The sequence below is a fragment of the Humulus lupulus genome, chromosome 5, assembly GCF_963169125.1.
Source record: "Humulus lupulus chromosome 5, drHumLupu1.1, whole genome shotgun sequence".
NCBI lineage: Eukaryota > Viridiplantae > Streptophyta > Magnoliopsida > Rosales > Cannabaceae > Humulus > Humulus lupulus.
In genome coordinates, this window is record NC_084797.1 from 68016741 (window position 1) to 68088829 (window position 72089).

The window sequence follows — 72089 nt, forward strand, 5'->3', positions numbered from 1 at the left end:
GCCGTACTCCCCAAGGGGTTCAAGATGCCAAGCCTCATTGCCTATACTGGAAACACCGACCCCAGGGACCATCTGTCCCGGTACAACAGACTCATGACAGTGGCCCATGTCAGCGACGACGGCAAATGCCTCTGCTTCTCGATCACTTTGGGCGGTCTCGCCGAAGAGTGGTGGAAGAAACTGAAACCGGGGTCCATCCAATCCTGGTCTAGGCTGCAGTCAGCATTTCGAAAGCAGTTCGTGGCCGCCATGAGGATGGATATGCAAATCAGCGCCCTCGCAAATATTAAGCAACTCGCCGTAGAGACGCTGAGGGCCTACATCCAGCGCTTCACCGAAGAAGCCTCCAAGACGAAAGTAGACGACGAACAGCGCCTGGTGGCACTGCAATTCGGTATCCGGGCCGGGTCCCCTCTTTGGGATGACATGTAGCGGAACAAGGCCGCCACCTTGGAAGAGTTCATCAGGAGGGCCCAAGGATTCATCAACTGGGAGGAAGCCCAGATCCAGGCCTTCGGGTGGCCCCCGGCTCCGCATCCCGTCCCCCAGACGTTTCCGGGGTATGCGGGACAATTCCCGGCGCAGTCCTACACCGCACCTCCCGTTGCCCCAAGACCAACCGTCGCGCCCGGAGTCAGTTACACCCCTACGGTGTACAGCCCTGCCACTTCGGGATACGCCCCGGCCCAATCCACCCACTTCTCCGGTTATGGCGTCGCGCCGGCAGAACACAGCATGGCCCCTGTCGGCGCCCAGCAGTCCCAGACAAGAGTAACTGAGGCAAGCGTGAATCCCTCCCGGGGGAAGCGGTCAGGAAAAGGCCAGAACCAGCCTGAGCCGGTCAAAAAGGGGAAGAGGGGCTACGAGCCCCAATATTCAGAATACACCAACCTGGTGGACACCAAGGAAAACATCTATCTGGCGACAGAAAGGGCGGTTCACTACCGGAAGCCTGGCCCCATGTTTAAAGGAGGGAGAAATCCAAGAGATACCAGCAAAAGGTGCGCCTATCACAAGGATGTGGGCCACACCACCGATGAATGCCGGCAACTCAAAGATGAGATTGAAAATCTCATCAAGCTGGGACACCTCCACCAGTGGGTAAGGATGCCCGTGGGAGTCCCGGGCCTGTCAGCAAGCCCTGGACAACCCACGGCCCCGGGAACGACTCAGGCATACCCCCCCCCCCCAGGGAGGGTATGCACAGGGACCCTCGGCGCAGGCCCCACAGGGGGCCCCCGTCACGCAAGTTCCCGGCCCCGGAATGCCTTATCCCTCCGGGGCAGCACCCCCTCGAGTTGACGGACATGTGGCAACCATCTCGGGCGGACCTCACCTGGGAGGGCCATCAAGGAATGACCAAAAACGCTACTTGAGCGAGCTGGACCATGACCAGGAAGTTTGCGCCCTTGTCCAGGCTCCGGCTCAGTGCCCTAAGTTTATAAACCTCCCCATCACCTTCACGGAGGACGACGCCCGCAACGTCCACTTTCCGCACCACGACCCGCTGGTCATAGATGCTCAAATCGCCAACAAGTTGGTGTCCCGCGTATTGGTGGATGACGAAAGTTCCGTCAACTTGTTGTTCAATCCCGCCTTCACTGCCATTGGCTTGACGGAAGCAGATCTGGCATCCTGCCCGACCCAAATTTATGGCTTCAATGGAGATGCGCTTCTCCCCATGGGAAAGATCCAGCTGCCAGTTACGCTGGGGGGTGAATTACAACACTCGTTCAAGTTCTGCACCTTCGTAGTGGTGGACTGCCCCACCGCTTACAACGTCATCTTTGGCCGGCCCGCACTGGTCAAGTTCGGGGCCATCACCTCCATCCGCCATCTTTGCATGAAGTTCCCATGCAACAACAGAGGGGTAGGGACCGTCCGGGGAGACCAAAAGAGCGCCCGGAAGTGCTACCATGTCTCCGCCCGGCTCGTATACATGGTCCGCGAGGAGCCCGTCGAACCAGTTCCCCTTCCTCCTGCTGAAAGGGTTGTCCAGGAAGAGGACGACCTGGACCCGCGGATAGGGGACGATCGCGTCCTGGAGCCAATGGACGAAATAGAAGAGGTGTGCATCAGCGAAACCGATCCAACCCGGATCATCCAAGTCGGAAAAAGCCTACCGGCAAACATTCGGGCCGCCGTCATCGCCCAAGTCAAGGGAAACCAGGACCTTCTGGCCTAGTCCCACTCCGACATGACCGGAATCGACCGCAATATCATTTGCCACGCGTTAAGTATTGACCCAAACGCGACCCCAGTCCACCAGAAACGCAAGCCTTTGGGGACAGAGAGGGCTGAGGCCCTTAAACTGGAGGTTGAGAAGCTGTCTTCTATCAACTTCATACGCGAGGCTGTGTACCCCGTGTGGCTGGCCAATCCCGTCCTGGTACCAAAACCGAACGGGACCTGGAGAACGTGCATTGACTTCACGGACCTCAACAAAGCCTGTCCGAAGGATTGTTTCCCACTCCCCCAGATTGACCAAATGGTGGACGCTACGTCTGGATACGAGATCTTGAGCTTCATGGACGCTTACTCCGGCTAAAATCAGATCTCTATGCACGTGGCTGATCAGGAACATACCATTTTCCAAATCGACAAGGGCATCTATTGCTACATAGTCATGCCTTTCGGACTCAAGAATGCCGGAGCAACTTACCAAAGGCTCGTCAATCGGATGTTTCGGGCCCAGTTAGGGCGAAACATGGAGGTATACATCGATGATATGCTGGTCAAGTCTAAGAAATCCCGGAACCATTCGGACGACCTGGCGAAGGCTTTCACGGTTATCCGGAAGTACGGGATGAAGCTGAATCCTAAGAAGTGCACTTTCGGCGTGGCTTCCGGGAAGTTCCTGGGCTTCATAGTGAGTTTCCGGGGAATAGAAGCCAATCCGGATAAGATCAAGGCACTGATCGACATGGCCTCTCCCCGGAAGCACAAGGATGTGCAAAGCCTGACGGGGCGAGTAGCCGCCCTAAGCCGTTTCGTTTCTAAAGCCACGGACAAGTGCGTCCTGTTCTTCAACGTCCTTCGGGGAAGCCAGCGTTTTGAGTGGTCGCCCGAGTGCGAAGAGGCCTTTCGAAAGCTGAAAGAACACCTGGCCAAAGCCCCAATCCTGGCGAAACCAGTAGAGGGGGAGCCCCTGTATCTATACCTGGCCGTGACCGAGCACGCGATCAGCGCCGCGTTGGTGCGAGAGGAAGAAAGGATACAACTCCTGGTGTATTATGTAAGCAAGCGGTTGCTAGACGCTGAATCTCGATACCCACTGATCGAAAAACTGACTTTCTGCCTGTTGATGGCGTCCCGAAAGCTTCGACCTTACTTTCAGGCCCATGGCATAAAGGTCTTAACCAACCATCCCCTGCGGCAGGTGTTGCAGAAGCCCGAGTCATCGGGAAGACTCCTAAAGTGGGCCATGGAGCTGAGCCAATTTGATATATCCTACGTCCCCAGGGTGTCCATCAAGGGACATGCCCTGGCCGATTTCATCGTTGAATGTTCTGGCACGCCTCCGGAAGGTGATATTCCCGAAGCCCCCACGGTGCCTGTATGGAAAGTCTTCGTGGACGGAGCCTCGAATGAGAACGGGGCCGGGGCCGGGATCTTGGTATCACCGCAAGGACACCAGTTGCAAAATGCCCTCCGTTTCCAGTTCAAGGCGTCAAATAACGAAGCGGAGCATGAAGCTGTCCTAGTCGGCCTGCGCTTGGCCCGGGAGGTAGGGGCAGCGAACCTGGAAATTTACAGCGATTCCCAGCTAGTTGTCAGACAAATCTCAGGGGAATATCAGACCAAAGGAGAGAGAATGGCGGCATACGTGACTCAAACGAGGGAAATGCTACAGGCGTTCGCAGCACATTCCATCCGCCAGATCCCTCGGGAGCAGAACGTCTTCACAGATACACTGGCAAAGCTGGCCACCAACGCCGAGGCCAAGCTGGCCGGGCTGGTCCCCGTCAACCATCTCCCCGTCCTGAGCATCAGGGCCCCCGCCGTCCACACCGTCGACCACTCCCTTTCCTGGATGGGACCGCTCATCCGCTACCTGTCTACCAGGGAAGTGCCAAACGACCGGGTCGCAACCAGGAAACTCCTGTACCAGGTACACCGGTACGTCATGATGGACGGAAAACTCTATCGCCGGGGTTTATCCATGCCTTACCTCAGGTGTGTATCCGGGACTGAACTGAGCGCCATCATGCATGAAGTGCATGAAGGCTTCTGCGGAGATCACACTGCCGGGCCCAGCCTATCCAAGAAGATCCTGCGCCAAGGATACTTCTGGCCAACCATGAAGAAAGACTGCATTAACTACGTCCGCAAGTGCGAACAGTGCCAGAGGTATGCGAAGGTCCCACGGGCCCCCCCGACAGAGATAACCTTGATGAATAGCCCCTGGCCCTTCGCAGTGTGGGGGATCGATCTCGTCGGATCCCTCCCGACCGGGAAAGGAGGGGTAAAGTACGCCATCGTGGCTGTCGACTATTACACGAAGTGGGTTGAGGCGGAGCCCATGAACACAATCACGTCCAAAAAAGCCTTAGATTTCGTCATTAATAACATAGTGTGTCGATATGGCCTCCCCTACAAAATCGTGTCCGACAACGGGAAGCAGTTCGACAGCGCCCACTTCACGGATTTTTGCGAAAGACACGGTATAGTGAAGAGCTTCTCCGCAGTTGCCAGGCCCCAGGCGAACGGGCAGGCCGAAGCCGTGAACAAAATCCTAAAGGGGACAATGAAGAAAAAGCTCCAGGCCTGTAAGAGCAAGTGGCCCGAGGAACTGCCCCGCATACTATGGGCTTACCGGACAACCGAAAGGACGTCCACCGAACACACCCCTACTCTATGGTCTATGGATGCGAAGCCGTCATCCCGATCGAAACGACCGTCCCGTCCCACCGATGCGACACGTATGATCCCACACAGAACCACGCCTTACTCCAAGAATCACTAGATCTCATCGAAGAAATCCGGGAAGAGTCGCAGGTGCAGCTGAAGATGTACCAAGGCAAGATTGCGCGACACTTCAACTCCAAAGTCAAGAGCCGTAAGTTTGGAACCGGCGACCTGGTCTTGCGAAGAGTCTTCCCTGCTACTCAAGATCCGGGGGTAGGGGTTCTGGACCCAAATTGGGAGGCGCCATATGAGATCAAACACGAGGTGTGCCGTGGAACGTACCACTTAAAGCGGCTTGATGGCTCAGAAGTCCCGCGGGCCTGGAATGCGGAGCATCTCCGTAAATACTATCAGTAGTCAAGGAGCCTTTCCCAGTTTAATATTTCCGTTGAAAACAATGTACACCTCAGGGCAAACCTTTTTCAAACAATGGAATGACGTGTGCAAAACGTCATAAAGAAATATTATGAAACTATGCTAATCATTTTCAAGTGACCCCAGACCCGTCTCCGCTCACTTGCGGGGGGGTATCCCAGGTGTAGGCAAACACCTGGTGGGGCGCAAGCTCAGGCTAGTCCCGGCCCGGACCACCAAGGTCCCACCCCGGACGAACGACACCCGAGGGTATAAAAGAGGACCGAGCCGGAGGCCGGTCCCACCCCGGACGAACGATGTCCAGGGATATGAAAGAGGACCGGGCCCAAGGCCGGTCCCACCCCGGACGAACGATGTCCATGGGTATAAAAGAGGACCGGGCCCAAGGCCGGTCCCGCCCCGGACGAACGATGTCCAGGGATATGAAAGAGGACCGAGCCCAAGGCTGGTCCCACCCCGGACGAACGACGTCTGGGGGTATAAAAGAGGACCGAGCCCAAGGCCGGTCCCACCCCGAACGAACGAAGTCTGGGGATATGAAAGAGGACCGGGCCCAAGGCCGGTCCCACCCCGGACGAACGATGTCCGGGGGTATAAAAGAGGACCGGGCCCAAGGTCGGACCCACCCCGGACGAACGATGTCCGGGGGTATAAAAGAGGACCGGGCCCAAGGCCGGTCCCGCCCTGGACGAACGATGTCCGGGGATATGAAAGAGGACCGGGCCCAAGGCCGGTCCCGCCCCGGACGAACGATGTCCGGGGATATGAAAGAGGACTGGGCCCAAGGCCGGTCCCGCCCCGAACGAACGATGTCCGGGGATATGAAAGAGGACCGGGCCCAAGGCCGGTCCCACCCCGGACGAACGATGTCCGGGGGTATAAAAGAGGACCGGGCCCAAGGCCGGTCCCGCCCCGGACGAACGATGTCTGGGGATATGAAAGAGGACCGGGCCCAAGGCCGGTCCCACCCCGGACGAACGATGTCCGGGGGTATAAAAGATGACCGGGCCCATGGCCGGTCCCGCCCCAGACGAACGATGTCCGGGGATATGAAAGAGGACCGGGCCCAAGGCCGGTCCCACCCCAGACGAACGACGTCCGGGGGTATAAAAGAGGACCGGGCCCATGGCCGGTCCCGCCCCGGACGAACGATGTCCAGGGATATGAAAGAGGACCGGGCCCAAGGCCGGTCCCACCCCAGACGAACAACGTCCGAGGGTATAAAAGAGGACCGGGCCCAAGGCCAGTCCCACCCCGGACGAACGATGTCTGGGGGTATAAAAGAGGACCGAGTCCAAGGCCGGTCCCACCCCGGACGAATGATGTCCGAGGATATGAAAGAGGACTGGGCCCAAGGCCAGTCCCACCCCGAACGAACGATGTCCGGGGGTATAAAAGAGGACCGAGCCCAAGGCCGGTCCCACCCCGAACGAACGATGTCCGAGGGTATAAAAGAGGACCGAGCCCAAGGTCGGTCCCACCCCGGACGAACGATGTTCGGCGGTATAAAAGAGGACCGAGCCCAAGGTCGGTCCCACCCCGGAAGAACGACGTCCGGGGGTATGAAAGAGGACCGAGCCCAAGGCCGGTCCCACTCCGGACGAACGATGTCCGGGGGTATAAAATAAAGAAGGACCAGACCCAAGGCCGGTCCCGCCCCGGACAAGCGACGTCCGGGGAAGTAAAATAAAGAGGACCGAGCCCAAGGCCGATTCCACTCCGGACGAACGATGTCCAGGGGTATAAAGTAAAGAAGGACCGGACCCAAGGCCGGTTCCTCCCCGGACAAGCGACGTCCGGGGAAGTAAAATAAAGAGGACTGAGCCCAAAGCCGGTCCCACCCTGGACGAGCGATGTCTGGGGTATAAAATATAAGAGGACCGAGCTTGAGGCCGGTCCCACCCCGGACGAACGACGTCCGGGGATGTAAAACGAAGGACTGAGCCCAAGGCTCATCCAGTTTGCCTGGGACAATTGGACAATTAGATGTCCGAGAGATAAAAGCATCCGGTTTGCCCCAGGGCAAAGCCACGGCCTAAAACTGATAAAAGAAGAATCAAAGCTCCAAGTTAGACCAAGCCCGAGGGCCCTGGACTTGGTGCCAGGATTAAAAACTTGGAGGGTTAAGTCGTTAGGTCCAGTCCAAGCCGTTGGAACCGGAACTGAACCCTCGCAATCAGTTAATCGCGGTAACAGAATGAAATTTCTACTTGGAATAACTAAGGGAAGCCTGCATTAAAACCAAAGAAGGTAGCAGTGTTTTAAATTTGATTATAAGCCCAAAAACACTGATAAAATTACAAGGCCGGGGTTCGGGCCTACAGCGCATCCACCTGGAGGTCTGCGTCCTCCCACTCCTTGGCCTCGTACTCGGCCCGCTTTGACTCAGGATCAGGGAAGACAAGGAGATTCATACTCTTATCCTTGCACCAGGCCATGTAGATGGCCTCGTCAAAGGTGACATCCAGTAGGCCCTCGGCCTCCTCCATTTCTCGACGGGTCGTTTCGTGCGCCGCCTTCTCCTGAAGCAGAGAATCGCCCAGTTCGCAGACTCGGGCTTTCAAGGCCTGGATCTCATCCTTATCCAGGGCGGACTAAGCCGCAGCCGTCTCCAAGAGCGTCGCCCGTTCATCGGCCTCCTTTGTCTTCCGGGACAACTCCTCTTCGAACCTGGCCTTGGCGCGGCCGAGCTCCTCGCGCTTTGCCTTTACACGGGCCACCTCTGCCTGGACGCGGGCTGTCTCCTGGCCAAGAGCCTCCTTTGCGGCCTCCCTCTGATTCACGGCCGCCTCCAACTCCAGCTTGGCCGTCTCCATCTTCATGGCAAGCTCGGCCACCAGATCGGCACTCCGCTGGGACAACAGGTCAACCTGGAGCAGAGAAAAGTTAGAAAATAAAACCCTCATCAACAAGTAAGGGAAGGAGTGTAAGAGAAGTGAAAGTTACCGCGGTGGCCTGGTGGCGGAGAGCCTGGGAGATGAACAGTACGTCCGGGTTGGCTATCGTGGCGTACCTCTTGAGCTGAAGGTTAGACATGGTGCTCCCAACCTAGTCCAGCAGGTCAGCCGCCAGGGGGGCCGTATCCTGGCCGAGTTTAGGGCGGAAGCCCGCTTCAGCGGCTGGCCAGTCCACGATCGACTGAGAAGTGCTAAACTCGGCAGGACGCTCCACGAACTCAACCTGACAACTGATCGCCAGGGCCTTGTAAGTTTCGTCCCTCCAGCACCGGCCATTTTCCCAGGTCCGGTTGATCAGCTGGGACTGCTCATCCCGTAGGGCTGACTCCCCCTCCTCGAGAAGAGTTGGGCGTAGGGGGAGAACTGGCGGTGCAGGGATTTCCTTCACAGCCAGCCGACTCTCCCCATGTGACTCTTCAGTCGAGCCGGCTCACTTCAGTTGGGGCCTCTTCCCGGCATTGCCCTCTTCGGCGTCAGCGTCTGGGCCCCTCTTCCCGGAGCTCTGGCTAACAGCCGCGCCCGCCTCTAAGTCAATCACGGGGGGCGGGGCAGAGGCGGAGTTTGCGGCAGGCTCCATGGCCCGGAAAGGGACCATGGCCAGGGCACCTTCACCGGGGCGAAGGTCCGTCCCGAACAATTCCTTGGCAGGGTGGAGCTCCGGGCCCATCGCCTCGTTGTTCTTCCTGGCCGCCTTCTTGGCCGCCCTTTCCTTGAGGAGCCACCTCATTTCACTGGCAGGGGTGGTCATATCGGAGTCCCCTGCAAAAGTACAGAAAAAAGGGAGTTAGGACGATAAACCAATCAGATAAAGACACAAAGAAAAGTTATAAATGACCCGGGATAAACCCTCGTCTATGCCCCGGGCATGACTCAATTCTTTTAAAGCAAACGAATGGACTCGATCCCCTATGTCGTCCAGGTTCAGGAAGCCACTGTACTAGAGGAACCCAGATAAGAACATGAGGACCTCCGAGCCTATGGGGATGGGAATCGAAGGTCTCATCTCCCCGTCGGCCCCAAGCGCGGGGCCCGGGGGTACTAGCCTATCCCTAGCTAAGTCCCCGACTCGGGGAGCATAAGTTAAGATTAAAGGGGAGTTACCTCGCCCCGATACGCTAGCCCCGGGAGCCCCGACGTTTGGTAGGGCATCTTCGAAGAGCTCCTCCAGCTCTTTTGAGGTGGCCGCTTCTGCCGGGGCCTGGTCCTTCTTGCGCCGGGCCGCGTCGGCTCGCGCCGCTCTTACCACCGTGGCAATGTGATCCAGGGCCATCTGCTCCCGAACGTCGACGTTCTTCTCGCAGGGGATGCCCCGAAGGTTCGGGATAACAATGGTCTGGGTAGCCGCGAGCATCCCAACCAGTCGGAGATTGTCGTCCGTGACGTAGCCCCCTACGTCCAGATCCTCCGCGCTCAACTTGGAATAAAATCTCCTCCTTTCCAGAATGAACTCGGTAAGGGGAGTTTGAGCGAAGGGCCCTGCCACCCGGAAGATATGATAAGAGACGAGTAGAAAAGATGAGGAATAAAAGAGAGGTCCATGAAGTTACTTACCCACTCGCTGGAAGTCCAGTAGCAGTGTGGGGTTCTTGTCCATGAGGAACCTGGACGTCATGAACCAGTAATGCCTGACGTCCGGGGGATGCCTCCAGGAGCTGGTAGGAGCGGGATAGCTACTCCGCGGCTTCAGCCTATAAAATTCGTCCAGGGTCTTGTCCTTGACGTAAACCTGCGGCTCCAGCTTGTAGAAGTACAAGACCTCCGCAGGGGTGGGCTCCGCGATCTCCTTCGCAGTGCAAAACACCTACCATCTAGCGAGTAGACGGTACGCTTGGGGCAGAAGCTGGAATGGTGCGATTCCCACGCACGTCAAGAACCGCAAGAAATAGTCATGAAGCGGGAGCGTAGCTCCCGCGCTGATATGGCCAGCACTCCAGGCTCCGAATCCTTCCATGGACGTATGCGCCCACTCGTCGATCTTGGCCAGGCGGTTGTGAAAGAGGCCCGGGGTTGATTCAATGCCCAGACGTTGTTCCAGGAGCAGCATCATCCGGTAATTCCGGAACGAGTTGGGTGTCATGTCCATTTCCCACCTGTTGCCCTTAGGCGTCTGGGATCCGGGAACGACGACAGGGGCCCTATTGACCTCTTCTTCAGAATGGAGCGTAATGCCCGTTGCCATAGCTGATGATCTGGGAACAAAGAAAGAAAACCAAGCAGTCAGTACCTAAACCCAAGAAAGTCGGTCAAGGTACGGGGAGTCTCCTAAGGACTGCTTGGAGTCCCGTCGGATCAGGTCCGGGACTCCGGAGAGCCCCGGGAACCTGATCGGGAGAGGAGACTACTAAGGCCCGCCCTCTGTCCGGGAAGCATCCAGATACAGAGCAACCCGAACCAGGCGGCCTTCCTAACAACTTCTAAGCATAAAGCCTAAACGCACGCATCAAAAGAACATCATAAGTTCATAAAGTTGTCAAGAGAGTCAGGAGGACTTACTGTGAGGTGTCGGCCGTAGAAGATGATGGTTGTCCGACTGTAAGGACGGTAGAACCTTGTTCTTGAAGTGGTGCAGCCGGTGTAGTAGTTCGTCGACAGGACAAACCCGAGATGCGTCTTCAGGTAGAAGAGCGGAAGTTGGGGTTCTGGGGAACAGGCGGCGGCGCAGAGTTAGCAGATGGCGATGTATGTCGTCGGCGATGTCGGACATGCAAGGCTCGAGTAGTGTTTATCGGTTCTTAAGCTGGTTCGAAGAGGTAAGAGTGCCAAATGTGGTTTTCGTGGGGTATTTATAATGGCCCTAAGTCCTGGCCCACGATCCAATGGACAGGTGTCTCTTCATCGGACGGTCAGGAATCGCGCAGGGAAATTTATGAGTCCTTTCAGGTTGGATCCTCGCTGTCTCAGATCTGACGGCCCAGGAGTGACGGATGCCAAAGGTCGTCCCATCCTACGGTCCACCTCGTCCCAGGGACATTAATGATGGCCCCCTGTGCGGATGGGACGCTTCGAGACGTGCGCTGACACCCTAGCCTAGGCCTAGCGACCCTTGGGAGGGCTAGGCGACCTTTCAAGACCCGTGCAGAAATCACCTGATGACACGTGTATCCTTGCCATGAAGCAGGACAAAGGTAAACGTCCCCAGATCGTGGTAAACGATCCGGGCCAAACATCCAACCAGTGCCACGGCCCGCTGTCACGGACCCACGATCTCGGGCAGGAACTGGGGAGGCAACCACGCGAGCGTCCTAGGGACGATGCAACCCTCCTCCTGGCAGACCTAGGCGAAGGCTTGTGGGGTAAATGTTATCCCCATTTCCTGCATGGGCTCGGGGCCTTCGTCCAGGCCCATTGTCAGGGGCCAAGTAAGCATGCGGGCCCGGCCCAAGGCCTCTTGGTACAGAGAGTGTCCAAGGGGAGGGGTATGGATCGGGGATGCATGTCTGGGCCCATTAGAGGGATCCGGCATGTCCCTCCGGGTCCGTCCTCCGGGACGATAGTCCGGGCGATGTACAGAGCGTTCGGACCCCCGCGGCCTACGCGTCCAGGTCCCGGACCCTGATACGGTCCGGGCCTGTGGTAAACGAAGCGGGACAAACGTAAACGGACCCGGATCACCTCACCCCCGGTTGAAGGGGTCAAGCGTCCAGGACCCTGAAGCCGCCTCACTCCGCGTGGGCGTTGTCCCCATTTTTCACCTGCAGAAAAGGCCACCTCGGGATTGCACGCCGTTGTTTCAGGTCTGCGCTGTCAAGTACTCTGACTGATCTTGTCTCCTGAATCTGCCTCGTAACATGAAGTGTCCAGACCAAAAGCACCGTTTTGTCGGGCGACATGTAGCTCTAAGGTCAACCTGTTGGGCCTTAGCTGGTTTGGAATTCATGTATTTTGTACTTTTTGTATTGGGCCTCCACTAGAAAGGCCAGGAATATCCCTATCTCCGATGGGCCCGGGTCGTACCCGGCCCAGACTCGGTGTTCCCATAAGCCTATAAATATAAGCTACAAAACACTGTAAAAGGGGTCTCTCTTCACCAAGAAATACAGGAACTCTGTCAAAATATAGATGGAAACTCCATTGTAAAAGGTTCTTCAAGCTCTAATAATATAGACTCGTGGACTAAGACTAGTTAACGCCCCAACCATGTAAAAACCCCGTGTTAATCTTCTGCTTTCATTATAATTATCGTATAGATAACAGATATTAATATAGTTGCCGAAAATCTCGGTTAACAGATGTGTATTGAGGCAGGATGGAATCGATGGACTGAGCGTTCGATTAGAGGATGAAGTCTTTAAGTCTTTAAATTATGATTTCTATGTATTATTTTCCGCACTTGATTTTGTAACCCATTTATTTAAGTTATGTTTTGCTTTATTTTCAAAACAATGAGATCTCATATCCTAAACACATTTTTATGTATTCAAACCTTTTATTTATCTAATAAAGTTATGATATTTTCATATGTACGTTTTCTTATGATTAAGTATAGTAATTATTAATGGTCCAAGGTCTAGAATAGTTGGGTCGTTACATGCAAAAATACAACATATAGTGCAAACAGACATGTTATAATTGGATGGGCCTAATCATGTTACTATATGAGTAATTCTATGAATTTATGCAAAAATACCACAATTAATTATCTAGAATTTATCCAAAAAAAATCAAATTAATTAAATTTTGTTACAAAAATAAGTCAATTTAAATGAAATTTATCAACAATTAACAATAGTTAATTTAAATTTCATTGATCAACAATCAACTTAGTTTTAAGTTCATTTGATAAAAAAATATTAATTTAATTTAAATAGGATTTATCAACAATTAACCAAAGTTAATTTAAATCCCATTTATTAAAAAAATATTTTATTAATTGGCTGAAAAAAATGATATTTTTCAATATTTAACAAATTTTAAATTTTAAAATCAATATCTTAACTATTTTCAAAAAATATCTTATGTTGTTACAACTATTAGCTAATATTTTAACCAGTTAATATATATATATATATAAATAGTTATAACAACTCTAAAATATCCCAAAATAGTTAAACAAATTCAAATATCCATAAAAATATCTAAGTAACAATATTCAAATTTCAAATAATTTAAATATTAAAAACTATAGAATAAAAAATATATTTATATTTTCAAATAAAGATTTAATAAAAAAATCAAGAATTTAAATGAAAAAATCTTAAATATCTCATATCATAATTCTAATATTTTAATATATTAAAAGATTCAAAATTAAGTTGTTAGTCTATTTTTAAATTTGAATTTGAATCTTTGTAGAACATATCTAATTATTAAAATCTCAACTAACAAAAATATCTTATTTTTAAAAAACAATTTTAAATACATAACAAATATGATATTTTTGGCTTTGATTATAAATAATAAATATCCACAATTTTAAGTTTCTTTAATTTTTGTTTGATGAATAGTACCCGTGGGTACTGTTCACTATGGCTGGTGCGCACGCATGGGAAGCCAGGCCAAAATTTTTCCAAAAAATGTTTTGAGCAATTTTTCGATCCAAAACCATTTTCTAATTAATTTTTAACATGTTTGACACAAAATAAAGCATATATAAAAATTAATAGCATAGAAAACACAACAAAATAACCTAAAAATTGCTAAAATTCACATAAAATCAATATGCTTCATAAAAACATGAAAACCATCCAATTATTCAAACATATCAAATAATCCAATTTTAAACATGTTCATGCATGAAAATAAAGATTACCAAAGTCTCTGATACCAGTTGTTGGAAAAACTTATACAGGATCTGTAACGCCTTGGATAGCCAAGACCATTACACTGTGTGTTTATAAAGTGCTAGACTTGCTAATCAAGTCACTTAATTAAAAGCGTGTTATTGAAACTATAAAGGAGCTAGGGTTAAAATGTTTTGGTCTCAAAAGCCACATTTTCCTAAAGAAATGTTTCCTGTATACACTGGATCCCAAAAATTTCAAGTTTGAAGACCGTTTACAAAAGTCATATGGTTTAGATACAATAACAAGCCATATTAAGGCAAAACAGATCGTTAGGCAATCCTTGTCCTGATCCACTCCTCGATCATGGTGATCGAACAGCTGGCTATGTACATTCAACCCCGCACCTCTCCATCTCAGGGTTGGTCCAGCTTGCCTTTGCCTTTACCTGCACCACGTAGCACCCGTGAGCCAAGGCCTAGCAAGAAAACACAACAACAGAGCATAAGCAATCAACAGACAAATCAATCTCACATAATGCATCACATGTTCTCAGCCATATAATCATTCAGTATAATCAAGTATTTAACATACTAGACATATCAACTCATATCAAATATCAGTTCACAAATGATAACTAGGGCTAGCGCCCTCAGGCCGCTCCCTCCGTTATCCCACTGACTCCGGCCCGCTTAAACCAAGCTCAGTGAATATTAAGCTGTCCTCGGCTACCAGTGGCCGAGCCGCACCCTGTGCGCAAATATTGTGTACGACACCCTTAGGCCGCTATCACATGTCCCATGGCATAATACCATCATTGACATAATACAAATATCGGGAGCACTTAGTCCCATCACAAACATATAACCGGGTGCAATTTTCTTACCTTTCGATTCGCTAGCTTTGATCACTTGACTCCTTGAGCACGATCCCTCTCGAGCCCTAGCGCTCACCTAAACACAACCATAGGCCAAAGTCATCATCAAACCTCAAGTCTAAAACCTAGCCTCGGGACCAATCCCAAGCCCCCGGGAAGTCCTAGTTCCACCAAACAAGGTGGTGGAATCAAACCCCAAACCCTTGGTAAAAAAACCCTTGCAAATAACCCTAAAATCCCTTTCAGAAGATAGGGTAGCGCTACAACGCTCATAGGAGGGCGCTACAGCGCTACAAACAGAAGCAAAATCCCCTCAGCATGCATGGCCTAGCGCTACAACGTCCAAAGGCTAGCACTGTAGCGCTAGTCACAGACAGGCACCACCTCAGTTTTCCCTCTTGCGATTTCCTCGAGCCAAACTCAACCAAAACTTCTTCAAACCTTCACCAAACTCAAAAACAACCTTATGAACATACTCCACTCATCCCAAGCACCCTAAATACTCAAAACCCAAACACATGCATCCCTAATCCCAAAATTCACCATAGCTGACCCTAAGTTCAGAAACTCAGCAAAACTAGTCAAAACATCATAGTTAGAAGCTTAGAATTCATACCTTTAATGGGATTTCGATTTCAAGACAACCTCTACACCACCTTAGCTTGCTCTTCCTCACCCTTTGGCCTGAATTCCCTAAAACTTCCCCATCAAGTCCAACTTATACACCATAGTTCAAAAACCAAACCAGAAACTGAAGAAACTACAAAGCCTTACCTCAAGTGTTAGGGTGTTCTTGCTAAACCTCTGCCAATTCTTCAATCCTAGCTTAGGATTCTTGATGCTCAACCTAACTTAGCTCCTCCCTGAGCTTTGCCCCAAAAATACTCAAGAAACTGGTGAAGAAAGCATAAACCGACCTTAGAGAAAACCAGCTCTGTTTTCTCCCTTTCCTTTTTCTTTCTTTTCCTTCTTTTCTTTCCAGACTTCTATTACTTTCTACAATCTCCACTAACATAGAGCCTTAGTAACACTTAACTCCTGTAAGCCAAATGACTATTATACCCTCCCTTCTAATTCTAACCCTTTAATCCTCTTAGGGGCATTTTAGTAATTTTACCCAATTCCAGCTAACTCCTCAAGTGTCTCTAATATTCCCCGCTTAATTCTTGATACCTAATTAATCACCAATAATATTCCTCGATGTCAAAATAGACCCCAACATACTCACTAAATTCCCATTTATACCCCTAGGCTCACCCCGAGCCGGGTATAAATCCCTGCCATGACTTTTTCGCTACTTTGCTCACTAGGATTGTCTCGAGTCACAGATCACAGATATATCCACATAATAATGTGGTCTCAACAATTATCACATATATCAATACAGTTATGCCCAAAATGGCCAAAATTACGATTACGCCCTTCTAACCTAATCAGGCCTACATGCATACTAATACACATAGTCATGCATCTCAAATATTCAGATAATCATATAACATGCTTTAAATCATAATCATGCATCTTACTCATTAAAATCACACATAATTCCCATTATGCCCTCCAGGCACACTAATCAAGGCCCTTAAGCCTTATTAGCGAATTTGGGTCGTTACAGGATCTTTATTTATTTTCATATATATCTAATATTAAACAAATTAATACGAGATAGCCTAAAACATGTTTCTCAAATTGAATTCAAATAGAAACAATGAATATAATACTTACAGTATACGCAGTGGAATTAAAGAGTCATTCCTTCAGTTTCTCTAACTCTTGTATCCTCTCTGTCGCAGAGTATTATCAAGAAACTGAATCGATCTTCTATTTTCTTCACAATCTTCCAATGTATCCTTAGAATCACCTAGACTAGTGTGGGCAATTCTCAACACATGAGATGGATATAGAGAGAAGAAGAGAAAATAACAAAGAGGCTTAGAAAATGACTTGTGTTTAGAGAGAATCTAAAACTATCAGAAAACCAGTAATTAAACTTATCAGACTTCTCAGAAATCTGAACTTGTGACTTCTCTCTAAGCATTCATTTTATAGACTCAATTAGTCCATCTAATTTAATTAAAAAATCAATAAAATAATAGCCATTTTAAAGCCATAGGTCGAAATTATCATGGGCTTTAGGCCCGTGAAATTTCCCATTTGATTATAAGCTCATTAGACTTAAAATCAAGGCATGTATTATTTTCTATTGATTTAATTAATTAAATAATTATTTAAATCCTTTATCAAATTAATTATTTATAATTTGAATATTGATTTAAACTTATTTATTAAATTAGATATCAATTTATCTTAATTAATAAATCTGCCATAATTTCTCTTTTCTTCTCAAAATTACATAACTATGTGAAACTATCCAAAATTGACCTGATCAACTTTGATAATTATAATTGATAATTAAATCAATTAATTGAGACTATCTAGATGATTTTATCCAAGGTACAATAGGGACCATGGGCCTATGAAATCAAGCTCCAATAAGTTATCATAAATCTAACAAATAAATTTACTAACTTATTAATTCCTCGTGACTCCACTATAGACTCGGAATTGCACTCTTGAATTCATAGAATGCTCTATAACAAATATAGATACGATATTAATTATCCATTGTTACAACCATAATTGTCACTCAATCCTCTATAGACGGTCTACAATGAAATATGACTAAAATACCATTTTACCCCTCATTGTATTTTATCCTTAAAACACTTAGTTTCTTGTAAATGATATTTCAGTAAACTAATTTAATTACTGAAATGAGATCTCTATCATTTAACACCTTGAACCAAACTAAAAGGAAACCATCGTTTCACTTTTTCATCAGAAGTTATAGATGTTCATATTTATGATTAACACTCTCACTCAATTATGCTATTGAGTTCCCAAGATGTAAGTATGGGCTAGTCCGTAGGGTAATCTGGTAACGAACATGTCAAAGAACTCAAATAATACAATCAGTTAAAATACTAACCACTCAGAATTGAGATTGAATTGACCTATGGTCAACTATATGATATGACTAGAATAGATAATAACAGTGTGTTTACTTATCTTATCAACTGTCAATATCGGTCCAGTCTGATGTAACAAATACATCCGATCTTATCTACTTTGCTAATGTTCTGGAAAGAACGTAACACTGTAATGTGTAAGTAGATCATATCGTAGATTGGCAAGTCAATGTAAATCTTGTGCACTGACTAATCTTAGGACTAACTTATTTTGAACATATAATCATATTTATATTCCACTGTGATTACGTCACTATAAATAAGATTAGCTATATGCTCGGGATTTAATAGAAGTTTATATTAAACAAATAATCATGAAAATAAAACATGTGAGCAAAGTGATTGATCAAGTCAAAAAATGATTTCTATTCTTTTATTGATAACAAAATGAGATTACAAAGAATTTGGGTTTTAATTAGGGCATAAAACCCCAACAAGGTGCGTCGCGACGCGTGTCTAGTGTAATTAAGGGCTGGGCTCTCTGACTTGTGGAGAGTCGCAGTGCTTAGTGTGGGGCGCCGTGGCTCAAATGGGGAATATTGGCCAAATTAGGTTTTGGGTGGCGGGAACTCAAACCTAAGGGCTCAGGAAGGATCATACTACCCGGTTTAGTAGAATTCGAGATCCCAGAGACTAGGACTTAATCCAGAAGTCTTTATTTATTCGATATTGATAGGTATCGTTTATTATGGACGTGACTAGGGTATCGCTAGGGCTTGGGACAAAATCATTCTCGGGGGTCGTTGTTAATTAACTCGTGCTTGGACCAGAGGTAAGAAAACTGCACCCACTATGTGAAATATGTGATTAGGGCTTGGCTTGGTTGTTTAATATAGATTGATTTGGGCTCAGGGCCCTATGAATGAGCATGATTATAATTATGCATGTGATTGCTGATTAAGCATGCGTGAATACTCTGTATGTGGATAATCGTTAACTGATGTATGCTTGGTTGCATTATTTGATTGAAAAGTATTGACTTATGAGTCAAGAGCGACAATAGCGTGCTGAGCATTGATCGATACTTAAGTGCAACATTTTGTATAACTTGGATACTTTAGTCGTAAATATAATTTTTTTTATTAACTTTTATTATAAACTTATAAATTCACAATCTCAAATGAAATAACAAATTATTAAAATGAAAAGAAAGATGTCCAAAACATTCTTTAATTTATTTAAAAAAATTAAATTTTAATTTTATTTATAAAAATTGATTCATTTTTACCAATCTTTTAAAAACAAATTTAAAATGTTGACATATTGATTTTTATACTAAAATATTAATTTAATACAATTAAAATAAAAAAAATCATTTGTATCATATCTTTTAAAATAAAAAATTAAAAAATTGGATATATTATTTTAATGATTCGTTATTCTATTTGAGATTATGAATTTATAAATAAAAAAAATGATATTTGTGACTAAAGTACCTAAGTTGTCTAAATGTAATGGCGGGTACTAATTGTTAAGTAAAAATAGAACTTAAGTATTTTTATTGTTAAAAAAATAACTTTGGTACTTAAATACAATATTTTGTATAACTTAAGAACTTTCATTATAAATATCCCAAATAATAATAATGTACCACACATCCAATAAAAATGCAAACAACTACAAATGTCATCAATTTCTCATACTTAGATTATAAAAGAAACCTTTAGAAAAATATAATAAAAAATATTTTTTTATAAATTATTATTAAAGATTGTGCGAAATATTTTCTAGTTTATATATATATATAAGAGTAATTTCTTTAGAAAAAAAAAAATAGAGAATATTTTTTTAAAATTGATTGAATGACTTAAAATTGAAAAAAAAAAATAATATAAGAAGAAAGATTTCTCAACTAACCTAAGGTGCTCATTCTGTAGCCTAAAGATATGTTCTATATGCGACTTTGCGATCGATATAGGTTAAAGATGCTTCAAAAAAGTTAGACAATCAATAAGAAAGAACACCCAATTTGTTTGAGAAGACATAGTTGTTATATATAATCAAAATAATGGTGAGACTTTGAGCAGATAGCTTAAGAAAATTTACCAGAGATTATTACTTTTATTTAAAAAGGAAAAAGGGAAAAAAATAAAGAGGGGGGTTGGCTTGGTTAGGGTATTGAATGAAATAAGTTTAGAAATGAAAAAGTAAACATTAGTCGAGTAGTTGGGGTACAGAGGTTTTTGTTGATTATGTGAGTGAGACAACTATCGTTGAGCTTATTATTTAATCTTTTTTCATTTTTCTTAAAATAAATTAATATATTATTAAAGATTAAGTTTCCTACATCTCCATGTGATTGCAAAAGAAAAAGCAAACGAAATCGGTTAAGTTTGGGACGAACAACAGATTCCATTTCAATACCATTTCTATATATATATATATATATAATTGGAAGTAGAGTAAGGAGGAGGAGGAGAAGAAGAAAAAGGGTAAAGATATGAAGAGCGGTGGCTCTTCGTATGCTGTTCCGTCGAAGAAGCGATGGCGAGGGTTGGTGATTGGGGTGCTCGGTCTCGTCATTCTCTCCATGCTCGTTCCACTCGTCTTTTTGCTTGGTCTTCACAATGGCTTTCAATCTCCAGGTATCTTAATTTTCCACTTCGCTCTAGTTTTTTTTACTGCCAAATCTCAATTGCCCGTGTTTAGATCTGTTTCTTCTTCCCCATTAGAGTGTCTCTACTATTCCTCTGTTAATGGCGATTCGCCTTTACAATCTCGATTTTACTCAGATCGACACTTTTCTATACCCGAATTTTGAATCTCTTTCATGTTCATTTTGGTTCGACATTGGATGTTTCAGCTTGCACCCCTTTGCTCTATTTTGTTTAATTTCTTCTTGTCTTTCCGTCTCATGCAGGGTACGCGTCTGAACAAAGTTCGGCTTCGGTAAGGAATTGAAGAAGCTTTAGTGAAGAAATTTTGTGTTTTGTCAATGCCCGTTTGTTTTTCCTTAGTTTTGCTCTATGTTTTGGCTTGTTTCAGAATCCAATTCGAGGGTTTATTAAAGATACCCCTGATCAATCTGAGGTAATGATGTGTGTCCATGTTATCAGTGTGTTGTCCAAGTGTAATTTACCACTAATCTACAAGAACAAACAGATCCTTTACTTATAGTCACTACTCTTAAAATTGTGTGTGCTTAGATTTATTTGTTTATTTATATATTATTTTTCAGGGTGATCAATCTCGCCATGTGGATGATCTCGTGAGAAGATTAGCACCAAGTCTTTCTCAGGTTCATTACTTAAGGCTCTGATGGTCAATTCTTACTTTTCTATTACTGTCAAACCATAGCTAGTGCATTGCTATCTTGCAATTGCATAGAGCAGTTTTTGTTTGCAATTGAATAAACTCCCCATTTACATTCCTTATACTTCTGTTGAATCACGTGGTTTTACTTATGCTTTATGCCAAATATAATATAAATGCCCCCGATAATGTCAAGCTCAAACTTCAAATGACCGGATTATTGATTTCTGAATACGACAATAGACACAGTTATAATTATTTTATTTAATTCTTGTAGTGATAAATCTAACACTGCGTGCAATATCTTTACTATGGCTAGGAATTGTTTTTCTGAGAAATCTGTCAGCTAATTAGTTGCAGATTTCTAGTTTGGAAACTGGTTTTCTTTTAATTAAACTGTGACGTCTTTTAGTGAAAAGTGATGTTTGCGCAAAGCTAGTGGTTCTGGCTTGGAGAGAATTTAGGGCAAAGATGTCATCAAGCTTTCTGTGATCCTTAAGTTATAAAGTCTGTAGTAAGCTACCAGCAGGTTATGCCAAGGTTATGGAATTGAGTTCCAGCAAAAAAGAAAAAATGGTTATGGAATTGAGCAATAGAGTAGGGAATCTGTATTTCAATAGGTCAAAATGACTATATCAGTTTGTAGAGGTACTAACTTTGTGCCCTCATCCCTTGATAGACATGTTGATTTGATATAACTATAGCAGATGTACTCTTCTGTTTCTCTCCATGGGCATTATTTTGCATTTGATCTTACTCTTGGATTACATCAAATGCTTGAGCTATTGCCTTGCAAAGAGTAATGCAGTGCTGCTATTTGTCAATGTTGTTGCTTGCTTTCTATAGCCCTCTATTTCTTCCTTTGTACTGATTCTTTTAGCAATTTCTTCTCTAGTTCGGAGTTCTTAGTATCGTCAACAATTTATGTTTGCTGTAGGTGTCTAATTCCATATGAATGTCAGGTCTTTAACTTAATATTTTCAATTATTCTCACCGCCTGCCAGGCAAGACAGCCCCATGAGTTCAAGTATTTATTATAATGCTTGTTATGGTGCCAAAAGGGTGACTTGCTATGGTTGTACTTGTCATTCATAGTGCTATACTGCAATCTTGACGTATTAAATTATATTTGATTGATAAGTTTTTTATAGCTCAACCTTTCTTTGTTTCATTATGGGACCACTCGCATAACTAATTGTTCTATACCATTTTTTACGGTAAAGAATATAGGGTTTGTTTTTCTGTTTTTTGTTTGAATAATATTTGTGGCACAACTGTTTCGCTACCCTGTTAATCTATAATTTGCCATGTAGTTAACCAATTGTCTTCCAGCTGTGCAAATTTGTTTGCCAATTGTCATGTACCACACTAAACATAAGTTTGATGCATTTTATGGAAAGCTTCTCGTTTCATGTTTTGAATATATGCAATTGTTTTGAATCTGCCCATAGATGTCCCTTTTCCGATTTTGATCTCAGTACATGTGTAGGATTTTGATAGACACTAGTGCTCACCTCAGTTCTTGAAGGAAAGATGCAAAGAAATTGTATTGATCTTAGTCACAGAAAAGTTACAAAACCCAAGTTATTCGAGAAACTTGGAAAACTCCCGGAGTAAATTTTTACTTTAACAATTACAAAGTCATTCAATGACTAACAATAGACTCACTCTAAGTATTTATTAGCTAGGACTAACAAGGATTCCTAACCAGCCAACTTATAGGACTTTAATTAATTGACATCTCAATAAAAATAAGACATCTCAATAAAAATAAGACATCTCAGCAATAGGAATTAAAACAACCTACTGCCTTTACAAAATGCTGCAGCAGTAAAATAAAATCATTTACTGCTGTGGCCGCCTAGAGTAAGTAAATCTTGCTTGTGGCCTAACAAATTTCATGTTGTTAATGCCAAGAGAGTGTTGTTTTAGTCAAATCTTTTGTAGTTGTAAGAGATTTCATGGATTCCTAGCAAGGATGAAAATATCGATATTATCTGTGATATTTTCATTGAAAGATCTGATTTTCCAAGATTGTGATATTTTTTTTAGTGTAAAACTTTATCTGTCAAAATAGTGGAAATATCGATAAAATATCAATGAAATGCTTTAGTATTTTTCTAAAATATCATGGATTTATCAGAAATAACTTTAACCATATTTTTTAAAATGAAAACATATTTGATAGAGATTCTTGTAAGTAATCTTTGTAGAGAATCTTGTAATCACATTTTAACAACATTTATATTTCTCACAACTATAGAATGAGATGTAATGATCTAATGATAGTGATTACTCTAGTATCTGCGATATTTTCAATTATTCATCTACTCAATTTGGTTGATTTAATATTCTTATTTATATGTTACATATGCTCAAAGTTTATATCATAATATAATTAATATTGATTAGATCAAGATCATGCAAGTATTTATTTTGAACCCCTAAATGTATAAATATCATATTTGTATAGGAATGTAATTGTCAAGATATTTTTTAATATATATATATATATATACAGCAAATGTTTATTTTATGTATTATTGAATGTTTTGTATTTTTTAAGATTTTATGAAAAAAATTCTATTAGACTAATTTATTTCTATATTCGATAAAGTTTTCAAAATTTCCAATCCATATCGATATTTTCACCATAAAATTGAGTATTGATATTTCTATCAACGGCATTATTTCCAACCTTGATTCCTAGTGGCTCCTTGTTGTTAAGGGAAAAGTGCTTCTATAATAAATTGTTTTTGTTAATCAGATTTCTTGCCTGTGGATGTCTCATTATCTTCTCATTCTGCCTGTCAGGATATATTTAAGAAATCTTTACGTGAATCTGAGAAGGAAACCATCAGCAGTGGCACTAAGCAAGATTATATTCTTAAAAAAGGTTTCATTGAACTCTGCATAGTTATTTTCTTAAGTACTAAGATGCTCCTCCTTCGCACTTAAAGTTGTGCATTAACATGAATTATTTTCAAATCAATTTGTAGGAGTTTCAACACCAGCTATGAAAGTTCCACAGTCTTCTCCTAATCCAAGTGTATGAATGTTCAGTCTTTTGCAGAAAGGTTTTGTAACTTGCTAATGATTTTCTAGTGTTTGATTTGCTTTGATGAATTTGAAATTTTGTAACAGAAGGTTAGTGCTGGTGGCGCAGTTCACATAACTAAAGATATGAACAATGTTGATGAAAGTGGCAAACAGTGTGAATTAAAATTTGGGAGCTACTGCATTTGGAGTCGCGAGCACAAAGAAGAGATGAAGGATTCATTGGTGAAGAAATTGAAGGACCAGTTATTTGTCGCACGAGCATATTTTCCTACTATTGCAAAACTTCCTGCACAAGACAAGTTGTCTCGGGAGCTGAAACAAAATATTCAGGAATTGGAGAAAATTTTTAGTGAATCAACCACTGATGCTGATCTTCCACCTCAGTAAGTCTGTAAAATCATTTTATATAATTTCACTATTGACCATCTGAGTTAACAGCTGCCGAAGATACTACCAATTGCCACTTAGATTTTCTCGTTGACTTTCAGTTTTCAATGTTTCGTCATTAATTATTCTCTAAGCACATAATGTGCTGCCAGTTTCTATTTTTTTCTTTTAGGACATCCATTTGAACAAGGTTTTCTAAAATTTCCTTGATGGTAGACTATATAGAGAAAATTTTATGTGTTCAGCATGGGCATAATACCATAAATAACGACCCTGATACATAATAGATTAACAGAATAAATCATAGCCTCCACCTGATTTGTTCTTTACTTCTCTTGGATCCATAATGTCAATTCTTCTTCAAGTATCAAGGAGCTAACCACTTGTTCCTTTTCTAAGTATATTTGTTACAATGTCTATTAAGCACAATGATCAGGCTGCGCGTGGTGGATGCAAAATCTTTTATTGATTAAGGGCAATACCTTAATATGTCAGCGCATATGACCTTGATGTTTCCTTTCTCTAGTAGCTTCCACTAAAGAAATAGATGGAACACAACCTTACATCTGATTTTTTTTACAGCTTTTGGTTAATTTTGTTAGTTTGTTATCCTGATTGCATTCTTTATAATATGATTTTTTTTTGGTTTCCTTTTGCATAACCAGTTCCATTTAAATATGTTTGATGATTGTCTAGACAAGATAAATATATTAACAACTTGCCTTGACCCTAGTGATCAAGTTCTAGTTCGAATGACAAGTTAGCAGTAGATGATTTGTACTGCACTATTAGTTAATTTTTTATGCTCCAGTTTTTTATGTTTGTATGGTTTTTAAATGTTTGATTAGGGTGGAGAAGAAGCTAAAGAGGATAGAAGCTGTAATAGCAAAAGCTAAAACATTCCCCGTGGACTGTAATAATGTCGACAAGAAATTAAGACAAATATATGATATGACAGAGGATGAAGCTAACTTCCATATGAAACAAAGTGCCTTCCTCTACCAACTGGCTGTCCAGACCATGCCGAAGAGTCTCCACTGCCTGTCCATGAGATTGACTGTAGAATATTTTAAATCATCAAGAGATATGGAGCTCTCCTCCACTGAGAAATACACGGATCCTGCTTTGCAGCATTATGTCATATTCTCCAATAATTTACTTGCATCATCAGTTGTAATAAACTCAACTGTAATGCATGCCAAAGTATGTTCAGATAGTCTCTCTACCTTGTCTTGCTGTGAAATTCATTTTCACTTTTCTCATTATGGCACTGATAATTCTTTTTCCTTTTCCAGGATAGTGCGAATCAGGTTTTTCATGTGCTAACTAATGCTCAGAACTACTATGCAATGAAGCTATGGTTCATCAGAAACACTTATGAAGAAGCAACAGTTCGAGTGTTAAACATTGAACAGCTTTCTTCAGAGAACAACATACATGTCTCATTGCCTGTGGAATTCCGTGTTTCCTTCCATAGCCTCGACAATTCTTCACCCATGGCCCAGATTAGAACAGAATACTTGTCAACTTTCTCTAATTCACACTATCTTCTACCTCAGATTTTTCAGAATTTGAAGAAAGTTGTGGTTTTGGATGATGATGTTGTTGTCCAGAAGGATTTATCAGACCTCTGGAGCCTCAACATGGGAGGAAAAGTTAATGGCGCAGTGCAATTGTGCTCTGTAAAATTGGATATTCTGAAAAGCTATCTGGGTGAGAAAAGTTTTCACAAGAACTCTTGTGTTTGGATGTCTGGATTGAATGTTATTGATCTCGACAAGTGGAGAGAACTAGATCTTACTGAAAAGCACCAAGCATTGGTAAAGGAGGTAAGCAAGCAACAAACAACTTTGCTTGACAAATCTCTTTAGTGCATGTGTGTGATTTATCATATTTATTTTAAGGATGCTTGCCTTTCCCTTGGCAAGAGTACTCAATTTCTGAATATCTTCTGTGTTGATTGTGTGATTTTTCTAAATCTACTGTAAGCTACTCAAGTGTTTATGCGCTTTTAAATCTATGTACAGTTGAGTAGGCAAGGACCAAGTGGAGCTGTTGCATTGCGTGCTAGTTTGCTCGTCTTTCAGGATTTGATACATGTTCTTGGTGACTCCTGGGCGTTGTCTGGACTAGGTCATGACTACAGGCTTGATATCCAAGCTATAAAAGGAGCAGCTGTTTTGCACTATAATGGAAACATGAAACCTTGGCTTGAATTGGGAATTCCAAAATATAAGCATTACTGGAGGAACTTTTGGAACCAAGATGAACAATTCTTGAGTGACTGCAATGTGAGTTTATGACGAGCTTGACCGTGTTGGTTTTCTGGTAGAGATTCTTGGAGACAGTGCTCGGAAGAAATTTGTGGATGTCAATTTTGCAGTTGCTGACCTTATTCATTGAAAAACCCCCAAGGGTTTTGGATTTGGAGGAGGAGATTGCCATCCTGAGTTTGACGAACAGTAAATTCTAATTTTTTTTTGGTAAATATAATTTTATTCACTTTTGGGAAGAGCACAAGGGATAAAGCTCTCTGATGGCAACCGAAGTGTCAAGTCGAGAGTATTAGAGGATTGAAATGAGAATGGTAATCCATTCAGAAATTGATATAAGTAGCCGGGAGTGGCTGAATTTGTCAACAGACTGGGAGTGGAGAACCATGCAAATAATTATGTACACGGGAAGTTGCCCGGGATGTTTGATTCATAGAGATTCAACATGCCATTTCACAATATTATCGACTATTGGCTGTAAAGCCTGATTAGTCTTGTAAGCCTTCAAAGAAAATCATTCTTCTACCAGGGTTTGTATTGTATTAATTTTTAACCTTTTTTTATTAGACTCTGAGAATATTAATGGACTAGTTTTCGTCACTCGTGTTTCGTGTCTTTTTTTTCTTTTAATTCATTGTCGAGATGAGAGAAACTTCATCATCATTGTAGTAAAACCAGTATTAGATTGTGGCATTTGTAGATCAAACTCTTGATAATTGTAGTTGATGCGGTCAAATAATAGCTGAATCAAAATGCAACACAGTTGTGCGAATTGTTAAGGACTACTAGCATAGAAGAATTTCAAATTAAAGCACCGATTAGTGTCAATTTTTTATTGGAGGCCTGTATAAACCTGGGACCCACGGTCTACTGTTCAATGGCTTGCCCAGGATGTGTTATTTGGTTGAACTTTCGGCTTTGGAAATATTTTCCCTTCACGAATACAAAGACAGAAACTCTTAACATCAATTGAGTACTGAGTACCGACAAGATTAGTGTACTCCATGGCAAGAATTTCTATTTCTAGAAATGCCACTTGATAAATCCACTAACCCCAAAAAGTAACGAGTACAGGAAGAAAGACTTAAGTTTTGCTGACTTTCATAAACAAGATGATCATTCTGCAGATTATACATATATATCCTCACTTTCCACATTGCTCAAACTGGAAAGTATTTCTCATGGTAACTGTAAGAACATCTCTTCAACTTAATTGAAAAAAAAGGAGATTAATGACAAGTGTAAAAGCGAATAGTACTTTTAAGCTCTCTTGGGATATTTTTTCTTTTTTAACAAGAAAGTTATCTAATAGTGAAGAGTTGTGGGCGTGGCATGGTAGGGTGGCCTCCAAGCCGAAGCTGTAAGCAAGCAAAGGTCCTTCCAGCCAAGCTTAAGGGTTCCATTGTCCTCCACCAAGGTGTAGCCATCTGAAGGGAACATGCCGAGAAGGAGAGTGGCCTGGGTGGCGGCATTGCCTGCCAGGGAGATTCCGCGAAAGCCTGACTGCTGAAGCTTGTCCCGCCAGTTGTGGAACTTGACGTCCCTGCTTCTCGACGGCCCTCCCACGGCCAACACGTTCCTTATCTCCCTCGACAGCAGCTGCTGCTCAACCACGTGCCTCTCCTCGCTCTCCTCGCCGTAGCTCGCTCCCAGCGAGTCGAACAGCGCTGAGTAGTAGTGAATCGCTTCCACGAACCTTCCTAAAAACGATCCTGCGTGGCTCAGGTCCTGCTCCACCACCGTCACCACTTTTGGCGCCAATCTGATATCACATCCCATATATATTAACAACTTATTTGACTAGTCTGATAGTAACCATGCATGTATACTCCAGAATCAATAAGGTTTAATGAATATATATACTTGAATATGTTATACTTGTCACGGATTAAGCAGCAAATTTAACATGCTTTTATTTATTTTCTTTGCATATGGAACTTAAAGCTTCTTTTATTTATGTTTTGGTAGTATGAATTCGCTTGCATGGTGATGTATATGCATTCACGAGACATGACAAATTGCATTATTTGTAAAGCCGAAAAGGAGTGGACATAATTAGCGCTGATTGTCTTTCAAAGTACCTTTCCCTTTTCTACATAAAGGAGAAATAGCACCACTGAATATTGTTTAGGCTTATACACAGATCTCTTTGTATATATTAAGACCACATTCAAAAAAGTCCAAACCATATACTCAAAAAGCATTGGTCTTCCGTTACTGGGGAGAGTGGAAGATGATAACAAAAAGGCAAAGAGAAAAAGAAAGAAGGTACCGTGAAAAGAACACATAACTTTGATGATGGACTTGGATCTTTTTGAAGTATGAGTTTGTAAAGTGTATAATAGATAGATAGAGAGAGAGAGAGAGAGAGAGAGAGAAAGATTGTAGTTTACCTCTGCAAAAGCCACAACGTGTTGGTATCCGAACCAGTGACATCGTAAAGTGAATGCTGCAACCAATGGACAGCAACGGCCTCCCTCTTGCTGACATTGAGCCTCTCAGGGTCCAAATTCCCGACCTTGTCGGCTACCGGAAAGAACTCAAAGGGAAGACCCAACTTATCGGCGAAATCGGACAAGCGCTTTCCGGTGGCCTCGAGTGAGTCCATAGAGTTGCCTAGGCCAGTCAGTCTCACGTATGGGGGGCCACCGGGTCTAGACGCCAATATGTGAAAAAGTCCGGGCCATTGCAAACCCTGCATGATGTCAAGATCGATGATGTGAACCCTTTCCTCCCTCTCAAACGCCTCCTGGATAGCCTGATTGGCTGTGAAGTGAGAGAACTTCACGAACGGACTTATCCCATTGAACACCTGGAACGCCGACGCCATCCTCTGGCTATGGCTTTGCGGCACCCCCGCCGACGGCATAGCCGCGTATATCCCCAGGCACGAACTCACTAGCCGAGCCGACATCGCCTCCGAGAAGTACGCGGCGACGCGTTGTGCCGACGTCCCGAACGGCGTCGACAACTCTGAAATCTCGAGAAGGATCTTATTCGCATCGTCGAAGTTGTCCGCCGATACTGCCTCAGCGCATTGGAGCAAAAGGGTCAACAGATGTAACCCCTCTTCGTCCCGCTTCTGCTGCCGAAGCTCTTCCTTCTTCTCTCGGAGTAGTACCGCCGGAGATGGTGCCGGTACAGGTTCCTCCGCGGGAGATGGGTTCTCCGGCTGTTGTTGTATGACGTCGGCCGTATTGGTCGCAGTTGACTGAGGAAGAGGCGGAGGGGGAAGCACGGCTCCTCCCCAGTGCAAGTACTGGTCGTTCATGGCAGTGGGTGAAGATTCCAGCGGAGGAGAGAAAACGGCAACGTTTGGAGTGTCTGATGCTAGGCAGGAGCGGAGGCGGTACTCGAGGAGGGTGGCGAGGTTTGGGTTACAAGGGTAGATGATCTCCCTGACGTTGTGGATGAGTTGAGGGATGGAGACGTTGGTGGAGCTGTGGATGAGGTCCTTAATGATGCCATCGATCCAGGCCGTAGCCGAGGCACTGTTGTGATTGTTGTGGTTGTTATCATCCATGGATGACGCTGTAGTGCTACTCGTGGTGTTGGAGGGGCTAATAACCCTACAGCCTGAACCAGCTGCTGCAGCAGGAGGACTTGGACTAAGATTGTTGTGAATGCTATTATTGTTAGCGTTATTGATACAAATATTGGTAGTGTTTATTTCACGGCTAGTACTTTCGGGTGGGAACAAAGGCAGACCCGAAAACCCACAAACGGCTGGGGACTGGTACTGGTGGTGGGTCTGGGGGAGTGACCTGATTTGATTATGATTGGGATTATGATGAAGATGTTGATAAGGGAGAGGGTCGATTTGGGTCAAGTTGGGAGCTGTAGAACAAGTAGTAGTAGTAGTAGATAAAACCCCAGAAACCCCACCTGACGTCAGATTTGTCAAACTTGTAGAAGATGGTATCAAAGTGGAGTAGTTGGGGTTCATCCCGGTCGTACTCACTGACGATGGTCTGGCCGAGGTCGGAGTAGTATTATTTGGATTAGGAGGAATAATATCATAACTGTTACTATTATTAATATTTATATTACTATTATTATTACTATCACCAGTGACCGGAAAGGAGAAACCGATAGCCATCGGAACACCACGCCGAGAGAGCCTGAGATAATCGGAGGCGGTGGCGGTCTGGACTTCCATCTCGGAAGCCATCCTCTTTCTCACCATCTTTCCAGCTCCAGACTCCACAGATTGTCTTTGTTGTTCTTCTGTTTGTAAACGACGTCGGTTCAAGGACAAGTCTTCAGTACTGCTCCCACTGCTATTGGAACGACCACCGGCACCGGAGCCCGGACGAGAGCTTCCAACATGAGCAGTAGAATTAATTGTATAATTGGTGGTGGCAGTGTTTCCAGTCACATCAGCACTAGCGTCTCCGCCGGCATTGTCACTAATCAAAGCAGTCATAATGAATGAAAACCCAGATGAGAAAAAAGAAAACAAAAATAAAGTAATAATGGGTCGTTCAGAAGAGAATAAAAAATGGTGATGATTTAGACAACTTACAAGTGAAGAAGAAGATGATGATGAAGAAGATAAGTAGATGAGTTGAGGAGGCAGTAGCCAAGCAGATAACAGCCGTGAGGAACTGGACAGTGGCTTCGGGATTCTTTATCTTTCTCTCTCTCTCTAAAAACAAGTTGATTGCTCAAAGATAGTCTCTACACCCCAAAACACGACCTCCTATGCCCTTAATATAACTTCTTCTCTTTCTTTGCTTCTTTTGATTTTAATAATACGACTAAGCCGAAGTTTTGCCTTTTGGATCCATCTGACTCTTACCTATTCTTGTACACTTTATACAACCCAGAAAGCCCAAATATATAAATAAATAAATAGAAGAAGGAAAAAAAAATGGGAGAGTCGAGGCTGTCTCAGCTGTGAATTTCTGATAGTTGTGAAGGGTGGTGGCGATTGTCTTTGCTTGAATGGATTAGCTTCATTTGTCTCTGCTCAAACCCATATGCAGCAGCATATATATAAATGATTAAAAATTAACAAAGTTCTCAAATGAAATAAATATTTGCAGAAAAAATAAATACGTATTTAATAATAATGAGAAATGGGTAGGCGGGGGAATTAATGCAAATGAAAAAAAAAATTATGTAGGAAGATGAAAAAAAGGGGGAAAGGGAAAGAGAAGCAGAGAAGAGAGTGGCAGACGAAGAAGAGAAGATTAGGGAAAGAATTAAAAGATTGGATGCGATTTTGCGTCTGTTTGTTTGTTCGTCGTTGAGCATTTAACGTTTTCAAAGTCGTTAAAGACAAAACGACGACCATTACTATGTAGTCCGAGGCGTACAGAGTAGAAGTATAGTAACACTGGCATGGTAGCTTAGCGTTATCGAGCCAAACAGAGAGAAATTAAAGAAATTTTGGGTTTCACATGATTTTTATTTTTATTCAATTAATGCTCTCTCCAACACCATCATAAGCATTTAATTTGGTTAGGGAAAATATTCTTCCATTAATGTTTGTTTTGATAATGACACTTCAAACTCGCGCTTCATAAAATATTATTAGGGAACACGAATGTTTATATAGTATTTTTATTATTGGTAGTAATTCAAGACTGAGGGGAAAAAAAAATTCAAAACAACTTGTTAAATTGTCTTCTTTTGTGCGTCTTATACTTGGAGATGATGGAATTATTTGAAACATTCATGGGATTTAACTAAAATGTTTTGATATGGAGCTACCCAAAAAAAAATACATATTAATTTTCAATGAGTCATTTCCTTGATTTATTTGTATTTTAGTTTTTATTTTTTCTTCTGTCTTTAAATTAATTTTCTTAACTTTTTTATAACATACGCCACAAAATAAAGTATAAATGATTCGCATTAATTTATTTTAACATTTTAAAGCTATCCAACCATAACATGGAGATGATATGAGAATAGTATTGAAATTTACGATATTCTAATTCAAGATCATTTGATATTAAGTGGATGGTCTCATGTCCTTATAAATGTATAAATGTCTCAAAAAAAAGTGAGATTCTTAATACATCCCTTTTAAGATGGTGAATTTTTTCAAGTATTCATCCTGAATTATATATTCTTTGTGAACAAAAAGATTAAAAAAGAGTGTTGACTCTATTTAATGAAAAACTATAAATATTTGTACGAATTCAAGAAATAATAAATACATAATAAATTAGTCTATTTTATTACTCTTTGCTCTTCAAACCACAATATCAAGTAAACTTTAATCACCTAGTTTCTCGTTGTAGTTGAAAATTGATTACAAGGGAGTAAATGTGCTTTAGTACGAAGGAGTCTATAACCAAGTGTTGATCACTTTTCCCCTTATTTACAGTGGAGATTAGAGTAATTTTCGACCTATAGCCATTCATAGCTAAATATAGCTAAAACCTAGAAAATCTGGGATTAAACAAAACAAATGATTAATTAAATGAAATAAATACATGTTTACAAGTTATGTGCCTAGTCTACGGACGATTGACGACCAAACCTTGCTTGCATATGGTGATTAGGCTGTCGGCAACCAACTTACATACACTAGTGAGCAACTTCTCTTTAGTTTTGGTTAGCATTATTCGTGTCATGTCATTCATCCAAAACTGGTTATAACAGAGAATAAACCACATTCACTTTGAGTCAACCCCTCAGTTTTTCTCTCTCACTCCTGACCCCTTAATTTCTTCCTAAGAAAACCTTAGGTTTCATGGCTTTCTCCCAGTCAGAGCCTATGCTTTAGTGGAGCTCTAGCTATGAGGCCCTTAGAGCATCTTCAACCTTGACATCTTATTTGGTGTCACACCAACATCAAATTTTGATGTCAAAAACTATTTTCATTCCAATCACAACATTAAAAACTACAAAAAAAAAAAAAAATCTTTATTATTATATAATTTTTTAAATAAATTGAATATTCTTTTTATTATTATATTAATTTATCAAAATCATCACAATTATTATATCTAATTAATATTTTAAATAAAACTACTCATTAATTACATGACAAAAATACTATATAAATAATTAAAACTCGATAAATTAAAAAATCATATTGCATGTAGTAATATAAAGATTACATCACTAGAGAAAAAATATTACATTCCTGAAAAAAATAAAATTATATTACATTAGATTAAATTAAACCTAAAAGACACTTGAAAATATATATTTTAATTTTGTGAGTTACCGTATTCGTCCTACAAGTGCTCAATTAATGCATTTCGAAGCTCAATGTGAGCTTCCTTATCCTTGATTTTTCTATGTCTAGTAAGAAATTCTTAAAACCGAGCATTATCATCATCTTCTACCAGCTAAACTTCTGGACTTGGCACTTCGACTCGCTCTTCAATTAATGCATTAATATCACGTTCATCTTCAATTAACATATTATGCATAATAATACATGAAGTCATTATATCATGTAATACTTTTTTATTCCAAAGACGTGTCGGTCCAGCAATAATTGCAAATCTAGACTGCAGTACTCCAAATGCACGTTCCACATCTTTTCTACATGCTTCTTGTTTCATTGCAAATAATTTCTTTTTTGGATGACGTGGATCATGAATACTTTGAACAAGAGTAGACCATTTTGGATATATACCATCAGCTAAATAATAACCCATATTATACTCTTTTCCTTTAATAACATAATTAGCAGGTGGAGCAATACCTTCAGCAAGATTAGCAAAAAGATGGGATGCCTCCAGCACATTAATGTCATTATTAGATCTCAGTAAACCAAAATATGCACGCCATATCCAGAGATCATAGTCAGCTACAACTTCAAGAATAATAGTTGGGGACCCACTACGACCGTCATATTGTCCTCCCCAAGCAGTTGGGCAATTTTTCCATTTCCAATGCATACAATCTAAACTTCCCAACATTCCTGGAAAACCTCTACGTTCACCAATGTGGAGTAGTCTTGCAACATCATTAGCGTTAGGTGATCGGAGATAGCGGGCTCCAAACACCTCGACAACAACACGACAAAATCGCTTCAAGCTTTCTATAGTTGTAGATTCTCCTATTTTGATGTATTCATCGGTAGCATCTGCTGGTACACCATACGCCAACATTCGAAATACAGCTGTTACTTTTTGCAAACCTGATAACCCGAGTTTACCCATTCCATCCCTTCGCTGGATGAAGTAATTGTCATGTCTTTGTATAGCATCCAAAATATGAAGGAATAAAGGACGACCCATTCGAAATCTTCGGCGAAACATCAAATCGGTAAATCGAGGATTCTTTGCAAAATAGTCGTTGAAGAGATTGCGATCAGCACTTTCTCGGTCACGGTTGATAACTATATGACTAGGAATCGAGCCTCGACGTGAGCCTTTGTTTTTTTGGTGTTGAGCAACGCAAAAATTGGTGTTAGCAGTAATTTGACCTACTACTTGCATTTCTATATCATCATAATAGTCATCATCTGAAGAAGATGATGATAAATAAGATGAACTACCAGGATAAGAATTCATATTTTATCAAAGTTAAACTGTATATATATTTTTCGGTGTACCCTATATCATGTGTGATATTCATGTGTTTATAGTGTAAATGTCCTTATCTTCTGAATCCAAAATCAGAAGATAAGAAATCTCATAGATTAATCTTGGCCGCTAAAATAAATTGACCACAATCTCAACCGTTGCATTGTGTTATCAAATCACATCTTATCTTCTGAATCCAAAATCAGAAGATAAGAAATCTCACGGATTAATCTTGGCCGCTGAAATAAATTGACCACAATCTCAACCGTTGCATTGTGTTGTCAAATCACATCTTATCTTCTGAATCCAAAATCAGAAGATAAGAAATCAAATCTTATGTAGCTTTTTCATCCCTATATAATCCCACACTACTCATTCAAACGGATTACCTCTTCCACACTACTCATTCAAATTGATCACATCTCTTCAACATATTTTCAAAACAACTACATTTTCTTCCAAAATGTCTTCCAGTCGCACTGCTTCATACTCACTTGAGGAAGAAATGCACTTGTGCCATGTATATATTGACATTTCTCAAGATCCAATCATAGGAAGAAACCAATCAGGTAACAGTTTTTGGGCAAGAGTTGAATAAGAGTACCACAAGAATGGGAAATTTAGTAATCAACCTCGACCAAGAAGATCTTTGCAAACTCGAATGACTACCATTATTGGTGCAGTTGCAAAATTAAGGGGATGCATAAACCAAATCCAAAATAAAAATCCAAGTGGTGCTTCACAAGAAGATATTGTAAGTGTTTGTTATAATTTACTTATTGTTACTAAATTGTTTTTAAATTTTATTGACACTATTATTTTATTTATGTTTTAATAGTTAAATCAAGCGAAGATGTTATTAGCCCAAGAAAAAAAAAATAGCAGAGGCTTCAAATTTGATCATGTGTGGCCCATCCTCAAACACATTTAGAAATTTACAAGTGATGACAACATCAATGCACCAAGTAGATTCCAACAAGATGGTCCTAATTTTACTTCATCCAAATCATCATCTCACAATTTTGATTCTCCGGCGTCAGCATCCACCGATATGAGTTCATTTGATCTTAATATAAATAATGAGGAAATCATTACTAATTCAATTGAAAGACCTATTGGTGTGAAAAAAGCAAAGGCAAAACAATTAGGTGATGATCAATTTAACAAACTAATGGAACAAAGTAAAAAACTTGTTCAAGTTATTGAAAAGAGTAACACAGATAGAAATGAACGTCATAAAAGAAAGACTGAAGATAAAATTTTATTCACAGATTTGGATTCTATATCCGATCCAGAGTTTCGCCGGTACATTCAAAGCGAAAAAAGAAGAATTTACAGAGAAAGAGCACGAACATCCGAAGTTGGAGAACAAGGAGAAGGATCTCAATATCAGAGATCACAATATCGAGCATCTCAATATCAAGGACAAAGTGCTCAAGATGAAGGGCAACGATCTCAAGATCAAGGTGAAAGATCTGAAAATGACTCACAAGATTATAGTCCATATTTTGACTATCTTGGCGGAATAGGGAATAATTTTCTGCATTATTGAATTGTTGTCTTTGTATCTCATAAGGTTCATTTCTATGTTATTGCTTTCCGTTTGATTTTGGCGTGTTTAATTTTAATTTTTCAATGTATGTTTAAGTTTGTAACGTTTTTATTATGTAACATTGACTATGATTTAAGTTTATAATGTTTTATTGTATAATTTTGAGTATGTTTCGTATGCATTACTATGATTAATATTAAAAAAAATTGTAATGTGATTGTGAATGTTGAGAATGTGTACTATTGATTATAATGAGAATGTGATGTTTAATGTGTTCAATTTTAATTTTTTTAATGTGTCTTTGAATTTGTAATGTTTGTATTGTGTAATATTAAAAAAATACAAATATTTAATAATGTTTTATTTAAATTATAATTAAAAAAAATAATTTGTGTTATATACAATTTAATCTCCACATAGTAAACTAAATTCTAAATTATATATATAATAATATAAATATATATAAATAATAATATAAATATATATGTTATCCAGATTTCCGGATAGCGTTTAGATTGATGTCCTCGGGGAAGATGCATTATCGATGTCTTTCACGGTAGGTGACCAGAGCTCGCGGATGGACAGAAAGGCTTCACTTCTCCTGTTTAGTATCCGGATTACTCTTCCAAGCAAGCACAACACGGAAACTCGTCGACTCTCCCGCTTCCGAAGGATACCCCTCGAGGAAGCCCCTTCCAGGAGAAGCTCTTCGAGTGGTCTCCGCGGAAACAGTTCCGTGCCTCGCACAGAACAAAACCGAACGGTCGAGTCCGGGAGAAGGCATATTTGTAATGATATCCGTCTGACACAGGATCCCGCTTGACACGCCCGTCAGGTCAAAGCCGCGCACATCCCAGCACGCCTAAGGGTACCTTTTCGCCTACTGTTCCGCTGACAACTTGGAAAAGACGGCTGACTTTGTGTGTTCCCCATACTTTCACGTAAATATACCCACATAGAGTCTTGTAGCCATGCTACTACAGTAATTGTATCCCCTATTTATGGCTGGTGTAATTAAGACTCATGTACGTAGAGAAAAACCCTAATCCGAAACCCTAGCTATAAAGACCCCTTCATTTTACAAGGAGAGGGACGACCAACAAATCACATAGCAAAAACTCTACTAAAATCTCTCTAGCTTCATCTTCTTCAAGAGAACCCGAGAGAAACACTGTGAGTGTGTGAAGTTCTTGTGCACCAGCCATCTTACTGTAACCTTTTCCAAGTATAATAACATCGACTCGTGGACTAGGGCTTGTTAACGCCTGAACCACGTAAAAACACTGTTTGTTTAGTTACATTTCAGCATTTCTACAGTTCTTATCTTTTTATTATTCTGTTTGTATTCGTTTCCGAAAAACTCGGTAAACAATATATAATAAAATAATAAAAAAAAAGAGAGAATACCGTGTGCTACAGTACACGGCATATATGCTGTGTACTGTAGCAAACACAGCAAATTGCAGTTGTATATAATGTTACATTGGAGCATCTCCAACACCAAATATAAGTTTTTGTGATACATTGGAGATGGCCTTACTACCCAGCAGATTGGTGTCTTGGCTTACAGTGGTAGGATGGGAAATTCGCCTCTAGCCCACCTTGTTTCTCTTGGTTATGGTATTATTCTCTTGATTATCTAATGGTCAGCTTCTGTTCAAGCATATGTTGTCCTCTGTGGTGTGTTTAGTCGGCTACAAGATCGATGTTTCGACTTTACCTCCGATATCTACTTGAATAGGTCCTATCTTTTTGGTGGCTAGTGGAGGTGGGTTGTGGACCTATGGTCTTGGTGAGGCCTAGTGATGCATGGTGATCTTTGTTGAATCCATATCTTGGTTGCATCCATTTGATTTTAGATTTTATTTAGTTTTGCTGCTATTTTTTATTGTTTTTTTTTAAAGTTTTAGAGTCTATTTTAGATTTTTTTTGTCTAATAATGATGTTTACTACCGTTGTCCTTCGAGGACTTTGGATTTTGCTAAGGTTTGATCTTTTCCCTAATTTAGGTCATTCAAAGTTGTAAATCTTTTGGCTTAGGCCGCTAATTCGGTATTGATTACCGATTTACTATTTTGATTTATCTAAGAAATGCAACTTACTGTTTATTTGTATCTATTTTGGGGCCACATATTAGTTTATCTATCTAGGTTCCATGTCTTTGGTGTATTCCATCAGTGTAATCATCTTGGTTACCTTTATTTTTGTTATCTCCTTCTGAGATTTATATTCTCTTTTTGAACATTTTAGACTTATATGAACATTTTAGACTAGTTTTCATTCTTTTATTTATAAAGATTCTTCATTTTTTTACTTGAAATTCTAAACTATTTGCATTATTGAGAATTGTAGTTGGACTTTGGTTTAAAAAATTTGAGCATCACAACCTTTGAGTTATGTTATGGAATGTCTTTTGGAGTGGAATCCTGCATCTTTTATGATTGTTGAGTTTAAAGAGTACGAAGAAAATTCTCTTACACCTTTTTTTACGTGATTGATTGACAAGTGGCATTATTCAAATTTATAATTTAAAAATATTATAGGTAAACAATAATAATATGAAGGCTATTTAGGATTTTTGACCATCGAACTATGACTTATACATTATCGTGTCCCCTAATTTTTTGGGTTGTTGAAAGTTTCCCCTAAACTATTCACCGGGTTGTAAAGAGATACTTTTGTCCAATAAAGACAAATCCTGATATAATTTTTTTTTATTTAACATTCGTCCAATGTGGCTAATTGAATGCTGACATGACTTTTTACTCACTGATGTGTATTGACCACATCAGCGCCATGTGTGTAATTCAAAATTAAAAATAATTTAAAATTTTAAAATTTTGTTTTCTTATTAAAAAATTAAACCTTTTAAATTTTTTTGGAAATATTTTAAATTTCAATTAAAATAAAAAAAATTATTATCTTAATCTTCCTTATTAAATAACTGCCACAAATATTTCCAAATTTAAATTTAAATATATACTAAATTTTTTTTAAAGGTTTAAATTAAGATAATAATAATAAGGAAGATTAAGATAATATTTTTTTTAGTTTCAATTAAAATTTAAATATAATTCCATTTTTTTAAAGGTGTAATTTTTTTTGAATTAATTTGTTAATTTTTAATAAGAAAATATATTTTTAAATTTTAAATAATTTTAAATTTTAAATTACACACATGACGCTGACGTGGCAAATACACATCAGCGAGTAAAAAGTCACGTCGACATTTTGCTAGCCACATGTGGTAAAATTGGACAGAAGTCCCACTTTACAACACAGTGAATAGTTCAAGGAGTATTTTCAATGACCCGAAAAAAAAATCAGGGGGCACGATAATGTATAGGTCATAGTTCGAAGGACAAAAATCTTAAATAGCCTAATATGAAAATAGATTTCAATGAGTAATAGAGTCACGTTGTGGTTTAGGGGCTCAAGTACCCTCTCAGTTTTTTTCCTTTATATTTTTACTATTATTTAAGCTAAAAAGTATTGATATAATGTAAAACATTAGAAAATTGTAATTAAGCCTCCTTAAATTTTAGAACATCATTAATTTCCCAAGAAATAAGTTATTACATTTAGGGGTGCACACGGGTCGGGTTTTCAGGTTTCGGGTTCGGGTTTTGCGGGTTTCGGGTGAAGGAAAGTGGTACCGAATTCGGTCCGAAATTTTTGGGTTTTGGGGCAATTTCAAGTTTCGGGTTTGGTCAGGTCGGCTTTGGTCGGGTTTCGGGTGGGATTGGTCCAAAAATGGGTCTTAGTAAAAAAAAAAAATTCAAAAATACCATTTTTTGACCATTTTTTAATTTTTTTCACATGTTTTTTTTTAAACTTTGTTGTTAGTTTGGTAATGTTGATTTTTTTTACAAATTGGGTCTTAGTATTTTTTTTTGAAAAAAACATTAATTTTTTCGATTTTTTTTTTAGTTATGTTCGGGTTTGGGCACCCAAACCCGTGTGTCCTCAATTTTAAAACCCGACCCGAACCATGTTGGGTTCGAGTCGGATTTCACTTGAAGTCGACGAGTTTTGCAAAAAATTGGGTTTTCGGGTTGCGGCCAAGAGCATCCCAGGTCGCGCCCTGGGAGTCAGAGGCTCAAAGGTCGGGGCCTAGAATGTCCCAGATCGTGGTCTGGAATGTCCCAGGCCGCGACTTGGGGTACTGGCTGCCAAATTCCATTTTGCCTTTTCTTCAATTTCAACATTTCCAACAACCTAAGTAACTCCCAAATCTTAATTTTAATTCCATAAATATACAATTAAACATTGGTAAGAGTCAAGGGGGTTGGTGGAATTTGAAATTCAAATGATGTCTCAAAACTCTATAAATAGGAGTCTAATGCTCACTTGTAAGACATACTATTTTCTATTCACAAAGCATTTGGCTAGAAAATACACCAAAACGTTTGATAATTCCAGATAGCTATTTCCAAACTTGAGATTCCCTTAGCGCTTAGAAAGTAGAGGAAATAAGTTTTTTGGACAAAGGTCTTGAACCTCATTCAAGTTGGTGATCTCCACCACTCTACATTTTGGTTGTGTGAGAGTTCTTATTCTTTATTCTAGTCTATATCTTTATTTGTATTATTTATGATTTGAGTTGTATTATTCTTCTTCTTCTTCTTCTACATCTTTCTATTTTACTTGTATCTTTTGCAATTGAGTTGTAACATTTCTTTAATCAATTACCTTGTCTATTGTATTTTTGCATAGAGTTGTATTTTGGTTTTCCTATTTTCATTGAATAATATATATTCTCTAATATATCAGACTATAATTAAAGTTTTGAATAAGCTAACCACTGTCACCAAAATCAAAATCACATAAACATAAACTTAGGTTGTGAAATTCTTGTTTTTTCTTAATATTACCAAAGTAATTAAGAGATCAACTTTTTACTTAAAGAGGGAATATTAAAAGTTTTTGAAGCACATTGATTAGTTACTCATAGCGGTTTTCAATCTTGCTATAGCAACTTAAAACAAAGAAACTTAACACGAGAAAAATGTAAATGACATAACAATATTTTTATGTGTTTCAGTTTTCCTAGTCCACGAAAAACACGTCCAGAGATAAAATTGATTAGTAAGAATTTCCAAAATACAAAAAATCACTTGACTTATGCAAAGTAAGACTGTCTCTTAACTTGAACCAGAATTTTTTTTGCAACCAATCTTCACACGAAGTTTGTGTTGTCACATTTACGTCTAAACTCCTTTCAACGAACGATGATAGATTTTCTCTCGAAAATCAAGCTTTCTTTCTTTCAAAGAAAGACATGACAAATCTTCTCCCAAAAATGACTGACTTCCCAAAGAAGCTTTAGAACACAAGTTCACAAAGTGCAGAACACAACCTATTACAAAACTAGACTACGGTGCTAAACTTAGTCTTACACAAAAAAAAGCGCTCCATGAGCTTTTACACTTTTGAATTACAAAGAATAATTAGCCAAGATACAAAAAATATGCTCATAAGTTGTGCCCGTAGAATGACTTCGATCCTTTGTTTTTAAAGCTTGTTCTGCAATCAAAGTAAAAAAAAATACATTCTATTCCTAAAAGATTTGGCCAGCTCGAATTTGCAAGGATGTTGTATCAACTTCAGCAGTTGACTTAACAAATTTATTTCTCAACTTGACTCAAAACCTGCATGGAATGAGATACAAAATAAACAAAGTTGGAATGAGAAAAGTAAAAAATTGGTCATTGTCATCAAGTGTTATGCATCATTGATGTTGGCATCCTCTTCTCCCTTTACCTCCACCACACAAAGATGGGGAGGGGGGATTTGAGAGCGAGAGTGAGATAGAGAAAGTAATAGAAGGTTTTGTGTGTTAGACTAAAAAAATTCATAAATTTTCTGTCACTCAAAAATTGACACATAAATCTTTACTTTTTATTTTTATTTTTTTTATGTGGGTTATCAAATTTAATCAACATAATTGGGCTACATGGAAAAATAAATTAACGTGTTACTTAAGATACTATCATGTTAATTGTTGGGGATTAGGCTATTGATAACCTTTGGTTTGTGATACAACTCATGACAAAAGATACAAGTAAAATAATCTTTGAGAATAGTTAAACACAAATTACATAAGCATAATAAGCTAAGAGTTTAGAGTGGACCTTCCTTGAAGAACAAACCCTAGGAACATAAAATCACAAGCTATTATTTAATGTGAAACACAAAAGTTGCAAGGCTTGACACAAATGAAGATTTTTTTGTCCAAAATCTCTATTTCTAGCCTTCTCTATGGAAATTCTTGAAACTACAACAACAGAATGAGTTTGGGATACACAAGTCTTGATCCTTCATACAAGCCATGCATTCTTGATGAAGATCTTAGAGAAAACTAGTAATCTTGGAGTTAGAGAGAGAGAGAGAGAGAATTCTTCTTTTAGAGAGAGGTGAGTGATAAATTCACCAATTAACTCATATAAACCCCTTAAATAGTATAAGACCTTCATTAGGCTCAACCAATGAGATTAGAGCATTTAAATTTAACTTTTGGAGATTATTTAAGTAACTGTACGAACTTTCCATAACAGCCCAGGTGACGCATTGTCTGGCACTAGGCAATGTAAAGCCTATGACCAGGTGATGCATCGCCTGGTCCATCTCAGCCAAGAGTTTCATGCTTTTGGTGATGCATTGCCGACACCTTTGTTTTGGCACTCCAAGACTTGTCTCAAAACACCTCCAAATGCTTCCAAAACTTCTTGGGTACTCTTATATACTCCAAATAAACACTTTCGATCCAAAAAAAGTTGATTAATAAATGCATATACTAAAAGTCAACTTTCACATGTTGAATTTTGTGAAATCGTTATTGTTTTAGCACCTCTTCATGCCTAAAAAATTTCACCATGTATTTAACCAATCTCAACATTCCCCTACTTGGGTAAATACATCCTCACTTCTCTAGCCAACGATATTAGTGCATAAAGTAAAATACCTTTTGGGTTTGAACCTTACCTCAATGAAAACACTACAAAGCTTAAATCGAAATGCTAAGGTATTCTTACAATATTGAACCCAACATTCCTAGTAATAAAAACCGGTAATTTCACCATGTATTTAACCAATCTCAACATTCCCCTACTTGGGTAAATACATCCCCACTTCTCTAGCCAACGATATTAGTGCATAAAGTAAAGTATCTTTTGGGTTTGAACTTTACCTTAGTGAAAAAACTACAAAGCTTAAATCGAAATGCTATGGTATTCTTAAAAGATTCAACCCAACATTCCTAGTGATAAAAATCGATAATGTCTCACACACCTTTGTCTAATTACTTATGTATTTCCCACTGTACGCGCTTAATGGTCTTGTGCTTGATCCATCCAGAGAGAAAACTCCTACTCTCATGAGAGGCGGCCCACCTCTAGGTTCACATAGGTGAAATTCTTACTCTTGGAAAAACATTCAGAGCACGCAGTGAAAACGGGCGTGATGGGCCCATTGTGTACAACAACAACAATAACAAAAATTCCATAATTCATATAAACAGTTTATATGACCAAGAAAACAATCCAAAAACATTAACATACAATATTATTAATCACACAACAAATATATAAATATACAATATATTTATATATAACATATAAACACATAAACATATGAATATTCAAGAACATGGACTTTTACCTCTTGAAGCCTATCAAGTGTCCTTGAGTCTTATTGTATATTTATCAATCTTCCTATCCAAAGCTTTAAGCACTCAAACCACGATCTTTCGGAATGTTCTATACACCTCAAGATGTGTGTGGGCACATAGAGAACAAGAGTTTATATTTTTAGGAATCGCAAGTAGTTCTCAACACATGAGAACTTGGATTATGGTCTAACAATAAAGAAGAAGAAGAAGAAGAAGAAGAAGAAGAAGAAGAAGAAGAAGAAGAAGAAGAAGAAGAAGAAGAAGAAGAAAGACTCTTTTTGTCTGATAAGAATTCTGAAATTCTCTCTGACTTATGTTTTTCTCTCTATTGTGAGTATCTGTCTATCTTCTCTTTATTCTATATCATACATATAGAGATATTCCTATTGCCTTATTATTCCTAATAATAATTGTAATATAATAATAATATCATAATGATGATAATATTTGATTTAGGTAAATATCAAACTTACCAAATTTGAAAAAACTATTTTTAAATTATTAATTAATTAAATAAATAAAATAAAAACAACACTGATACAATATCAATGCAGTTGGTATACGCATGGCACAGTCCTTGGACTGTGTCATGCGTGAACTGTTATTCCCTTTTTAGGAATATTTCATTTTTATTTTATTTATTTATTTAACTAAAATCAATCTTTCATAAAATAAGGTATTTATCTTTTTAAGGAAAAGATAACAACCATGTGTCAAAATTTAAATTTTAAATTCAAAATTCAAATTGATGATCATCATTATCATCATCTTTTACAATTCAATAAATCAAAAACTGTTTTTGACTTACCAATTTTATTTTCCCCCACTCAAATAAAATAATTAATTTCAAAAATTTATTTATTTATTTATATATATGAATTTCAAAAATTACATTTTTAAATTAATAAATATTGTAATGCCCCAAATTCTCCGATGTGTTTAACGACGTGAATAGTAGGCCGGGAGGGCCATACTTGCTTAATTGTGTTATTAATTGATAAAATTCATGTATATGTTGATTATATTATAATATGATGTGAGATGCATGCATGTGAGTCCATATTTTTAATTACAGGGGTGTGATGGTAACTTGACCCGTTGAGGGTAAATTGCTTATTTGGATGCATGTTGGTGATATGTTTTGAGGCCACATTATAATGTGGATTTGTTCGAGCTATTCGGCATGAGACGATCTTTAAGTGTTAAAGTAGCGGTTTAGTCATAACGGGATTAAGTTCGAGGCTCGGGGTGAGTCTCGGGATGTTTTAATGATTAGAACGTTGTCGGGAGTAAAAAGGGTAACAGGACATGAATTATTGGTGTTTGGGAATTTTGAGAATAGCGGGAATTGGGAAGCGTTAATTATGATTAACGGTATAGGTTCGAAAGTACCAACTTTGCCCTTGGGAAGGCTTAAGAAACTTTTAAAGACCTAGGGGTATTTTATTCATTTGGGTTTGGATTTATATGGCTTTGGATGGCTGTAGAAACAGAACAGAAAAACAGAGCAAGAATTACCCTTCCCGTACATCCATTTCTCTCTTTCTTCCTTTGAAGTTTTTGGTCCCAATTTGAAGATACAAGCTAGGAAATCAAAGCTTGGAAGTTGTAGACTCGGTTCATCCATTGAAAAGGACTTTAATTCCATTTGAGGTAAGAATTCATCCATGAAAAACAAGTCATACTCTGCTAAACTTTATAGTTTTCAGCTTATAGTTTTGGTGTGGATAGTTGGAATCAATGGGAGATTTTGTGTAAGATTGATTGGGTTTTGATGAGGGTATGATGTAGATGAAGTTTAGGGGTTGAATTGGGTGTTTTGGTAAGGTTTTGGATTGGTTTGGAGGGTTTGGTTTCAAGAGAAATCGCAAAGAAGATGAACCAGAAAGTTTCTGGTCTGTAATTGGCGCAGCAGCGCTAGGCAGGGCTCAGAGCTGGGCTCTTTGACTTGGAAATAGGGCTGCAGCGCCACTCAGTAGGGCTGCAGCGCCATTTGGTAGGGCTGCATCGCTAGTCCATTTTTCAGCAAACCTATTTTAGGGCTCGGAATGATCCTTAAGGCTCGGGGTTTGGTTCCTTTGCCCCGTTTGAGTATATTAAGAATCCCGAGAGTGGGGGATTGATCCCGGGAGTGTGGTTTTAGATTGTGAACCATTTATTAATTTATTTTATTAATGGATTATAATTGGTTATGATTAGGTAACCGCTAAGGAATCTAAAGGTTGATCGTTCTCAAGGGTCGTTCTTTTACTCATTCTAGCTCGAACCAGAGGTAAGAAAACTGCACCCCGAGTGTGACATGCATGGATATTCATGAGGCATGTTGGTTGTGTAAATATGGACATGGATTGAATATAGAATGCTTAGCATATGTTGCTCACTTGTGCATGGTACTGACTCATTAGTCAGATTTGGCAAAGGTGCTAGTATCAACTGTGAAGCTGTGACTTATTAGTCAGGTTCGGCAGTGGTATTGGGCACTGGTCACATTGCGCTGACTCATTAGTCAGGACGGCCTTAGCGTGTAATGCAAGCCAACAAAGATTGGATCTAATCACTATCAGCATTGAATGTCTCAAAGAGCGTTAATGCCAGACCGACCTCGATGGTCGATGAATGAATTAAGCGCTTGGAGGCTAGTGGCTTACCTAGCAGCCACTCTCCCACTTGAAACAGTGACATGCTTGTCAGTCACTCAGTATGGTTTACCAGAACCTGTTGAAGGCTAGTGGCTTACCTAGCAGCCACTCTTCCATTTGAATTAGTGACTTGCTTGCCAGTCACTCAGTATGGTTTATCAGGACCTCATGTGATGTTCACTCTTTTGTTTGAAAGCTTTATGCTCAATGTGATTATAATGATAATCATTTGATAATGTTTATGAAAAGTGTTATGTTTTCTTGTTGGGCTTTGGCTCATGGGTGCTATGTGGTGCAGGTAAAGGGAAAGAAAAGCTCACCTAGCCTTGAGTGGAGAGATGATGTGGTGATGTGTACATATGCGGCCGCTTGACCACCACGGCCAAGGAGTTCTCAAAGGAACTAGGGGGTTTACCCTATTTTTGCCGCTTAGGTCGGCGGGATTGTAAATTTGAAACAGTAGTGACCATTTTGTACTGAGAACAATTTGTAGATGTTTTGTTTAGCTCTGCAGAGCAGTTTGTAATGAAAATCTCCATTTCCTTTTTATTGGTTTTACACCTTAACCTGTTAATTACACTTAGAGCACGTTTTTTACTAAAGGACTCGGGTAGCGAGTCAAATGTCCGGTCCACCGTTCACCGTAACTGTTCTGGGGCAACCAGGGTGTTACAAATATATTCTCGAAAATTTAATAATTAATTCCAAATTAATTATTTAATCTCATAACTTATAATTGCATACTTGACCCGAAGAATAAAATTCTTCTCAAATTTCCAAATTATAATTTTACTCTTGTATCAACGCTTACCTTGATATGGTGTTGATAGAGCCACCCTAGGGACCTATGGACCTATAATATCAAGCTCCAATAAATATTACATTATTAATCAAAGCTCTTTGATTAAATAATCATATTTATTAATCTCATTATTACTCCACTATAAATATGAGATTGAACTCTTGATAATTACAAACATATATTTACTGAGCTTTATTAAAGAATAAAGTGTCCATTGATATAATCATTACATACAACGTTAATCATCTATTAATAGATCATAATTAAAAGGGAATAAAATTACTGTTTTACCCTTTTAGCTATATCTTGTTCCTAGAGTACCATTAACTTTACTAGTGAAGGTTGTGTCACAACAAATTTGTGACGTGAGCGCTCATAACCTTTTCAGTTCCAAAAGTCAACCCAATAGGAAATCATTATTCATTCTATAAGAAGGTATAGATTCCATATCTGTTAAACTACGTCCCCAGCCATATATATCATTGAGTTCCCGAAATAATTGTTCTTTGGCTGATCATTCTGACAAACCTTAACGCATGAATCAAAGGATCATATGACATATATAGGAGTTCATAGCAACCTCAGGATTAAGATCATCGTGTATATGATCATCGTTTGATGTATTTGATTAATACTATGAAACAGTGTTTAAACAAGTATTAACAAATTACATCTGGTCTAGTTCTACATACTCCCAGCATGCAAAGTACCTCCAATAAAGTGTCCTACTACACTAGTAACCTGGATCTAGGTCACATGTATTCATAATACTAGTGGACCGTACTAGCAGTAATTAATCTAAAGATTCCATAACTTTATTTTATTGCGAACTGTTTTAAGTTTATTATCTTAATCTCTATTCTCTCATACCAATATGAGATTAAGCCCACATAGATAAACTTTGGAATTTTCTGATATTCACTTAATATTATCAATATAATATCTGACATAGTATATATATAATAATTCAATTCAATTATTTATTTCATTTAAAACATTTGTCAACTACAATTGCTTTAAGGGCACTATTCCCAACACTTACAACATCTTTGCTACCTTTAGAGATGCTTGTTGCCCTTCAACTGAATTTCATTAAATGCCCTAGGTTTAACCCTCACTTCGATAGCAACCAACATTAACTCACCCTTGATGAGACTTTTAAGTTGTTAATGTGGAATCTATTCCCTTATCAAATGAATTGTTTTTACTCATTTGTTGTACCCTAAAATTAGCACGAGTTCAATTACTCAGGTCAGGTACAGTTGGCCGATGAATATGTTGAAAAATAGCCAAGTAGAACATCTGGTTAACAATGATGTGAGCAGCTCGAGACTCAATCTAGTCCGTATACGATGTACGGGTTGCTATCAGACTACCTCTTAGGATAACAATCCAGTTCGAGACTTATAGTGGCCATATCCACATTTGGGCGCTATTCACTACAAGAAATTCATCATTTACCTACCAATTTTATTTGTGGGTAAAAATGGTGCATTGGTAGGTAAATCCATTTATCTACCAATTTTGACCAATAACCTATTGGTAGGTAATAGTTAGTCGAGAAATGTATTATTACCTACGATTAGTATATTGGTAGGTAAAAATCATGTGGGCCCCACAAAAAATGAGTCAGCGTCATTGACCTAGTGTTTGACGTGGCATTATACGTGGCCAGTGATGTGGTACTCCACGTGGCACATGACATGGCAATTATGTATCAGGAAATATGACATGGCAAATGACATGTCTGCCACTGTGGCAGGTGACATGGCAGATGATGTGGCACATGACAGTAGCTTATTAGGCCACGTGACAGTGTACTAGTTTCAGACATTTACCTACACTTAAATATGTGTAGGCAATAATTTAATTTATTGGTAGGTATTACATATGGCAGTAGCTTATTTGGCCACATGGCTGTGTATTGGGTTTTGACATTTACCTACACTTAAATATGTGTAGGCAATAATATAATTTATTGGTAGGTAGTATTGAATTATTATTTTGAAAAATATTTAAAATTAATTATTTATAGATGATAAATTAATTTAATTAATTAAAAAACAAACAACTTTTATAAAATAAAATAAACATATATTATAAAATGTTCAAACAAACAAACATAAAAGATAAATGTCCATAATAATTTATCTTTAAAGTTTTGAATTAAAAACATAAAAAAAAACTATGAATCATCTTGTTCCTCTATAATTGAAGGGATGGGAGAATTTCTGACATTTGCATCAGAACATTGATCTGACGGAGGCGGTGGCATCATATTGTTTTTCCTTAGTATTTCCACAACAATACTTAGTTGGTCATTTGTAGAATAAAGTCGGTTGTTTGCTTCATCAAGGCGTTGGGCTAGCTCATCATATGTTGGCTTATTTGACTCAGTTGGATTGCATTGGGAAGTAGAAGTTGTACTTGAAAAAGATCGACCCCAACTTTTCAAGTGTGCAGAAGAGCATCCAATAATACGCTCCATAATGTATTTATCAAACATTTCTTCTAGAGTGTGTTGAGCCCTTAACGCCATCATTTTATCCTATATACTCATTTTATTTTCTAATTAGTAATGATAATTATAATTAAGTTACAAAATTAAAAATTAAAATTTATACTTACATATATTTCTGCTAAATTTGGTCCAGTCCATATCCCTTTTTCTCATCATAATTTTTTAGACGCCAAGTCTCGATTTGGCCAGTGGAAAAAGCTAACACCATTCTCCTTCTAATGTGATGTCGCGGTGTTGAAACTGATACATTTCTACACTCCCACTTTCTATTTGAACGATTAGCAGTATTCTTCAACGACCTTTCCTAAAAATGAGAATAAGAAAAGTTATTAACACAAATAAAATTGTAATTTTAAGAAAATAAATAATTACCTTAAATTCGTTGGAAAACCAACGATCACACAACATCTCCCAATCTTGTTGGCGATCATCCTTCAAATTAGGACGTTGTTTCCTCTTTGTCATTTGAACATCTTCTTCTCCTCCAATTTCTTTGAAATATTCATGTAACTTGTACTTGAAATTCTTCCAAGCTTTTCTCATTTGATCATCAATGCATTTTATAGTGGTCTCATCATGCAAGTAAATATCAAATGAACCCTACAATTATGTAAAATAAAATTGATAATTTTTTTATATTAGTTCAATTTATAATTGAAATTTTTTTTAATATAAAACCTACCACAAGAAAATGTCGTAATGGAGCTCTCAAATCCTCGGGGACAAATCTCCAATCCTTATAATGAAATGTGCCATGGTTGCGAACAACAAATCCAATCTCGTTATTAAATTTCTCAGCATTTCCACAAATAGGCTGACGACACTCAGCTTCAAATACAACAGGTAACTTCCCACTTTGAGTTGCCTTAGCATCACTAGTAGTTTTGTATCCACGAGTAGGCCCACGTGTTTTGCTACTACTAGGACCAGTTGATTCTATAAAAAAAAAACTGTAAGTTTAAATTCATCCTAATTTTAAAACAATCAAATGTAAAATGTATGAGACATACCGGATGGTGTATGAGATACATTATGTTTAGTGGCAGAGTCAGCAGCGGAGGTAGCTTGTTGACTCTAAACAATAGGGGGAATGCTCACTTCAGGTGGATCACCCTGAGTAGTAGAGCGGGTGGTGGGGGCATTTGGTTGAGGTGGTAGAACATGAACAGTAGAGCGAGTGATACGGACATCTGGTTGTTGACTAGCCTGCTGAGTATGAATGGTGGAACGAGTAGTGCGACAAGGTTGTTGCCTAGCAGTATTAGACTCATCAACTGGTCCAGCTTGTTGAGCATGGGCAATGGAATGAGTTGTACGACGTCCAGGTGCCATGATAACTAACAATTTTATAAAATAAAAAAAGATTAGAATACATATATAGAGACTACATGTATAGAACGCATAGAATACATGTAAAGTAAAAAAAAATGATAACTAACAATTTTTTTTAAGATTCTGTGCATCATCAAATTGTTCTTCTAAATCATTTTCTGTCTCACTATCACTAGAACATATCACTTCTCCATCATAGAAGATATCTATATCATCAAAATCTTCATTAATTTCAATAAATTCATCTTCATCTACTTCCACGCCAATATTCATTTGAACAAACTCACTTGAACGAGTTAAAGGTGCAACATCTCTACACACTAAAGAGGAACTTTCAATCAAATCCTCAGTCGGTTGAAAAGGTGGCAGCTGAAATGAATGGTATTCTTGAAAAACATCGTTATTCAATAAGTCATCCTCGACTTGGGATATTTCTGGAATGTCATAAATGGATCGAGGATTTACTTTTTGAACAATTCTCCAATTTAAACCATGCTTCATGTCAAGCAAATAAAAAACTTGTTGTGCTTGAGTTGCTAGAATGAATGGTTCGTCGGGAAACCAATTTGTGGACGTGTTAATGAATGTCAAATTATGGTCCACAAAAATAGAGTTTCCTTTAGGATTGGAATTATACCACTTGCAACGAAATAAAAACACTTTCCGATAAAAAAGGAATGACAATTGTAAAATCTCAAGAAAAACCCCATAATACATAATATTATCGTTGTCATGGTCCCCTTCAGTGAAAACTCTAAAACATTGTGTACGAAGATTATCATCACGATCCTTGCACCGAAAAAAAAACCATTTACAATACAACTGTGATAACTAATGTATCGTTCTAATGGACCTTGAGATAGAGAATATAAATCATCATTTGCTAGAGAAGATTGTTGGACTCACAGTTCAGATATCTACATGATGAAAGGAACATATTACTTGGAAATTTCATAAATGGGGAAACAATTCTAATGATAACCCCATATATACCTTTGTCTTGAACCAAGAAGGTAATTCTTCCATTTGGGCAGTAAGTATTTGTTTGCTTGAAAGGCCCGTTTCTACCAACAATATTTTATGCTCGCTACATGTATCAAATTGATATGAATTAGTAAGTGAAATATAAATGTATATTGTTGGAGTAGTAAATACGATTATTACTTACTCGAGATAGTCTTGAATAACATCAACACAATTATTCAATATATACCATTGAACGATTTTACTGAAAGAATCCAAGAACTTGACAGATGATGCCCCTATTGGACGAACAATGGAATTGAAAATGTCAAATTGATGACTTGTAGAAGGAAAATCCTAATTACGCTCAGAACGTGTGAATCTCGTCTCTATGTTAGAAACATATCTTGAAAAGAAAGTTACAGCTTCATCTATAACAAAGGCTTCTGCAATTGAACCATCAGGTCGTGACATGTTTCTGACATACTTTTTGTACAACCCCATATGACGTTCAGTCCCAAACATCCACTGTGAAGCAATTGGGCCACCTAACAACACTTGATCTGGTAGGTGCATACAAAGATGAACCATTATGGTAAAAAATGATGGAGGGAATATTTTCTCCAATTTACACAAGATAATAACAATTCCATCCTTCAATTCAGTTATATCATCAACTTGACTAGTTTTTGCACAAATCTTTTGAAAGAATTGACATAGCTTAATCAAAGCTGTTCGAATTTCCTTCGTTAGAAAAGGTAATATAGCAACTGGTAATATTTTTTGAAGTAATACATGACAATCATGACTTTCCATGCCTCCTAGTTTGTCATTATCAGTTACACATCGACTTATATTCGAAGCATATCCATCCGGTAATCTAACACTTCGAATGAATTTACAAAATTCCTTACATTCTTCTTTAGCCAAAGTATAGCTCACATGGGGTTTTTCAATCTTATTGTTGGATGACTTCTTCAACCAAAGATCAGAGTGAATTTTCTAAATCTTTACGAACCTTCAGCGTGTCCTTCAATTTACCCTCAATATCTAAAAGTGTTCCAATAATGTTATCACAAACATTTTTCTCTATATACATGACATCAAGATTAAGATGCAATAAGAGTTGTGACCAATAGGAAAATTCAAACAAAACACTTTTTTTACACCAGTTCAACTCATTTTCTCCACGCTTATGCTTACTTGAAGAATTACTTGGCGCCTTACTGGTTGTACGAGTTGGAACTTGTTCAAGTTGTTTTAAAATTTCAGCACCAGTAAAAGTTCTAGGTGGGGGATGTAACTCAATAGACCCATCATAGTCTCTACTCTTTTGCCAAGAGTGGTTGCTTTTCAAATAACATCGATGCCCCATGAAACATTGTTTGTCAGTTATTCTTTTATGTCTTGTATATTCCAAACAAACGGGGCCTGCTAATTTCCCAGCGGTGCTCCACCCTGATAAATAGGCATAAGCAGGAAAATCTAATTGTCCATAAGGGAGCGGCTCGAAGTTTAAACATACACCCCTCATATGAATCATACGCCTCAACGCCCTCCCATAACTCCTTAAGTTCATCAATTAGTGGTCTCAAAAACACATCATAGTCTTTTCCAGGAGATTTGAGTCCTGGTATTTGCAATGACATGAGATAATTTTTTCCGTTCGGAGAAGCCCAAGGCAGTATGTTATATGGAATTAATATCACATGCCATAAGTTGGACGTGGATGTCATGTTTGAGAAAGGGTTAAACCCATCTGACGCTAATTCCATTCGTACATGCCTTGAATCCACTGCAAATTCAGGGTGTGTTTTGTTGAAATGCTTCCAAGCATCCCCATCAACTGGATGACGTAGTATCCCATGTTCATCTCTGCGCACCTCTTTATGCCATCGCATAACCTTAGCAGTATGGTTGGAGCTAAACAATCATTTTAGTCGAGCCTTGATTGGAAACCATCTAAGTCGTTTATGTGGAATTTTATTCCGTACATAATGACTAGATTTACATACAGGGCACATTGTAGCATTTGCATTTTCACCGTAGGACAATGCACAATCATATTGGCACACGTCAATTTGCTCGTACCCTAAGCCAACTTCAAATAGAAGCTTTCGCGTTTGATAATAACTTATCGGGCAAGGATTACCAACAGGTAACATTTCTTTAAGATACTTCAAAAGGTTGTCAAATCCTTTATCTTTCCATTTGTTAATCACCTTCAAATTCATTAACTTTACGACTGCACTTAAGACAGAAAAGTTTGTACAATTCTCATACAAAGGATTATGAACCGAATCTAACAAGGCATCATACTTGTCACTTGAATTTCGAGGGAATTCATTGTCAATGAAATCACTAGTTGGACCGATATCAAAATATGGACAACCAAAAGCATCATGTAAGCCTGCAGCCAAATCATCAGCTGGTTCACCATCCTCAACATCAACTAGCACTTCATCTTGTACGCCCTCTATTTCCTCACCATGGTGGTACCATCTAGTATAAGAACTAAGAAAACCATGAGTGAGCAAGTGAAACTTGATCACATTCATAGATTGTGAGTGTTTATTCATGCATCATCGGCACGGGCATAACACCATCCCATTAGAGTTAATGGACTCACTTGCAACACTTATAAATTCGTTTATACCAACAGCATATTATGGTGATAACTTATCAAGTATGTTTATCCAACTTCGATCCATAACAAAACTAACTCTGCTGGTATTTTGACACCCCTCCTAATAACAATAACTAAAAAAAGTTAACAAGTTTGAATTTTATGAAACATATTATGTAGTTGACACAAATTTATGATTTGCATTTTATGAAATAAATTTTAAAATTTTATTACCAAATGTGATTTTCTTAATCTTATTAATTTAATTTTTATGAATGCGATTTTCTTAATCTTATTAATTTAATTTTTATCATAAAATAAATCATTTTATTTAAATTTTACCATAAAGTTTCTTTATTTTATTGATTCAAATTTTATCATAAAATCGATTTTTTTTTAAATTACTTTATGATTTACATTTCATAAAACAAATTATAAAATTTTACTACTAAATGGGGAAACAATTTCTAAATTTTATTAATAAAATCTCTTTATTTAAAATTTACCCTTATGCACACTATTTTTTTAATTAAATTTATTAATAAATTCGCTTTATTTTATTTGAAATTTTTAAAGATGAATGCTTTTAAAAATTAAAAAATATATATTTTTGGGTCATAAATTATTAATTTCAATAACATTTTAAAAAATTACCATTTTGAAGTTACATTTTAAAATCAAATGAGTTGATCATTAAGAAAAAATTAAAAATTATAAAACATTAATGCTTTATTTGATTACTTCATAAATACTTTTTTTAATAAAAAAAAATATGAGTACATTAAGTTTATCACTTGTTGGAAAAAAAATTCATAACTAAACTTTTTTATCTTTCCAATTAATTTTTTACCAAAATATATTTTATATGTTGCCAAACAATATTCATTGATAAAATAAACTTGAGTAACATGAGACAATTAAAGATAAACTTACTAAATATTCAATAATAAACTTAAGATAATATACAAACTTTTTTACAATCTGAATATTTATACTTGTCATTCTTCAAAACTTAATACAATATTACATCATTATAGTAAGTTAGTACAAATAAAATATCCCCACTTTGATCATCACAAAGATTTTAGAAATTTATATAATATGAATTATCAAGGGCATTTACATGACTTGGTATACCAACATATATATATATATGTGGGCACAAGAAGCCACATAATCACCAAACATAAAAATCATAATAATTTTTAAACATCATAGACCAAAAATAAATTAAAACAAGACAGATAAAAAAAATATATATAAATCAAGACATATCCAAAGAAAGATGCAGATTTTGAACATAGCAAACAAGGCAGATAGATTTCCAATTTAATTCCCAATTTTTTTTATAAGAATGGAAAAACTAGCAAAATAAATAACTAAGTACCTAAAAAATTACTAACTAAATAGACAAAGATACAAAATTTATACAAGTATAAATAAATGTTCAAAAATTTTTTCAGAAACAAAAAACCAGATTTATATACACAAAGTAAGGTACAAAACATTTCTCTTCAAAATAAGAAAGCATAGGAGAACTCTCTGAGTATAAACAAAATCCCAACACAAATAACATTTCAAAGACTAAGGACAATTAAAAAAATGAACCAGAATATAACAATGAAAACATAAACCATATTACAACAATGACACATAACTAAGAAACTCTAAACAAAATCACAACTAAATAATAGTAAAATAACTCAGACCCGAAACACAGTAATCATCAAAATAGAATTTTCTCACAGAACAACAATAACAAAGGCTCACAACAAAAATAACAAAGCCTCAGAAAAATAAATCATCATTAATCTTTCAAATCAGTGGGGATTTAATAAAAAAAAATCATAGATTTATACCTCAAAGCCACCAAGACAATTTGTCCGAAACTCAAAGCCACCAACAACTAAACTTCCAAAAATTTTACAGCCACCAATCCAACGTAAAAGCCACCAGAAAAATCTCAAAGCCAGGCCAATCCACCCAATTCGAAATAATCAAAGCCTCTAAAGAAACCAAAATCAAACCTTAAACAAAAAATTAGAGACATTACCAACAATAAATACAAAGGAATTACACAAATTTGAAAATGAAAAATTACCCAAAGAGAACTGACCAACAATGGTGGTGGCATAGAGAACTCAACAAAGATGGAAGCGGCTCAGAGAACTCAACAACGATGGAGGCAGCTCAGATAACTCAACAACAATGGCAGCGGCTCAGAGAAGTGAACAACGATGGTGGCGGCTCAGGGGTTCGAAGGATGAGTGTGGCAGCTCAGAGATTCAAAGAAAAATGGCAGCGGCTCAGAGCAAGCGTCGATGATCATGGACAGAGGTCCGAAAATGCCAGTCGACCATGGAGAGAGGTCCGAAAATGGGAGAGAGATGTTGAGAGGGAGTCCGAAAATGGAGAAGAGGTCGTGAGTAAGGGAGGCGGTAGATGAGAGATCTAGTGTGAGGGAGTCAAAAATGGAGGGAGTCGAAAATGGAGATGAGATCGTGAGTGAGGGAGGCGGCAGATGAGAGAGTAAGAGTTAGATAAATGTTAGGGTTAGATAGATTTTAGGTTTATATAAAAAATATATTAAATTAAAAATAATATTAATTAAATTTTAACTTATATAATTTTATAATTTATTTTTTTGAAATATATTATTAGTGCCACGTGTCACGTAGTGATACACCCACATGTATTCGTCAAGTGACAAGTCATCATATTCATCACATGTTAGCAGCCATATCACCTTTTTTTAATTATGTAAAATGGGAGGGAAAAATAAGCGGGAATCGTTAAAACATTTCCCTCCAAAAATAATTGTAGGTAAATCTATTACCTACCAATACTAATGGTAGGTAATAATAAATTTTATAGCCCCACACATTTTCTTAAGGAATCTCTTACCAATAGTCGCTACGAAAATATAATCGTAGGTAAAAGAATTCTTTAGCTACCAATAAATATATGTTGGTAAAAAATTGGTAGGTAAATGCCGAATTTCTTGTAGTGTGGGCTTAATATGAACTAAGGTTCAGCTAGTCTTTAAACACCAACTAGGGTGAGATATTCAGCTCATGGGAACCTGTTCAAAACACATACTGAAGGATCCCAAGAGATTCAGAGACTCCTTATATGCTCATTAATGCCCAGGCTATATTGCATATCTATCATTTATTATGCGAGATAGCAGGAGTATATCTATTCTGTTATCAAATCATATCCCAATGTAAATGGGAATATTCTGTATTAAATGTATACCTTATTTATTCACACAGTTACCCAAACCTGTCTAGGAAATTCCCCTATAAATATCAGGGATAATGGACCGGGAAGGGGACGACCTTTTTGTATTACTAAAACTCTGTGGAAATTGTGAGAGAAAAGCAATAATACTGTCTCGTGGACTAGGTGGATTTTAACCATTGAACCACGAAGTTGTGTGTGTACTAAATGGTTCTTATTATTTCATTATGGTTTACAATTTAGCACTATTATCCCTATTAGATTTCTTAATCTACTGTTGGCGGAAAATTGGGTCAACAGTTTGGTGCTTTCATTGAGAGGAAATTAGTGCTTCACAAGTTTCAATCGACATTCATCATGGTTCTCACTCGATCGATGCATGACAATGAGATGGAATAGCCTGGTGGACAGGAGGCCCATCATACTGTTGTTCCCACTGAAAGGGGCCCAAATGTTCAACAACGTCCTGAGCTCATTTGTAGGAACATTCTTGTCCAAGTTTAAAGTATGAATTATTACACTCAGACTGATTCCCACCATATCCTCATGCGACCAAGCACAGACATCCAGATTCTTCCTCAGGAATTCGACCAGCTCCTTCTTCCTTCCGGCTTCAGAATTTTTTCCAATTTTGACAACTCTTGAAGGTGCTACTGGGTCGATATTTACTTCCTCGAGATCTTCTATTGCTTTGAACTCTGATCTATCCTCACCTATTCACAGATCATTGTCATCCTGTTAGGCGACCTCATCGTTTCCTTCTCAAGGTTCTTCTGTCCCATGGGTAACTTCATTTCCCGAGACTCCTCATCTCCTTCACCAATGACCATCGCCTGTTGCCCGGGTTGTGATTTTCCCTTCATAGCAATGTTGTAGCATTCTCTGGCAGTGAGTTGGTCTCCTCTTATTGTGCATATTCTCGAGGTTGAGGAGAACTTCATTACCAGGTGTCGGATCGAGATGATGGCTTCAAAATACATTAGTGCGGGTCGTCCCAAAATCACGTTATACGTGACAGACAATCAATTACCACGAACTCAAGTATTTTAGAGACAGTTCATAACTCTTCTCCCAATGTAAACACCAGTCCAATTATCCCTATGACCGCCATTCCTTCACATGAAAATCCGTATAGAGTCATTGAGGCTACCTTCAAATCGGTTACGGACAATCCCATCTTTTCTAGGGTGGACCTGAAAAGCACATTTACGGAACTTTCATTATCCACCAGTATCCTCCATAACCTTCAACTAGCAAGCTGCACGGTTACCACCGCGGGTCATTATGCGAGAATTGAACATGGCTAGCATCCACTTCCGTGAAAATTATTGGTTGTTTTTCCAACCGTTGTTTGATAACCGCTGCTCCAGGACAAACTCCACACCGTTATGAGTTTTCAACTCATTAATATACCTCTTTTGGGCCCTGCTGCTCGTGCCTGCCAATGCTTTGCCATAATTGCCCGAGCTGCTCCAGTCAAGCTAACCATGATCTCATCCCTTTGGCCATATGTAGCATGGGGAATTGATTTAATTGGTTCTCTACCGACAGGAAGAGGAGGAGTTTGGTATGCGGTTGTCGCCATCGATTATTTCATGAAGTGGGTAGAGGTTGAACCTTTGGTAACAATTACCTCAAAGAGATTCTTGAACTTTGTTGTGAAAAATATCATATGTTGATTTGGACTCCTGAAAAAGATCGTGTCAGACTATGGAACTCAGTTTGATAGTAATCTCTTCATAGACTTTTGTAAAAAATATGGCATGACCAAGAGTTTCTCGTCGGTAGCGTACCCACAAGCAATGGGCAGGTCGAGGCCGTAAACAAAACCCTGAAGGCAAGCTTAAAGAAATGATTAGATGAGGCCAAGGGATTATGGTCCAAGCAGCTCCCACAAGTACTCTGGGACTATTGGACCTTACATCGAACCTCCACGGGACATACCCATTTTTCCTTGACCTTTGGAAGCAAGGCTGTGCTCCCAATTGAGGCGATGGTGAAGACCCACAGACAAAAGAGCTTTGATTAGGATCATAACCATGAGCTACTAAATGCATCCCTCGATCTATTGGAAGAAAATGAGAGGCATCACAATTACTGCTCACCCATTAACAACAGAAGATCACTTGTTATTTCAATTCTAAGGTTAAGGGACGTAGACTCGGATTAGGAGATCTGGTTCTCCGAAGGGTCCTTTTAGCAAATAAAGATCCCAAAGACGGTGTGCTAGGGCTGAATTGGGAAGGATCATATCAGAACGTGGATGTCCTGTGCGAAGGAACTTTCAAGCTAGCTCGGTTAAGTGGAGAAATAGTCCCACAGACCTGGAATGCCCTACACTATAAAAAGTATTTTCAATAGTTTCGTTGTCCTTAATGTTTTTGGAATTACTGTTTATGTAAGGCTTATTTATAAAAGTCATTTCTGTTTAATAAAAGTTGGATAATTAAGTAACCAATTTTATCGTTTTGTTATCACGAGCTCACTTTGTAAAAGAAACCAAGAGCATTTTTACATTCTGGTTGCTTGGGGGGCATATAATCAAAGAGAGCTTTGAAGAGAGTTCAATTTATTTGGATAAAGAATAAAACTTAGAGTTTGGAAAAATTGATTATTTAACAGCTTTTTAAAGCTCAAATTTTCAAAATTTTGAACGCAAACTAAGTTTGAAAAACCTCTAACAATAAAACCCTGGATATAACCAGGTCCAAGGCCTGATTCCTAATAGGCACAATTCTATTAAGCTTATTAAAAAATCCCTGGTTGCGACTAGATCCACGATCTGACTTTTAACAGGTATGATGCGATTAAGCGAGTAAAATCTTGGATACAACTAAGATATTGATAAAATCTATCTCGATCTAAAGTCAACCCCTAAGATTTTGAATGTACAAGAATCTAAGGATTCATAAGCATGAGAAAACAATATACTAAGGGAAATACAAATAGAACACAAGTTAGATGTATATTCAAAAATATATTGTCATTTCGAGGAGAAAAAACCTCGACCTGAGCCCGAAGGAAATTGTTTTGGTCCCGAGGGACTTAATTAAAGAAGCTTTAAAAATAAAAGTGAAAATGATAAGTCACTGAGGTCCGTCAGCTCACTCCAGAAAAGTCACCTCCTCGCCATCTGCCTCAATAACTTCAGAGGCTTCAGCGGTCTCCGAGGGTTCCCGTGAGAACCGAATCTTGAACCTGGCAAGATATGGTTCCCACAGCTCGGTCTGCATAAAGGAGAAGTTCCCGTTTTGGTTGAAAGCCCAACAACGGTAAAGCATCTCCTCCATTTGAGTCGATGACTCTGCAGCTTCCTCCTTGGACTTGGCCTCGACCTCGTTTAGCTTCTTCTTGAGTTCTTCATTTTCGGACTGAAGCTGGTTCACGCAACGGCTCACCTCCACGACCTGATTTTGGGAGGCATACATGGTGGCTTTTCCACATCGCTCACTTTCCTCGGAGGAAACCAAGGCGAATTTGGCGGTCTGTGTTGCCCTCTTGAGCGGCGCTCATGGCAGCTCAGAGCTCCTCGTCCCTGGCTTTAACCTGAGCAATTCCTCAAAATATAGCCAGGACAGACTGAGAAAGAATGAGCCAAGTCAAGAATAATTTAAAAAAAATACTAAGGAAAAAATAAAAAGAAAAAGAGTGAGAAGGACTCAGGGTGAGGTTCATCCCCGTTGCAGATTCGAGGACGTCCTCAAGACTACGCTCCTCTATAACCCTTAAGTCTCTGGCGTTGGCTCTGTAGGCATGGACAACCATATGGCTCGCATTTCGTACACAGTACTCTGAAATGCTTCGGGGATCTTGTCCTTGTCGAGTGGTTTAACCAAGATCTTGATGGTGGGAGCCTCACCTTGGATCACTTGAGGATTTGAGGGAGGTACGTGTCGAGGAGGAGGAGGAGGAGGAGCTTGGTGAACCGTGACTATTGTTACTAGAGCTGAGGGGAGTTTCTTTTATGGTTGCTCCTGGGTGGAGCTGGCACCTTTGTCTTTTTCTGGAGATTCGGTGGTACCCCCAGTCTTCGGAGCTGGTTTCTTTGCCACTTTGGCACTCTTCACCACGAGACCAGCTCTGGTCCCACCGGCCTTAAAAGCACCCCTCAAACCCAAGGCCTTTGGCAGATCCATCTCTTAACTTGAAAAATAGCGAACAGAGGGTTTAGATTTAAGAATTAATTATTGAAATTAATATAAACACAAGAACAAGAGCAAGAACTCTACTCTCCGAGCTAGGGGAGGAATCTACTACGATCAGCTCAGGGTTATTGACCGGGCTAGGCATAACCTCTAAGTCTTGGATTAATGAAGGTGGGGGAGAATCTAAAATTATGACCTCCAAGGTCCTAGGGGGTTCAGGTCCTTCCTCGGGGCTGGATTCATCTACGTACTGCCTAAGACTAGGGGCATATGCACCCTGACTTAGGGAAGGCCAGGTCCTACGGTTTGTCCCATAGTCTTAAAAAATGGTGGACCTAAAATTGAGAGTGTTGTCAACCACGATGGTACCTTTAGGGAAGTTGTGGTCATAGCGTACCACTAAATGTTTCACACACTGGAGGAGGGTAGTGTTTAGGTTCGGGTCGGTATGATGACGACTAATGATCTGGTTAGGGTTGAATTGAATTAGCCTATAACTGGCAGCAGCCTGATCTATCTCTCTGTGTGGGTATGGGTTACCTTGGCCGGAGGGGCCGGCTGCTGCCTTGGACGCAGCATGTTTCTAGATTAGGCCCCTGATTGTCCTCAAGAGCTTGCCTTTTGTGCACCAGTGGTGCCCTGTCTTCCTCCTCTTCGATGTCTTCATTGGCTGGACTGACCTTGAGGCAAAAGTAGTACATAATGTCACCCGAAGTGGGGACCTCCCACTCATACCTCAGAAACAAATACTTTAACCCTAGAAAAAGTCTGTACGAGTTCGGCGGGAGCAGGAATGGAGCAAGTTTGGCGTAGTTCAAGAAGTCTAAAAAATCATGTTCCAAGGGGAGGAAGGCACCTGCCTTCAGGTACTCATCACTCCAAGCTCCGTAGTCGTCTTGGAGAGGGGCACAACTTCACTCTCCTTCTAATGGAGGTCTAGCATGGAGGCCATCAGCTCCCTTCTCAATCCCATGACTCGGTAGGATCTTGTTAACTATCCTTTGAGTTGTGATCTGGGATACTATGTTCTCGCCCTCAAAATGCATTGTGGTTGACCACGATTTCCTTATCCACCGCAGGGCCGAAATGAGGGATGGGAGAGTCAAAGGTGACCTGATTGCCCTTATCTTTATTTTGAGTAAAGGAGCTCGCGGTGTTTTTCTTTGCAAGGGCAATGATTTAGTTCGCCTGATGACAAAGCAACCTATTAGCGGTGACCTAAGAAAATTATTAGCTACGACGTTACGAGTATGAAGATCCGCGGGTTTAAGTGGTTTACTTTTGGGGTTTAAAACTTTACTCGAGCTAAGATATGTTATAGCCTTAACGTGTGGTTCCACGTGTGCTCCTAGGCCACATGCTTGGATTTCTTAAAATTCCCTGATACTTCGGGATTTGTGTGAGACTCGTCAAACCAACTAATTTTCTTTTGAAAGCGGTTTAACGCAAAATTGCTTAAGGAATCGTAACCTTTAAGCTACCCAGAACCAAACTTAAAACCCCTTCAGCTTCTACACCCCAAACAGGTATTCTAATCGATTTATCAGTAGAATTTTCTTTGTAAAACCCATAAAATTTGCCTAGTTTAATGAAAACCTAAGCCTAGTATCGTTCATTCAGCCTAAACCAAACCCTATTATCGATTTATACTAAGATGTAGCCTAAATGACAATGACCAAAGGACATTTCTCACAGTAAAAAAAAAATCTCAATGGAAAGCAAAGGATTGAAAGTTTCAAACCAGGTGAGGAAATACTTACAGTTTATATGATCGGTTCAAAGAAAGTGTCGATACATCTACAGGAAATTCCTTGAAAGCTTATGAAACTTCGAAAGGCGATGAAGGTTTTTGGGAGAGTTTGAGAGAAAAAGGGAAACTTTGTTTTTGAAAGGACTCTTTTTTTAATGCAAAGGTGGTGAGGGTTTAGGTCTAATCACCCTCTTTATACGTAAACTACGGGAATTAATTCGGGCCATCTGATTGGGTTAGCTTGAGATCCAAAGGCCAAGATTAAATGATCCATACTATAGCAAAAAGTTGACAGGACGGTTGTCACAGTCCTCGAAACCCGAATGGACGCCAATTACAGACGACCACATGTCTAGTACTAGAGTAGTGGACGTGCACGATTTTATATGGCAAAAGCCTAAAAGCTCCTACTGTGCATGTCAGAAAGTGACGACATCAAGCACAAACAGGAGCTTGGGGGGCAAATGTTGTACCCTAATATTAGCATGAGTTCAATTAACTCACCCTTGACGAGACTTTTAAGTTGTTAATGTTGAATCAATTCTCTTATCAAATGAATTGTACTTACCCATTTGTTGTACCCTAAAATTAGCACGAATTCAATTACTTAGCTTGGGTACAACTAGCAAATGAAATGTGGAAAATAACCAAATATAACATCTGGTTAACAATGATGTGAGTAGCTCGAGACTCAATCCAGTTCGTACACGACGTACAAGTTGCTATCACACCGCCTCTTAGGATAACAATCTGGTTCGAGACTTACAGTGGCTAGGGCGCTCTGAGCTTAATACGAACTAAGGTTTAGATAGTCTTTAAACACCAACTCGAGTGAGATATTCAGCTCGTGGGAACCTATTTGGAATGCATACTGAAGGATCCCATGAGATTCGGAGGCTCCTTATACGCTCATTAATGCCCAGGCTGGATTGCATATCTATCATTTATTATCTGAGATAGCAGGAGTATATTCTATTCTGTTATCAAATCATATCCCAATGTAAAGGGGAATAATCTGTATTAATGTATACCTTATTTATTCATGTGGTTATCCAAACCTCTCCAGAAAATTCCCCTATAAATATTAGGGATAACAGATAGGGAAGGGGACGACCTTTTTGTATTACTAAAACTTTGCGGAAATTGTGAGAGAAAAATAATAATACTATCTCGTGGAATAGGTGGATTTTAACCACTAAACCACGTAAAAGTTGTGTGGTACAATAGGGTTCTTATTATTTTGTTACGGTTTACAATTTAGCACTAATATCCCTATTAGATTTCTTAATATACCATTGGAAAAAAACCGCACCAACACCATTGAACTCTATACTTGATGTAAACAAGTTTTGAGTTGGGCTGCCGTCATTGGGGATCCATATATCAAGGAGTTTTAGTCTCTTCCATTTATTTGTGGAACTAACCAAATCTCTCCCAAGAGGTTTGGTAAATGGATCCACTAAGTTCTCACATGATTTCACATATGAAATTGATATGATACTCCTATCAATCTATTTCCTCACATAGTCATGTCTTAGACTTATATGTCTAGACTTCCCATTATAAATCTCGTTGTAATATCTAATCAAAGTGGCTTGATTATCACAATGTATCAAAATTGTTGATACATCAACTGCGATTTTTGGTATCTCCAACATGAGATCTCAAAGCCACTCGGCCTCTTTGTCGTTTGCTGCTAGAGCTACAAACTTGGACTCCATGGTTGAGTGACATATACATGTTTGTTTCTTAGAACCCAAAAAAATTGCACCCCCACCATGGGTGAACACCTGTAACACCCCAAGTTGCTAATAGGGTTTAGGACCTTGATTAGCGTGCCTGGAGGGTAATAAGTGAATTAACATGATAATATATGAATTTGAATGAATATGTGATTAGAATGCATGTTTAGGTGGTATAAACATGCATGTGGGCCCCGTTTGCATGTTAGGGGTAAATTGGTAATTTTAGCCCGCTGAGGGCATAAATGTGATAATTGTATTATGTGATTTGTACCTCGTGAGTGATGTGATATTAATGTGATGCACGTGCCGAGACGGTCCTAGAGATCTAGTCAACTTAAAAGTCACAACGGGATTTTATACCCTGCTCGGGAGGAGCCTAGGGGTACTTTGGGGAATTTCGTAAGTTTAATTGAGAATTAGTGGTTAATGGTTATTGGTGATTGAGTAACCTGAGTAACCATTAGTAACTGCTGAGAGTAACAAGTTGTGATGGGAAAGTGGTAGAATAGTAATAGAAATGAAATGACAAAAAGGACCTTGAGGTTTAGTTAGGAAAGGATTTCTATGAGGGGTAAAATGGGCTTTTAGCAAAGGTTTAGATAAACTTCAGCTATGGGAAAAGGGGATTCATGTATAACACTTAGCTAGAAATTGGTTTATGCTAAAATTGGGGGAAAAACTAGAGGAAAAGAGGAGAAGAAAAGGAGAACTGAATTCTTGTAACCTAGGAGAGAATTAAGGGAGTTTGAGGCAACCAAATTCGAATTTGAGCAAGGATTGATCAAAGGTAAGAATTTGTGCTCTGTTTTTATTGAAATTAAGCTTGAATTTACAGAGATTAAGTGTGGGATCCTAAAGGAAATATGGCTGGTTTTACTTGGAAATTCAGTTAGGATAATTAAAAGGAAGGAGGCTTGAAGTTGGAGTTGAGAAGAGTTCAAGCTGAGCATTGATTGAGGTATGAATTCTTATCATGTTTAAATTTCGTACATAGTGTGGTTTAAGATTTTAGAAGTTTGGTTTGCAGTGTTTAGGCTCTAGACTATGTTCTAAAAGCCATGGTTTGAACTTCTGAAATTTGAAACTCAAGAGTGGATTTTGAGTGTGATTGTGTAATTGAGTTTGTTTGTGATGTTTAAAGGTTGTTATATGGTTTATTTGGGGTTTTAAATTGGTTTTGGGGTTTAGGTATGTGTTTGGGTTGAGTTGGAGGTGTTTTGGTTCGGGAAAAACGCAGGGGAAAACCTAGATTTCTGGGTTCGCGAAGGGGCGCCACGGCGCGAGGCTGCTTCAGGGCTGGGGGTACTCTCTGAATTGCTAGGTGCCGCGACTCTCAAGGGCAGCACCGCGATGCTAGGCTATTTTCAGGATAGGAAATTTTGCATTTTTGGGCATTTGCTCCGGGGGCTCGGGGAATGTTTCCGATGCATTGTTTTAGGAATTTGGGGATTCCAAGAGTATGAGGTTAGCCCCGAGGGGTGGTTTTGGATTGGTTAGTACTAAAGAATACTTCCTATATGTTGTGACTAGGTTTCCGGAGAGGCTCGGGATAGAGGACCGTGCTCGTGACCTTGGTGCATTGTGAAGCTAGGGATACAGGTAAGAAAACTGTAACACCTGTAGAGCAGGGCATGGGCCCATAGTGTTGTTGCAGGGCACGACCCTAAATTGTATTATTGTTAGGGTATAGCCTTAAATGAATTATTATATGTTTGATTGTTGTTTGAGAACGCAGAATGAACGGCAAAGGAGCCAGGAACGGCGAAGGGCCGAGAACGGCGAAGGCCAAGAACGACAGTGGGGCCGAGAATATCATTTAGCACATGGAGTGCTTATGGTTAGGGTGAGACCCCAGTGGATACATGGGATATCCTTACGGTGTGGACTGTGAACCCAGTCTTTGGTAACGCTTCTGGGACGACATGGCCGTATATGTGTTTAAATCTTATAGAGTATCTGTTTATCTGTGAGTTATCTGCTATAGCGATTGTATGATATGCATATGTTATGTGCTGTATGAGTTTTCTTGCTGGGCTTCGGCTCACGGGTGCTCTGTGTTGCAGATAAGGGCAAAGAGAAAGTCAACTAGCCATGAGTACGGAGAGCATGGGGGCGGCGCGTACATGTTTGGCCTGCCCGACTGCTTTGGTTGGGGGCATTTTGAGAAATGGCTGTATTAAACTATGTTTTGATAATTAGTCATTTGTAAATCTTTTTTGAATTGTAAATATTTTACAAACCTCGTTTTGGGATCCTAAATGTTAAACTCTTGGAACTCTTAATGAAATGGAGTACTTTTAAAGATTACAGCCTTGTCTTTTTGTTTAATCACACTTTTGTTCTAAAAACCTCGCTGAGCGGGTTAATTGCACATTTTAAACTCACTTAGTAACGACTCTAAGGTAGTAGGGCGTTACAACACCTGACCGATTGTAAAGAGATTATTTCCCACACCAGATATCCAACTAACGTCGGTATGTCCTTCAAGTACCTTAGGAAACTTAGAATATTGGAGGCATAACTCTTTGGTCCTTTTAAGGTAACGACCTTCCAATATAAGATACTTGGGTTGCTAGTAAATCTACTAAGTTTACTAACGGCAAATGCAATGTACGCTCTAGTACAATGAGCGGCATAAACCAAACTCCCAATTACACTTGCATACTCTAGTTGAGCCACCGCTCTCCATTCATTCTTTTCAAGTTTTTGACTTGAATCGAAGAGTGTGTTTTTGTAATGTCCCAAATTACCTAATAAGACTTAGGGCCTTGATTAGGGGGCCATGATGACAAACTGTGGAAAATTATGTGTTTATGTGATATTTATGTGTATCATTGTATGATTATGTGAGTTATATTATAATATTACTTAATATGCTTGTTTAGGTGTATTAAATATGCATGTGGGCCCGTTTCTTATCAGAAGGGAAATTTTCGTAATTTGTCCTGTTATGGGTATATATGACATATATGTGATTTATGTGTGAGACCACATTATTATGTGGATATATTTGGGTTTCTCGGCATGAGGTGATCCTTGGGAGCAAGTTTGCAGGAAATTCACAACGGGACCAATACTTCACTTTGGGTGAGTCAAGGGGTATTTTGGGTATTTAGTACATTACCAGGATATTGGGTAACATGAATGAATATTTGAAGATATATTTGGAGTTAGTGAGATCAAGAGGTAATTCTGGGGATTCAGACTATTTTACCCGCGGGGGCATTTTTGGGTACCCCGAGCCTTGGGAATTGCTTAAGGTTACTTGAGCTCTAAGTAGCCTGACAGAAACACGTTCAAACTCTCTCGTTCTCTCTCACGTTCTCTCTTTTTATTACTCGTTGCATTTTCGAAGGAAACTCGAGTTTTAGAACTTGGATTCAAGCGAGATTAGAGTCATAATGATTCTAGGGAAGATTAGAAGCTTGATAGCTTGAGGATTTAGCTGGAAAATAACTTAAGGAGAGGTAATCTAAGATGTAAGTTTTGAGTTTTTGAGTTCTTAAGCTTTGATTGGATTTTATGGTTTTGATGAGTTTTTGATTCGTTTGTAACTTGGGTTTTGATGGTTTTGGACTACTGAGTTGATTGGGAACTTTTTTTTTTGGTATTTGGATATGTTTGGATAGGTTTTTGGAGGGATTTGGCTTAAGAAAAATGGAGAAAAAAATAGAGTTTGCAGGTTGAGCCGCGACCCTAATCTTGGGGAGCCGCAACTCTCTTGGATGCTGGGAGAAGCAGGTATCGTTGGGCCTTTTGATCCGCAGTGCGGCTAAAGTCAAGGATGAGCCTTAGGCTCTCTGACTTGGGGTGGACCATGGCTCAAATATTTGGGCCACGACACTTAATATGTTTTTGTGCCTTATAAGGGTTTTGAGTGGGGGAACTCAAACCTAAGGGCTCACGATCTATCCTACTACCTGTTTTAGTAGGATTTGACATCTCGAAGGCTAAGACTCGGTCCAGAAGCCTTTATTCACTCATTATTGATAGGATTCTATACTTGGTTGTGATTAGGTTATCGCTAGGGGCTCGGGATCAGGATCGTGCTTGAGGGTCGTTCTTATTTTACTTTACACTCAGACCTAAGGTAAGAAAACTGCACCCAATACATGACGTACATGATTAAGCCTTGGCCCGAATGTTGAATATAGATTTGATTAAGGCTTGGTCCCTTGTAAATGTGCATGATTATGATTATGCCTATGATTGATTGATTAAAGCATGTTGAATGCTCCGTATTTGGATGTTTGTTATATAATGAATGTATGTCTGCATTATCTGATTGAGAAAGGCTTGAATTTTGAGTTAAGGGCTGCAATAGTGTGTTGACCACTGGTCAATATGGTTAGGCCTAATTAGGAGTGCATCATACGTTTATCAGACCCAATGGTCGTGGAAAATTAAGCGCCGGGTACGCTGGGCCAGCTCCAAGGATGGTTATACAGAAAATAGGGCAATGGGCCTTGGGGTGACTTATTAGCCCCATATCCTAGGGCTGGGCCCCAGTATGATTCATTAATCATGTATTTTGGGCAACGAGTCCCGATATGATTAAGTTAATCATATATTTAGGGCAGCTGGCCCCATATGACGTTGTAGTCATTTATATGAATGGTATACATGCATGAGTAGGATTATTACCATTAGGCATGCTTATTATGGTTTGGTAACGTGTTATTAAATGCTAATGAGCATGTTTAAGTTTTCTTGTTGGGCCTTGGCTCACGGGTGCTATGTGATGCAGGTAAGTGGATGGGGAAGCTGGACCAGCCATGAGTTAGAGAGCATCGGTGGTGACGTGTACATATGCGGTCGCTTGACCACCACAGCCAAGGTTTCTTAGAGAAACTAGGGTTAAACCCTATTTTTGCCGCTTAGGTCGGCGGATTGTAAGTTTTGAGTTATAATTACCCTTTTGGAACTGTAAAAAACTTTGTAAATGTTTATTATGGGATCTCATGTACAACTTAACGTTTTAATGAAATATATATCCCTTTTTACCAAAATTTTTAACCCCGGACCATTAATCACATTTAGTTGCACGTTCATGGCCAAATGACTCGTTTAGGGTGTTTAGCACTATTTAAAATACACTTTGTAATGGTCTTAGCTCACCAGGGTGTTACAACTTGGTATCACAGCGTGCCACTATTAAGGGTTCCTGAAGACAGGCTGGGCATGTACATTCGCCACTAAAGACAAGCTCGAATCAGGGTTTGGTAACTACTTATGCGTTTATGTGTTTAACTGCTTAAATAGGATATAAATTCCTTATATGGATGCTTATTAGGTAGCATAAGATATTTTGATAGGGCCTGGCCTTTTACTATTGCATTATTTAAAAGGATGTGCTTATTAGAACTGGTATTGCTTGTGAATGCAAAATAAACGCTCATTAGTGTTGTTGTATGGACATGTAGGTCAGGAAACACTCATTAGTGATGTCATAGATACATGTATGTCAGAAAATGTTTATTAAAATTATTATTTGGTTATAAATGCTAGTAACTGCTTATAAGCACTAGTAAATGTTAAAGAAATGCTTATTAGTATTGCTATTTTTTATGAATGTCAGAAAGTGCTTATTAGCACCATACATGAATATGAATATGAATATGAATTGACATGCTTATTAGCATGACTATTGAATGTGAATGATTATATGCTTGGTCTTGGACCGTGAGGTGGCAAATGGTTTAGTTATCACTACCTAACTGGCCAAATTGACTATTGCAACAAGGTATAAGCTTGGAAGTATGC

At 39.4% G+C, this 72089-nt stretch overlaps 4 protein-coding genes across 4 annotated transcripts; 2 read left to right on the forward strand and 2 right to left on the reverse strand.

Moving 5' to 3' along the window:
* The first annotated feature begins 19784 nt into the window (after nucleotides 1-19784).
* LOC133777424 (probable galacturonosyltransferase 7) lies at nucleotides 19785-27610 on the forward strand. Its single transcript, XM_062216992.1, has 10 exons — nucleotides 19785-20451; nucleotides 20727-20755; nucleotides 20852-20896; nucleotides 21045-21104; nucleotides 23933-24014; nucleotides 24118-24167; nucleotides 24263-24561; nucleotides 25414-25768; nucleotides 25861-26394; nucleotides 26593-27610. Exons 1-10 carry the CDS (start codon nucleotides 20307-20309, stop codon nucleotides 26866-26868), a joined length of 1875 nt encoding a protein of 624 aa, XP_062072976.1. The 5' UTR covers nucleotides 19785-20306; the 3' UTR covers nucleotides 26869-27610.
* A 306-nt stretch (nucleotides 27611-27916) lies between these two features.
* On the reverse strand, nucleotides 27917-32113 carry LOC133777423 (protein SCARECROW-like). The gene is made up of 3 exons (XM_062216991.1): nucleotides 31364-32113; nucleotides 29232-31247; nucleotides 27917-28600 (listed from the first exon to the last, which is right to left on the reverse strand). The coding sequence occupies exons 2-3, from the start codon at nucleotides 31022-31024 to the stop codon at nucleotides 28144-28146; spliced, it is 2250 nt and encodes a 749-aa protein (XP_062072975.1). The 5' UTR covers nucleotides 31025-31247; nucleotides 31364-32113; the 3' UTR covers nucleotides 27917-28143.
* Nucleotides 32114-34151: 2038 nt separating this feature from the next.
* On the reverse strand, nucleotides 34152-35327 carry LOC133779206 (uncharacterized). Its single transcript, XM_062219194.1, has one exon. It carries the CDS (start codon nucleotides 35325-35327, stop codon nucleotides 34152-34154), a length of 1176 nt encoding a protein of 391 aa, XP_062075178.1.
* Nucleotides 35328-35802: 475 nt separating this feature from the next.
* Nucleotides 35803-36891, forward strand: LOC133779207 (uncharacterized). Its single transcript, XM_062219196.1, has 3 exons — nucleotides 35803-35908; nucleotides 36023-36093; nucleotides 36271-36891. The coding sequence occupies exons 1-3, from the start codon at nucleotides 35803-35805 to the stop codon at nucleotides 36889-36891; spliced, it is 798 nt and encodes a 265-aa protein (XP_062075180.1).
* Nucleotides 36892-72089: the final 35198 nt, after the last annotated feature.

Coding starts and splice junctions, on each gene's coding strand:
- LOC133777424 (XM_062216992.1), top strand. CDS start 20,307: ATGAAGAGCGGTGGCTCTTCGTATGCTGTTCCGTCGAAGAAGCGATGG. Junction 20,756..20,851: donor CTGAACAAAGTTCGGCTTCG/GTAAGGAATTGA, acceptor GGCTTGTTTCAG/AATCCAATTCGAGGGTTTAT. Junction 24,562..25,413: donor GATGCTGATCTTCCACCTCA/GTAAGTCTGTAA, acceptor ATGTTTGATTAG/GGTGGAGAAGAAGCTAAAGA.
- LOC133777423 (XM_062216991.1), bottom strand. CDS start 31,024: ATGGTGAGAAAGAGGATGGCTTCCGAGATGGAAGTCCAGACCGCCACC. Junction 28,601..29,231: donor ACGTTGTGGCTTTTGCAGAG/GTAAACTACAAT, acceptor ATGTGATATCAG/ATTGGCGCCAAAAGTGGTGA.
- LOC133779206 (XM_062219194.1), bottom strand. CDS start 35,327: ATGAATTCTTATCCTGGTAGTTCATCTTATTTATCATCATCTTCTTCA.
- LOC133779207 (XM_062219196.1), top strand. CDS start 35,803: ATGTCTTCCAGTCGCACTGCTTCATACTCACTTGAGGAAGAAATGCAC. Junction 35,909..36,022: donor CATAGGAAGAAACCAATCAG/GTAACAGTTTTT, acceptor TTATTGGTGCAG/TTGCAAAATTAAGGGGATGC. Junction 36,094..36,270: donor GTGCTTCACAAGAAGATATT/GTAAGTGTTTGT, acceptor AAACACATTTAG/AAATTTACAAGTGATGACAA.